Consider the following 54,392-nt stretch of genomic DNA (forward strand, 5'->3'; position numbering starts at 1 on the left):
GGTCACAAACTGTGGCTCAGATCTGATCCTTGGCCTGGGAACTCCATATGCCGTGAGGCAGCCGAAAAAGAAATGTATTTTTATTCATATCATTAATAAAACCTGATTTTCAGATGGCAAAATGGAGGCCCAGGAAGGAGGAGTGTGGCTTGTCCAAGGGCACACAGATCGATACAGGGAAAACTGGGATTTGAAGACAGGACAAGCTTAATTTCAGAGCCCAAAGTCACTGGAAGTAGGAGGCCCTCCCTTGGAATGGATCATTGCTCATACTCAATTTTCTATGCACGTGAATTTTCTTCTCCCTGGATTTCTGGGCTCCAAGCATTTTCTTTCCTTCCTAGATCTGCCAGAAGCAAGAGTAGGCTCAGAGGAAGCCTGGGTGGGGGTAACTGTGGCAGCTGAGGGGGCCCCCTCCCTCTGGTCCATCCCACTCCTGTCCCTCTCTTGCCATGCTCTCAGGTCCCCAGGATGGGGAGGGTAGCAGATGGCCTGGGGTGGATGGGGTGGCCGCCCATCTGTCCCCTCCCCCCCCCATTGTCCCTGGAGCCAAGGGGGATGGGAGGGGGTTGTGGTCCACTGCAGTCTGGATCCTCCCCCTCCATCTTCTTGGAGGGAGTTGAGGAGCTGGTTGCCATGGAGACAGGAAGAGGCAGAGGGATGCAGGGAGATACCAGGGTCAGGCAGACATCCACACCTTAGACCCTTTGCGTCACATACACTCACACCTCACAGGTATACATCCCAACATCCATGGCGTCAGGTGTAAAGTTCACCCCCCAACACACACAGAGTCATAGAGGCCACCCTACAGACACACAGGTGCACACGGAACAGTTTCACACAGGCACACTCTGATGTACGAGGAAGACTCACAGAGGATATCCGCACGCACATGCGCGCACACACACACACACACCCATAATGCATAATGCAATTCAGTTCTATGGATCCACAGACTCTCATGCACAAATAGACACATATCTAATATCCAAGGATGTTCCAGGTGCACTAATTTGGAGCCAAAACAACTCCACACTTGACTACACACATCCTGAGAAGTCACAAATATATGATCAAAGCCACAAGATATACACAGCCTATGTTACATAAGGCATACATGTCAGTGACATGTTATATATAGACTGAAAAATAGACCCAATTGTGGCTTCCACACTAATTGGGTAATCGCACACATTTAGATACTTGGCCCAAAGAGTCCAATGCAAAAAATGCACAGGACCTCACAGGCCATTCAGTGACACGCATGACACCCATGGAGTCTCGAGTGCTACTCAGCCCCCACCCCCAAGTCATGCCTGCGGCCCCAGCTCCACACCCCCCTCCACAAGCCCTCCCAGTTGGACACACACAACAGCACGGTCGGTCACGCACTCACACTCACACACAAACACAAACCTCCTCCTAGATATTTTTAAACCCAGGCTAGTTCTGCTGCTATGGCAACCGCCCCAAACCCATTGCCATAGCAACCCAACGTCAGCTTTCCAAGCACCAAATCCTGGGGGATTGCAGGGCCCCAATCAGAGGCTGGTGGAGGGGGATGCGGCACCCTCTGCCATCATCCTTGCCACCCCAGTACCTGCATTATAGAGCCTTCAGGAAAGCAGCCACCCTAGGTTGGGCAGGGGCTGGAGCCAGGAATATGAGACCCCCGGACAGAGCTGGAGGCCAGGGCAGTCCCCAACTTGCTTTTTCTCCTGCTCCATCAGAGATTTCTGGAGGGGCTCATGAGACAAAGGTCAGCCTGTACTGGACACTCACAAGCCTGGCTTTGAACCCTGGCTCTGCTGTCTACATGCTGTGTGACTTGGGCATGTCCTTTCCCTCTCTGAGTCTCATGTTCCTTAATTTGAAAAATGCTGTTGCTGCAGATACGAACATCCCAAAGGATTACTGCGAATTGGTGGTTAAAAACCCAGGCAGATCTGCATCCAAATTCTGACTCTCTCATTTCCTAGCTGTGCAAACTCAGGCAAGGGCCTCCCCTTCTCTGCACCAAAGCTGGGGAACAAATAATAGTCCAGTTACCTAAGGCTGTTGGGAAGATTCCCAGCCAAGGGGTGTGGCCACTGGTCTGAGAACTCTGCATGTCTCTCAACTTATTTAAGTCTTGAGCATGACTCTATGGCTAGGGAGACTCTTCTTCCTAATTTGCAGAAAAGGGAACTGAGGCTCAGTAAACTTGCCTGGGATCACACAGCTACAAAGTTTGGAAGCACAGGATTTGAACTCAGGCAGTCAAAGATGCGTCCTTAGCCATTTCTCTTTCCTGCTTCTCAAAGAGGGGAGTTTGGAGAAGAGCCACAGAATGATGGATTCTTGGAAATGCTTTCTAGCCTCAGTTTTTTATTTTTTTAATTAAATTTATTTATTTATTTATTTATTTATTTATTTATTTATTTATTTATTTATTTATCTTTTTGCCATTTCTTGGGCCGCTCCCGTGGCATATGGAGGTTCCCAGGCTAGGGGTCTAATCGGAGCTGTAGCTGCCAGCCTATACCAGAGCCACAGCAACGCGGGATCCGAGCCGAGTCTGCAACCTACACCACAGCTCACGGCAACACCAGATCATTAACCCACTGAGCAAGGCCAGGGATCGAACCCGCAACTTCATGGTTCCTAGTTGGATTCGTTAACCACTGCGCCATGATGGGAACTCCTAACCTCAGTTTTTCAGCCTGCAAAATGGGGGTTTAAACAGTACTGCTGGGAGTACTGTTGTGCCTCAGTGGGTTAAGACCCGACTAGTATCCATGAGGATGTGGGTTTGATCCCTGGACTCGCTCAGTGGGTTAAGGGTCTGTTGTTGCCCTGAGCTGTGGTGTAGGTTGCAGATGTGGCTCAGATCTGGCATTGTTGTGGCTGTGGCCCAAGCTGGTGGCTACAACTCTGATTAGACCCCTAGCCTGGGAACCTCCATAGGCCGTGGGTGTGGCCCTAAAAAGACAAAAAGGAAAAACAATAGAATAACAACAACGGTACTGCTGGCTGGGGTGTTGTAGGCTCCATGATGCAGCTTGCACCTGGGGGCTCTGAGGATGAGCTGGCCCAGCTCAGTTCTCCGTGTAGATGGGGAGCAGACTGGGAGGGGCAGGGCAAGGGGACATGTGGGCAGGCTCAGGCAGGAGGCTGGCGGGGACTCAAGCCCCGCTCTTCTCCTTCCCAGCCCAGGGATCTCAGGCATGGGCTTTCTCCAATCTGCACCTCAGTCTTACCATCTGTCAACTGGGAATCATAACAGTGCTTGGGGGTGTGGTGAGGGTGGGGTAGGGGACATTCCAAGACCAAAGCAGGTAAAACCACTTGGCCTGGGTCCCAGCAAAGAGAGAAATGTAAGCTGATATTAATATCATCCGTCCAGTTTGTCCATGGGATTAGAAGAGGCAAGTCTGTGTAGTGCAGGGTTTGGCAATTTTTTTTTTTTTTTGGTCTTTTTGTCTTTTTTAGGGCCGCACCTGTGTCACATGGAGGTTCCCAGGCGAGGGGTCTAATCAGAGCTGTAGCTGCTGGCTTACTCCAGAGCCACAGAAACACCAGATCCGAGCTGCGTCTGCAATCTACACCACAGCTCACGGCAAGGCCGAATCTTTAACGCACTGAGCAAGGCCAGGGATTGAGCCTGCAACCTCTTGGTTCCTAGTTAGATTCGTTAACCACTGAGCCACGACGGGAACTCCAGCAATTCTTTTTTTTTTTTTTTTTTTTTTGATCCACAGTAAGAAATACATTTAGGAGTTCCCGTCATGGCTCAGTGGTTAACAAACCCAACTAGTGTCCATGAGGACGCGGGTTCCATCCCTGGCCTTGCTCAGTGGGTTAAGAATCTGGTGTTGCTGTGAGCTGTGGTGTAGGTCGCAGACGCGGCTCAGATCCCAAGTGGCTGTGGCTCTGGCGTAGGCTGGCAGCTGTAGCTCTGATTGGACCCCTAGCCTGGGAACCTCCATATGTCGCAGGTAGGGCCCTAAAGAGACAAAATGAGATAAAATAAAAAGAACCCAAAATAGAAAGCAGTTAATGCAGTGTTATGGCACACAATGTATAGCAGATACCAGCATCAACCCTAAAGGCAGAGCATCACTCATCTATCTGACAAAAAAACTTTCTGAGCACTTATTATACGTCGGGCATGATTCTAGGCACCAGCGATACAGCAGTGAACAAAACAGATACAGATTCCTGACCTCAGGAGCTCACATTCTGGGGAGAGAGACAATAAACAAGCAAAAGAAGTAAAAGGTAGTCTCTCAGATGATGCTAAGTGCCAAGGGGAAAAACATATCAAAGAAGGGGGAGGAAGGATGGGTGCAGGGGAGTGGAGGGGGGCCGGGGTTTCACTTTATTTCCTTCCTTCCATCCTTCTCTTTTGGCTACACCCACAGCCAGGGATCAAACCTATGCCACAGCAGTGACCCGAGAGGCTGCGGTTTTATTATTTTTATTTTTTGGTCTTTTTGTCTTTTTAGGGCCTCACCCTTGGCATATGGACTAGGGGTCGAATCAGAGCTGTAGCTGCCGGCCTACACCACAGCCACAGCAACACCAGATCCGAGCCACGTCTGTGACCTACACTGCAGCTCCCGGCAATGCTGGATCCTTAACCCACTGAGCGAGGCCAGAGATCGAACGTGCCTCCTCGTGGATGCTCCTCGGGTTCGCTAACCGCTGAGCCATGAGGGGAACTCCTGCAGTTTTCAATAGAGTGGACAAGGGAGGCCTTGAGGAGGAGGTGACATTTGAGCAGGGTATGAAGGTGGCGAGGGGGAGTGAGCCATGGGTCTCCCGGGGGAACAGTAGATGCAAAAGCCCTGAAGCACCTGGCCTCCTAGAGGAAGAAGGAGGAGCCCAGGGAATCTAGAGGAGAACAGGGGAGAGAAGAAAGGGAGGGATCAGGCCAGAGAGTTAGGCAGAGGCCAGACTGTGTCCGACTTGAGGGACACTGTGAAGACTTTTCTTCGACTCTGAGTGACATGGGCACCCGGCAGGGTCTTGATGCAAGATGTGAGTTGACTTAGGTTTTATCACAAGCTCCTTCTGCTGCACGTGATGAACGCCATGGGGGGGGGGGCGCTGCGGCAGGAGTGAGAAGCCCAGGGAGGAAATGATCATCCATCATCCGAGGGAGAGATGCTGGGGGCTGGACCAGGGCGGTAGACAGCAGAGCAGGTGGGGAGAAATCACTGGAGTCCTGGTCTTCCCATGAGACTTTGGGGAAATCCTTTCAGCGCTCCAGAGCCTCAGTTTCCCCGTTTACAAACAGGAGCGGTAATAAGGCATCTGCCTCTCAGGGCTCCTGTCTGGTTTCGGTGTGACAGAGCACGGATCGCTCTTGGCAGGAAACGTGTGTTCAACTAATACTGCCTGCTATTATCACTGAGATTACGCCCCAGGCTCAAGTACAGGGAGGTTCTGTGTCCTGTCCAGTGGGGCCAGGATGGGCTTTGGAAGGAGGATGAAGAGAGGTCAGATCCAGCATGACAATCGAGTGTTTGGGTATTTGAGTCAGAGAATCTTAGAGCAAAAATTCTGTTGCTGAGAGGGACTTAATAGCCTTTTTTTTTTTTTTTTTTTTTTTTTTTAGGGTCAGACCTGTGGCATATGGAAGTTCCCAGGCTAGGGGTTGAATCTGAGCGGTAGCTGCCGGCCTCCATACACCACAGCCACAGCAACACAGGATCTGAGCCACATCTGCAACCTACACCACAGCTCATGGCAACGCCGGATCCTTAACCCACTGAGCGAGGCCAGGGATCAAACCCAGGTCCTCATGGATACTAGTCAGGTTCTCAACCTGCTAAGCCACAACAGGAATTCCAGGTGATCTTTTATTTCTAAAAGCCTTTTTGTAGGACAGGGAAATGAAAGTCCAGAGAACAGTTTTATCTTGCCCAGGGGGCTGAGTAAGTCCACAGTAAGTTGGGGGCTGAGCCAGGGCAAGAACGCATTCCCCTCTCCCGTCTCTCTCTCGGGCCTGGCTGCCTCCTTGGCGACTGTAGCATCTGACCATGTCCCCTCCCCCAACCCCCAGCCTCAACATCTTCCTATGACTTCCTACTGCCTCTGGGATCAATTCCAAACTCTCCCAGTCGCTCAGGCCAAAAACCTTGCATTCGCCCTTGACACCCCCACTATCCCTCACACCCACAGCCAATTCATCAGCAAACCTTTGCTGCTGCACCTTTAGATTCCAAATCTGACCCCATCTCACCTCCTCTATCCACACCACCAAGGTCCAGGCTCCCATCAGCTCCCACAAGGACTCCCATAGGAGCCCCTGTCTCGGGCCTGGAGCCATCCTTTAAAAAGTTGAGTCAGATCATACCCAGTATGGTATGTAAGAGAGACAAAAATGGGGTTTCTGGAGTTCTCCCTGTGGCTCAGCAGAAATGAATCTGACTAGTATCCATGAGGACGCAGGTTCGATCCATGGCCTTGCTCAGTGGGTCAAGGATCCGGCATTGTTGTGAGCTGTGGTGTAGGTCGAAGACGTAGGTAGGTCTGGCGTTGCTGTGGCTGTGGTATAGGCTGGTGGCTACAGCTTTGATTTGACCTGTAGCCTGGGAATTTCCATATGCTGTGGGTGTGACCCTAAAAAAAATGGGGTTTCTGTAAGAACACTGAGGAACAACACAGATTTCTTGCTTTAGGCTTCGTGGAAAGAAAAGGCACTTTTTTTGCATCTCTCCACCGGGTGTGGATCAGGAAACCTAGGCACTGGGAGCTTAAGTCACTTGCAGCAGAGCTGAAAATTGAATCTTGGCAGCCTGGCTGCTGAAGCCAACCCCTTACCTTTACTAAACTGCCTCTTTTTCTCATGAGTCCTCTTCTCAAATTTTTCCAAGGTATGCACCCACTCCCTCCATAATCTGCACCCCCCCACACCCTGCGCGATGGGGTCCTCGATGCTTCTATAGCTTAGAACCACAAGTGCATACACTGAGGCCGAGTCTTTGCAATCATCTTCGGTGGAATTTAATTTTAGTAATTTCCCCCTTTCACCTGCCTCTCCCCATAGGCACTCATTCTAGGCTCCTTAATTTTTGGCCTCCAATTCTTCTCCTCCACCTTTATGAGGATTCTTTGTATGCTTAAGGTCAGTTTTGCTGTTAGTGTTTGAAATCTGCAAAAATGTCATTGAGTGACAAACCTCATTATCTTTGTGCTTTGAGAGCTCTTGATGTGGCCATGCTTACTTCCAGCTCCTAAGGAGTGAGAGGCTCTCTGGAGTCAAGTCCCAGCCTGGCTGTTCACTCCAGTTTCTCTATCTGTAAAAGGGGGGTGTTAAGTCATGGTACTTTTTTTTTTTTGGTGGAGCCCACTGTATGTGGAGGTTCCTGGGCCAGGGACTGAAATGAGTTGCCGAAGGGACCCAAGGGGCTACAGTGACAATGTTGGATCCTTAACCTGCTGTGCCACACGGGAACTCTACCTATTCCTCATTTGGAGGGTAGGAAAATGGGGCTGTCTGGCTCCTTCAGATTTAATTTCTCGAAGTATTGCCAGATTGGTCTCTAGAAAGGATATACCTATACTTCCGCAGAACTTGGTGTTCTTTGACTGTCTAATTTTGGCCAATCCAATGGATTTGAAAGTACTGCTTTATGTACTTATGTTGATCAGTTTAGCTTCTTTGGGTTGCTTTAGTTTTCATCTCCACCCAGAATTACTACAAATGTGTGTGTGTGTGTGTGTGTGAGAGAGAGACAGAGAGAGAGAGAGAAACACTTTTTTTCACTTTGTCAGCCACACCCATGGCATATGGAAATTCCTGGGCTAGGGATTGAATCTGAGCCGCAGCTGCAGCAATTTGGGATCCTTAACCTGCTGCACTTCAGCAGGAACTCTGAGAGGCTTTGAATCTTACCACTTTATTTATTTATTTAATTTTATTTTTTGACTTTTGTCTTTTCAGGGCCGTACCCGAGGCATATGAAGGTTCCCAGGCTAGGGGTCCAATCGGAGGTACAGCTGCGGGCCTACACCACAGCCACAGCAATGCCAGATCCAAGCCGTGTCTGCGACCTACACCACAGCTCACGGCAACGCCCGATCCTTAACTCACGGAGCAAGGCCAGGGATCGAACCCACAACCTCATGGTTCCTAGTCGGATTTGTTTCCACTGCACCATGACGGGAACTCCGAATCTTACCGCTTTAATATTTAAGACACAGTCACAGCCTGGCATCACCCCCATTTTACAGGTGAGAAAACTGACACACAAAGAAACTGACTAGAAGGAGCAGAGCCGGGATTCGAACCCAGGCAGACACGCTCATTGACCACCTTACTGCTTCTGAATGAGACAATGCAGGAAAAACACCCAGGACTTAATGAAGGCTCTGTATTATCAGAGCTGTAATAATCAGGCAATCCAGAGGGGTCTGGGGGATGTTTGCTAATTGCCTTGGCAAATTTGACAACAGTTAGCTCTGGGGACACTGTACAAGCAGCTTACATTAAAACTCATGTTAAGGGTGTGAAACCTGGATGGGACTCACCTTGGTCTCTGTTCCCCCATCTGTACCAGGACAAGGCTGGACAAGCCCCCGGTCCCTATTCTTTTCACAGCCCCTGTTTCCCAAATCGAAGCACTTATAACTATCACAGCTGCATTGTAAATCAACTATACTTTAACAATAATAATAAAACTAATACAGTTGCCTTCTTTTTCAACATTCACCACGTACCATGTCCTGTTCCCAGTTTTTGTTTGTTTGTTTTGTTTTGTTCCTTTTTTAGGGCCGCACCCAAGGTGTATGGAGGTTCCCAGGCTAGGGGTCGAATCGGAGCTACAGCTGCCGGCCTACACCACAGCCACAGCAACATGGAACCTACACCACAGCTCACAGCAACGCCAGACCCTTAACCCACTGAGCGAGGCCAGGGATCGAACCCACAACCTCATGTATCCTAGTTGGGCCCATTAACCACTGAACCACGAAGGGAACTCCCCTGTTACCAGTTTTTGCATGAATGGGATGCGCAGGCCATTCTCACCTAACTCTCCTCTCATCTGCCCTGTGCCTGCAACCTGTTGGATGTGGCTGGACAAAAACACACTGCACAGAGCCTGGGCTCAGCGTCACTTCGTGCCTGGAAACCCCATTCTTGCCACCTTACTTCTGGAAGCAAATTTTGCACCTTTTCCTCCCTCCTGCAACCTCTACCATCTCCTCTTCATCCTCACCTTCACCCTTGACCCTGATCCTGTCTCTGAGAGAGAAGAGAAGCCATCTGAAGAGAACTTCTCGGGGTTCCCAACACACATATCCCCACTCTTTGCACCAGAGACCTTCTTCTCTGCCTTCCCTCATGCTCATGATGGCAACACTGCCAGCCAAGGCCACTTCCTCACGCAGGCACAACATCCCATCCACACTCGCCTACACAGGGATGGAAATCAATCACATCTATCCTCTCTTGCATTGGCAATTCTCCCCTCTTACGGATCATTCCCGTTGGTATAAAACCACAGAGTAATATAAACAAGCTTTATTATTATTTTTGGCTGTGTCTGTGGCATGCAGAAGTTCCCAGGCCAGGGGATCGGATCCATGCCACGGCAGTAAGAACGCCAAATCCTTAAACCACTGAACCACCAGGGAACTCCACAAGTAAGCTTTATGAAACCCATCAAGCAACTTCCCCAATGATCAGCTGCCTTTTACCACCAAACCCTCCAAGGAAGCTACTTGTACTAATGTCTCCAATTACTGACCTCCCTTTCTTCTTGAATCCCTCCCATGAGGGTTTGGCTCCACTCCTTGGCCAAATTAACTCTTGAGGTTACCATGAACTCTCTATGGCTCAGTCCAATTGCCCAGGGACCTGCCCACATGTGCAGTCTTGCTGAGAGTCACACCTTTTCCCAAGGTTCATTCCAGACATCCCACTCTAATGAATTCCCTCCCATTTCAGTGGCTGCTTCTTTGTCAGACTCCTCTGTTGTTTCCACTTCACCTTTGGGATCTTTAAACATTGGAGGATCTTGGGGCTCCACCCTTGGTCCTTTTCTCTTTTTTTCTCTCCATTCATTCCTTTGGAGATAGCCTCCCAAATTCATATATAGATGTACCTGAACCTCTCTGGGCTTCAGTTTCTCTATCTGTAAAATGGGAGTTGTTAAATCATGGTGGTTTTTTTTTTTTTTTTTTTTTCCCCTGGCCTCACCCATGGTATGTGTATGTTCCCAGGCTAGGGATTGAACCTAAGCCACAGCAGCACCTGAGGTGCTGCACAGACTCATTTATTCAGCTAGGCTCTCAACACTCCCACTTGGAAGTCTATTAGGCACCTCAGCATGTCCAAAATCAAACTCCCAGTCTCCACGCTCCCCCTGCCTCCCCCACCTGCTATTCGTTTAATCTCGATAAATGGAAACTTCATCTTGGCAGCTTCTCAGATCAAAAGCCTTGCAATTGTTTTTGACTTCTTTCTTTCTCTCCCTCCCAACACCCAATCCATCAGCAAATTCTGTCAGCTCTACCTTCAGCACAGATGCAGATTTTAACCACATCTTTCCACCTCCACAGCTCCCACCCTTGGAAAAGCCACCATCATCCCTCGTTTGAATTATTCTTTTGTAATCTTTTGCTTTAAAAATTGTTCTGTTGAGGGGAAAGCTGTCGATGATGAAATTAACCATTTGAAAGGGCTCAGACCAGAGGTGTTTCAGATATTCACAAGGTTATGAAAGCATCATCTGTATTTAGTTCCAAAACATTTTCATCATCCCCAAAGGAGGCCCCACACTCATTAAACTGTGACTTCTTCCCACTCCCCTCCTTTCCAAGCCCCAACTCCAGTCTCTGACACTGTTAACCTGCTTTCCGTCTCTATGGATGTGTCTATTCTGGACATTTCATGTCAATGGAATCATACACTGTGAGACCTTTTGCGTCTGGCTTCTTTCCGTAAGTACAATGTTTTCAGGGTTCATCCATACTGTGGCATGAATCAGTACTCCATTCCTTTTTATGGTTGACTAATATTCCATTGCATGGATAGACCACATTTTGTTTATTCTCTTATCTACTGATAGACATTTAGGTTATTGTCACCTTTGGTAATTATGAACGGTACTGCTATGAATATTCATGTACAAGTATTGGTTTAAACATCAGTGTTCTTTTTTCTTTTAGTTTTAATTTATCATTGAACATCGGTGTTCAATTCCTTTGGAGTGGAATCGCTGGATCATTTGATAAGTCTATGTTTAACTTTATGAGGAACCGCCAAAATATCTTCCATAGGTTGTACCATTTTATCTTATTTGGATTATTTTAACAGCCTCCTCTTAACCCTTAATGACCATTCAAGACATGAGTAAAATGAAGTCCCCGTAGCCCTCCACCTTCAGTGGGTCCCTCCTCCCTCTGACCAAGACCCAAAGGACTCACAATGGCTTCTAAGACCCTCCACAGCTTGGCTTCTGGTTCCCTCCCGGATACCATCAATCACATTCCCGCTCATTCAATATTGCCCCCCTTGCTATTCTATAAATGCATCAGGCATGCTCCCAACCTCAGGGCCTTTGCACTCCCTCTTTCCTTTTCCTGCAATGCTCTGCCCCTGGACCACAAGGTCAGCTCCTTCACTTACTTCAGGCTTCAGCTCTAAGCCAGCTTCTCTCAGACACCTTCTATGACCATCCTGTCCCCTTTACTCCCGCTTTATTTTCTCCATAGCACTTACCACCAGCTGACATTTAGTCAGTTGTATTTCATTGTTTGTCTCCCCTTTACCAGGGCATGGGTTTTTTGTTTGTTCACTGAAGTACCTATTCCCAGCAACCCAGAAAAGTGCCTGGAACATAGCAGGTGCTCAGTAGATGCTTGATGAATGAATGAGTGAATGAATTGAACCCCATTTACAGATAAAGAAAGCAAAATTCGGAGTTCCCGTCGTGGCTCCATGGTTAACAAATCCAACTAGGAACCATGAGGTTGCGAGTTTGATCCCTGGCCTCGATCAGTGGGTTAAGGATCTGGTGTTGCCATGAGCTGTAGTGTAGGTTGCAGACACGCCTTGGATCCCATGTTGCTGTGGCCGTGGTGTAGCCCTGCGGCTACAGCTCCGATTAGACCCCTAGCCTGGGAACCTGCATATGCCGAGGAAACAGCCCTAGAAAAGGCAAAAAGACAACAACAACAACAACAAAAAAAAAAAAAAGAAAAAGAAAAAGAAAAAGAAAGAAAGAAAGCAAAATTCACAGAAGAGCCATGACTTGTGGGCATCCCCAAGCTGGTAGAGGAAGCCTTGAGATTTTTTTCCCCCTATGCTTTGAGTTTCTAATTCAAGTCTCTCTGTCTGCCATGCCCTCACATCCAGCCTAAGCTGGACTGGTTAGTGAACTTTGTATCTGGGCCTCATAGTAACCCAGAATCTTAGTCTTTTAGGAATACGCAATCTATAAGTAGGAAAACTCACACCCAGAGGGGAAGGAGGCCCCACAACCAGTTGATGGTGGTGTCAGGACTAGTTGTTATGCTTCAGGGCAGGATTTCTTGCACTAGCCTCTGGCACACGATGGACTTTCAATTCAATAGATGCATGATAACAGGTATTCAGAGTGGGTTTAGAGTAAAGCTCACATAATCAGGGCCCCTGATCTGTACAGGCCCTTCCACGGCCCTAGCAAGTGTTCCAAAGGTCTGATGTTTTTGTAAAATTTGCAAAAGGACGATATTTAAAATGCAATTGGTTAAGAGAGTTCCCGTCATGGCGCAGCGGAAACGAATCCTACTAGGAACCATGAGGCTGCAAACTCGATCCCTGGCCCTTTTCAATGGGTTAAGTATCTGGCGTTGCCGTGAGCTGTGGTGTAGGTTGAAGACACTGCTCAGATCTGGCATTGCTGTGGCTCTGGTGCAGGCCGGCAGCAACAACTGCGATTAGACCCCTAGCCTGGGAACCTCCTTATGCCTGCCGCCGCTGCCGGTGTGGCCCCAAGAGGACAAAACAAAACAAAAAAAGCAATTGGTTAAGACCATGGGCCTTTCACAGTTCTACCTCCCGTGTTGCCTCGGGCATTGTTGGGATCTAGGTGAAGGGAAGGTGAGTTGAGGATACATCTGGGTTGGGTTCCATGGGATATTTTGATTTGATTCACAGACACTTTTAGTAAGACTTAAATTACCTAACTAGTTGTCCTGGTGTAGGAATGGCTTCCAGAATAGTCCTATTGTCCCAGGTGCTAACTCACTAGGTACAAAGCCAGTCTGTTGTGCTATGAATGATCCTCTAGTGGTCCACTCCAGAAGCACCTGTGTAATGAAAGTGAGTCAAGGATTAAAAGGACTGAACCAGAAGCTATTCTGTGCAAACCTTTCCCAAAACAGGTAGCTAACATGAGTTAAACTTCATGCAAGTTTTCACAAATTTCCAAGAAAGCTTAAATGACATCACCAAAACTGACTTGTGAAGCTGAGCTATTTCTAAACGAAAATGACTAAAAAGGGGACACACAGCTTGTGTAGGCATGAGCTCTATGTGGCCCCCTTTGCCTGGCCAAGCAATAAGACTAATCTTTTCTCCTTCTCCCACCCCTGCCAAAAAAAGAAAAAAGAAAACGACTAAAAAAAGTCCCATCAAGGGAGTTCCCATTGTGGCTCAGCAGTAATAAACCCAACTAGTATCCACGAGGATGCAGGTTGGATCCCTGGCCTCGCTCAGTGTATTGAGGACCCCGAGTTCCTGTGAGCTGTGGTGTAGGTCACAGACAAGGCTTGGATCTCGTGTTGCTGCTGGCTGTGGTGTAGGCCGGCAGCTGCAACTCCAACTCAGCCCCTAGCCTGGGAACCTCCATATGCCGTGGGTGCAGCCCTAAAAAGACAAACAAACAAACAAACAAATCCAAAAAAACCAACAACAACAAAAAAAATAAGAAGTTCCATCAAGTATGCTAGAGGAAGGATAATTTACTTTTCTCCCTGTAAATAAGGATATTATGAAATAAAGTATATGCAGCCAAAAACATAGGGAACATACCACAGAGGTGTGTCAGGCAGCAAATTAATAAAAACATTACATCATCTTTCGGGATTTCGTAATGTTTGTAGCATTTGTTGTCAGCTTTTTTATTATGTAATTTAGGATCCTTAACCCACTGAGCAAGGCCAGGGATTGAACCCGCATCCTCATGAACTCTAGTCAAATTCGTTTCTGTTGACCCATGACGGGAACTCCTGTATTCCTTTTCTTATAGAATGTTCCCCTCTTCTACTCCCCAACCAAATTCCATAAGTTGTAACCGCCCTATTGATGACTCATAAATTCAAAATAGAAAGTTCTTAAGCTGTGTGATCCTGGGCCAGGGCCTGTACCTCTCTGAGCCTGTTTCCTTAATGGCAAAATGGGGATCATAATAGCACCTATATTGCACGGTTGTTACTAACTTTAAATAAGCCAAGGCCTGCAAACGGCTAAGTGCTGTCTTGGAACTCACTGACGGATGATAAAACTCAACCAGTCTCTTACCCTGCGAATATTTCCTCAGCTTCTGAACAGGCGGCCAAGACCTTCCTCTGCGCATGTGCGTCCCACCCTCTTCCCGCTTGCCCCTCGCGCGGGCCTACTCTGCAGCAGAGGGTTGTGGGCGGAGTCAGGGAGCTACTTCTGGGATTTCCTCCCCTGTCCGAAGAACAACCTTCTTTGTATAATTGGCGGTAGCTATTGGCCAATAGTAGTTGGAGAGGAGACTGTTGACCCAGCCCATTTCGGAACGTCTCTTCTGAGTTGGCCAATTGCAAGCTTTGAAGGGCGGGTTCTTCTCTGGGGCGGGCTAGAGTGACGGGCATCTGTTTTGACTAATGGGAACTTGGCGGAGGGTAAGCCAGAACCAATCAAAAGCCGGAAGGCCGGATCTTGGGGGCGGGGCTGGAGCTTCGTCAGTTGAACCGCTCGCGAGGAGAAGAGTCCGTGGGGAAGGTGAGGGGCGGCGAGACGGGAGGGTGCGCGGGACCGGGTGGCGATCTTAGGGGGAGGGGGTGCTCTAGGTAGAGAGGTGGGCTGGGCAGGAAGCTAACCTGACAGTGTGGAAATCGGGAGGGGTTGCCCTTTAGCACAGGTAGGCGCTTTCGTGAGGGGTAAGGCAGAGGGCTGTACGTGAGGGGGGGTGGGGATTTTTTCTGTTTTGCAGGAGGCTCTTTAAAGGCTAAGGTAGGAGACAGCAGATGATAAAATATAGAGGCCCTTGTAAATAGCCTTGCGATTAATGGGAAATTTTAAGGCAAAGGGTTATTATAGTATTGTGTGAAGGGGCGGAGGTCCCTGCCATCAGTTGCAAGCTTTGATTTGAGTGGAGGGTAGGTGAAGAACAGTATTGAGGGAGGGAATGAGTGAGGACTCCGGGGATGAGGATGTGCTTTAACGAGGTGAGAAGGCTTAATGATACACGTAGCGTTTACTGAGGATTTACTGTGCGCCGGGCACCTACCAAGTGTTTTATGTGAATTAACTCCTGAGCTTCCTAGCAACCCTACCAGTGGTTAAGAGTGCGGGCTCTGGCGTCTGGTTGCCTGAGTTTGAATACTGGCTTTGCCACCGGCCCTGCCACTGAACGAGCTGTTTAACCCTTTGTGCCCCAGCTTTATCATGGATAGAATGACCTCATCTCTTCTCTGTACCATTTACCTTCTGGCGCCTCACCCAATCTCTTGATTTCATATGCTCTGTATAATATTTCCAGGTGTGTATCTTCACTTGGGATCTCAACCCTGAACTCTAGACTCGTATGTCCAATGGCTGGCTCTTTTCTACTTGGAAGTCCAGCTGACATACAGACTTTAAAAACTTGTCCCAGGAGGAAGTTCCCGTCATAGCTCAGTGGTTAATGAATCCGACTAGGACCCATGAGGTTGCGGTTTCGATCCCTGGCCTTGCTCAGTGGGTTAAGGATCTGGCGTTGCCGTGAGCTGTGGTGTAGGTCACAGACGCGGCTCGGATCCCACGTTGCTGTGACTGTGGTGTAAGCCGGCTGCTACAGCTCTGATTAGACCCCTAGCCTGGGAACCTCCATATGCTGCGGGTGCAGCCCTAGAAAAGACCAATAAATAAATAAAAATAAAAACTTGTTCCATACCAAACTTGGAGTTTTCCCCCTTCAACCTCCTAACCCAGTTGATGGCAGTTCCATCCATCCTTCCAAGTACTCAGGACGAAAACCTTGGCATTATCCTTCCCTCCTCCCTGTCAATTAGCAAATCTCACAGGCCTACATTTGAAACATCCAGAATCTACCCCCTAAGCTGTCACCTGTTCTTACGTGGTCTGTTGCAGTGGCCTCCTCACTGGTTTCCCTGCCTCTGCCCTTGATCCCACAGTCAAGTTAGTACAAAAGTCAGATCATGTTGCCTCTTTTCAAACCCTCCCATGGCTACCAGCTCATGCAGTGAAAGTCCTTGCCAAGCATACAGCACCCCCCCCCCCAGCTCCTCCTCCTCCCTGCCCTTAACTCCCACCAATTCCACTTGCTTACTCTGCTTCAGCCCCCCTGGCCCCCTTGCTGACCCTCAGACATAGCAAATACATCCCCACCTGGGGAGTGTACTTGTTGTCCCCTGTGTCTACCTCGAGTTCCCTCAGATGCCTCCATGGCTTCTCCCCCATCTCCTTCGGGTCTCTGTTCAGATGTCAATGCCACAGGCAGGCCCTTGCTGACCACCCGAACTGAAATAGTTCCTGTCACTCTCTGGCCCTTTGCCACCTGGCTTTATTTATTTATTTTTTTCATAACACCGCTACCTGACATATATTAGTGTTTGTTTATATCCTCTGGGCTTCTTAGACACTCCCCACTAGAGTGTTGGCTCCAAGTGGGTATAGAACTCAGCACCTAGAAACACACATAGTGCTTTAAAGGTGTTACTTGTGGAGTTCCTGTCGTGGCTCAGCAGTCAAGGAATCCAACTAGTATCCATGAGGATGCAGGTTCGATCCCTGGCCTCAGTCAGTGGGTGGGGGATCTGGTGTTTCTGTGAGCTATGGTGTAGGTCGCAAATGCAGCTTGTATCCTGTGTTGTTGGGCTGTGGCATAGGCATAGCCACAGCCACAGCGGGTGCAGCTCCAAAAAGACAACAACAAAAAAGGTATTACTTGTACCATCCCACCATGACCACCATTTCTTGGCGGGGATTGGGGGGTGTCCTCCCTGTGATAATAGGGCAGGGTTGTTGAGCCAAGAGGGTGTCGGGTCAGGTGTTAGGGTCTAGATGGGGTCATAAACTGGGCAGACTGCAGTGACTGAGGGCAGAAAATCTCAGATGTAGTTCATGCGGGGGGAAGCTTGTAGGAAATGCAGATTCTTCGGCCCACCCCTGGAGATTCTGCTTCTGCAGGTTTGGAACTGTGCCCAGGATGCTGCATTGTCATCAAGCTCCCCTGTTGATGCTGAAGCCCTCACTTTGAGAAACAGGCCAGTTCAGAGCTTGGGCTGGAACTCTCATCACACTCCTCCTCTGTGGCTGACCCGGCACTGGGCAGTGCTGGGGACCCTGCAGGGATTGAGACAGCCCTTCACCCAGCCTTCGAGTCAGGAGTCACCCAGCCTCCAGTCTCTTGGAGCTGAGGAGACCTGAAGGATGACAAGAAGTGAGCTGATAGGAGGACACCTTGGCTGTACCTCCAGTTTCATTTTTTTTTTTTTAGGGCCCCACCTGCGGCATATGGAAGTTCCCAGGCTAGGGGTTGAATCAGAGCTGCAGCTGCTGGTCTACGCCACAGCCACAGTAATGTGGGATCCGAACCTTGTCTTCAATCTGTACCACAGTGCATGGCCACGCTGAATCCTTAACCCATAGCAAGGCCAGGGATCAAACCCGCAACCCCATGGATACTGGTTAGGTTCGTTTCCACTGAGCCACAGTGGGAATTCCCCCCAGGTTCTTGAACCGTGTTTCCTGGCATCAAGCATTAATTCACAAGCAGCCGCTGATCTGTGCCAGGCCCACAGTACTGAAGATACCAGAATGATCAAAATGGCTGTGACCTCACGGGCTTCTGGTCTGTCAACTGTGCGTCCGCTGGTTGCACAGATGGGAACAGCTGACCGAGTGCCAGGCACACAGTTTGAAGCACCTTACATATACTGACTAATTCCATCCCCACAGTAATCCTGCGTGAGATAGGAGCTCTCATGATCCCTGCTTCGCTGATGGGGAAAGGCCCAGAGAGGGTCAACGCCTTGCCGAGGGTCACATGTCAGCTCAGGCTCTGAACTCAGGAGCCCCCGCCTGCAGCGTGTACGAGGCTGAAGGTGAGAGGCCGCACCTGGATTTGTGGAAGCGGAAAGGCACAGAGAATTATGGGAGGAAACTGGAAGGTAGCCAGGGAAGGGCAGCTGAGTAATGAGTAGGGGGATGGATGTGCCAGTCCCTCACTGCGGGATTCCAGGCAAGATCTTTCATCCTCTGTAAAACGGGGGATGGTTACAGTACCCACCCGAGAGCAGAACTGAGAGTGAGTCACTGGTTGGTAGGCAGAGGCTTTGAGGGGCAGGGTGGGAGGGGGTGGTGATGGACTGCAGTGTGTACTGTGCAAGTCTGGATTGTGGGCTTTGGGTTTGTACGTGCCGGGTGCCGATGCGGAAGGCTCTGGTCTGTATTTTGGAGGCGTGCAGGGCTAAGGGGGTGGGCGTTCTCTCCAGCCCCAATCCCCCCCCCCATGGTGATGGGCGGTGAGCTGGGAGTGGGGGCTAGGAGGAGTCACTCAGGCGGGGCTCTGTGTGTGTGTGAGGTGGGAGGATGCTGCCTTGGAGTGTCCAGCTGGGTCATGGCTGGCTGGACTATTTGGCGGTGGTGGGATGGATGATGGGGGGAAACAGTCATCAGGGATGGGGGCTGCCAGGAGTGGTGATTTGCTCATGTCTGGTGTGGGAGATGGTGACGCAGATTAATTTTGGGGGAGCCCAAGGTGAAGGATTGTCAGCTCTAGTCCTGGGATGAGGGCTGTGACTCTGAAATATCCCGGGAGCACAACTTGGGAGGAGGAGCCAGGGGCGGTGATGTAACTCTGGAAATGGGGGGGGGGGCTCACTTTAATGAAAGATGAGAGGGCTGAGGGTTTGGAAACCTGAGCATGTGCATGTGTGTAAGCACAGCAGCCTTGATGTGAGTCCAGAGAAATGGGGTCAGGTGTGTGGATCAGAGTCGGGCACTGGGGAATCCACATCTAGTACATGGTGGAAGTGCTGATGTCACGGCTGGCAAAGGTGGGGCCTCAAAGGCAAGGCTTGGGACTGAGACAGAACCAGCGACCAGGATGGGCCACTGGTCGGCTGTCACAGAGCACTGGTTGGAGTTACAGAGCAAGGGTGGGGAATGCAGGTGGAAGGACAGGGTTGGTGGTGGGGGTGGGGGGAGGAAGGGAGGGGCCCTGCGCCTGGAAAATCCCAGAATTGGAGGGGATGGTATTCAGGGAGGGCTCTCTGAAGGGAAGAGTTGGAAAATGTATGTGGGGGGCTGGAGAGAGAAGGAGTTTACATAGAATTTAAGAGGAAATAGAATCCAGCTGAAATATGAGCGTTATGGAATACAGGCTGGAAATGTAGAATATGGGGGGGGGCAGTAGAACATGGCGGGTCTGGGGAAAGGGGAGTGACCAGAGTCTTGAAGCCATCTAGAGAGTGGGTGATGGTGAGCTGAGGTCAGGAAGGGCGAGTTGAACCGGCTGGCAGGAATGTGGGGTTTATTCTGTCTAGAAGAGAGGGGATGGATGGAGGGGAGCGGGCAAAAGTGCAGGTGAGGGCAGGGTTGAATTCGGGCGGAATATTCGGGGGCTTAGGAGACCGTGGTGGCGGTTGTGTCATCAGAGAAGTTGGAAGCAGAAAGGGCCTGTTATCTAGTGAAGGACTATGAGTGGGGGCTTTTGGGGGGAGGGGGAAGGAGGAGGGCGGGGCTGGGGTTGGCAGCGGGGATGGGGTGGGGCGCACCCCTTTCCTCCTCCGTCCCCTCGGGAGAGTCGGGTATCACGAGTAGGCTTGTGAATGGGGTGGTCGGGCTGCGTGGCTCCTTGGGTGTGCCGCTTGCTGCCTTTGACACTGTGGTAACCCGAACGACGCGACCGCTGATTGGCCTGAGGTGCCCGAGGGGCGGAGTCGGTGGGCGGCCTTTAGGACACCCGTTGGGGCGGGGCCAGCGCTGCCTGGCACCCATGTTGGGGACCCGCAGACGAAGGCTATGTTGAAATGTGTAGCTATTTGTTTGCCCATAGGTCAGGAATTGTCAACCCTCATTTCTGAAACCACAGAGAATGAAAGTACAATTGTGAGAGTGTGAATTTTCCAAGGAAACGGGTTGCCCAGATTTCATCAGCCCCGTCAATACACCAGAGACACCCCCCCCCCACCCCCACCCCCCCACCCCGCCAAATAAAGTTAAGAGCTTGGATCTAGAGGCAGAGGGGTGCCTGTCAGGACCTCGGGCTCAGGCGATTGTCCTTGGGCCTTTGAGGAAAGGGATCTGTGAATGGGCCTGGGGAGTGGTATTCCGAGAGACCCTGAAATTACTTGCAAAGGATTATGGGGCTATTCATTTAACTGGGGAGGGTTCAGAGATCTAATTAGATTCTCAGACTCAAGAATTCTGAAAAGGTTAGGAGTTCCCGTCGTGGCTCAGTGGTTAATGAATCCGACTAGGAACAATGAGGTTGCGGGCTCCATCCCTGGCCTTGCTCAGTGGGTTAAGGATCCGGTGGTGTTGCCGTGAGCTGTGGTGTAGGTTGCAGATGTGGCTCTGGGAACCTCCATATGCCTCGGGAGCGGCCCTAGAAAAGACAAAAAGACAAAAAAAAAAAAATTCTGAAAAGGTTAAAAATCACTGACCTAGAGATTCTGGGCTTATCTTTTTCTCAAAACATAAATTTTCCAATATCAGACTTCAGGAAGGACTAATTGGGGAAAGTGTGAGGACTAAAGGAGGCGATGGGGAGAGGAGATCAGGCCCTGGAGGGGTCCCCGTGATCTGGGTTAGGAGCAGCTGTGGGTGGCTCTGTCTTTGGAGCATCTGTGGGGAGTTCCCGTCGTGGCGCAGTGGTTAACGAATCCAACTAGGAACTATGAGGTTTCGGGTTCGGTCCCTGCCCTTGCTCAGTGGGTTAACGGATCCGGCGTTGCCGTGAGCTGTGGTGTAGGTTGCAGACGCGGCTCGGATCCCGCGTTGCTGTGGCTCTGGCGTAGGCCGGTGGCTGCAGCTCCGATTAGACCCCTAGCCTGGGAACCTCCATATGCTGCGGGAGCGGCCCAAGAAATAGCTAAAAAGACCAAAAAAAAAAAAAAAAAGGAGCATCTGTGGAACTCCGGACAGGGCCCTTTTTCTCGTAGAGCCTCAGTTTCCCCATCTGTATACTGGGAAGGGAATGGGCTTGTCTTATCTTGCAAGTCTTTTGTGATCTCAGAAACAACAACAAAGTAATATTAACAAGGATAATGATGAGGAGTTCCTGTAGTGGCGCAGAGGAAATGAATCCGACTAGGAACCATGAGGTTGCGAGTTCGATCCCTGGCCTTGCTCAGTGGGTTGAGGATCCGGCATTGCCATGAGCTGTGGTGTAGGCCCCAGACACAGCTTGGAACTGGTGTTGCTTTGGCTACGGCATAGGCCAGCAGCTGTAGCTGCTATTAGACCCCTAGCCTGGGAACCTCCATATGCCGCTGGTGCGGCCATAAAAAGAGAAGACCAAAAAAAAAAAAGAAAAGAAAAGGTACAGAGCTCCAATTATAAAATAAATAAGCCATATAATATGGTTAGTAGCATTGCAATAACTTTGTGTGGGGAGTTCCTGTCATGGCTCAGCGGAAATGAATCTGACTAGTATCCATGAGGATGCAGGTTCGATCCCTGGCCTTGCTCAGTGGGTTAACGATCTGATGTTGCCGTGAGCTGTGGTGTAGGTTGCAGACTCAGCTGGGATCTGGAATTGCTGTGGCTCTGGTGTAGGCGGGTGGCTACAGCTCCTATTTGCCCCCTAGCCTGGGAACCTCCATATGCTGCAGGTGCAGCCCTAAAAAGACAAAAAAAAAAACAAACCCAAAACCACTTTGTACGGGCATAGATGGTCACCAGACAGCGTGGTGATCATTTCGTAATGTATGCAAATGGCGGGGCACTGTGTAGTGGGGCCAACACTAACATCATGTTGCACATTGACTATATTTCAATGAAAAAAATGATGATGCCAATATGTATTGAGTGCTTTCTGTGTCGGGCATAGCTCAGTTTCGCCAAGGATTTTAACATGATTAATTCATTTAATCCTTACACCAATCCAAGGAGATGAACGCTGTTATCCTCCTATGGGCTTACAAAGGCCTGCAGGAACATAATCTGGCCCGTTACAACTCTGATCTCATCACTTCTCCTGTCTCCCTCCCTCAGCTGACCTCTTTGTTGTTTTCAGAACAAACTAGGAACATCCCTATGCCTGGATGTTGGAGCCTATGCCTGGCTCTTCCCTCTGCCTGGATCCTCTTCCTCGGGTAGTTACCTGTTTCCCTCCTACCAGGCTTCTGCTCAGGGGACCACCTTAGCTAAAAAAGCAGCACCCACTCGTTAGCATCTTCTTTCCCCACTACTTGACATTTTTAGGCCTCTGACTGTTGCTTCTCTCTCTCTCTTTTTTTTTGTCTTTTTAGGGTCATACCCTCAGCATGCAGAGGTTCCCAGGCCAGGGGTCAAATCGGAGCTGCAGCTGCCAGCCTCTGTCACAGCCACAGCAACATGGGATCTGAGCCGTGTCTACGGCCTACACCACAGCTCACGGCAATGCCGGATCCTTAACCTACTGAGCGGGGTCGGGGATCATGGATACTAGTTGGGTTCGTTAATGCTGAGCCACCACTGGAATTCCTGTTGCCACTCTCTCGAGGATGGGGACAGGATCTGGTTTCTCCTCTTGCCCCCAGGACGCAGAATAGGCTATGCTTTAAAGATAAGGGATCTGGCTCCAGGAGCCATTGAGTGACTTGCCCGTGTATGTGCATGTAGCTGAACTTGGATATGAACCCAGGCAGCCTGGGGCTCCCATTCTGAGCCAGAATCCAGACTGTGTGGAGGCCTGACCCGCTTCTCCAGCTCCTCATAGAACTAACAGTAGTGAGCCTATTGGCTAAGAGAAAGTACTTAAGCTTGCAGTGAACTAATGAATAAGATCAATTATTAATTCAGTGTAAATGATTTAAGCATATCAAGGGTAATATATTATCCATGCACGGGCTGTCTTCTCAGCGTGGACCACTTTCCCTCGGGATAGCCACATGGCTTGTTCCCTGGCCTCCTTTGGCTCTCTGCCCAAATGTCACCTCTTCAGGGAGGCCACTCCTGACCCCCTGTTTAAAATCTCTGTCCCACCTGATCTCAGTACTCTTTCCCCGCCATCCAGCTTGACTTTTCTCCACAAATGTTTGAATAAATGAATGAATAATACATATAGAATGAGTATAAGGATTAATAAATTAGTAATCAATAGTATTAATCATGATTCTTTTATTGGAAATCACATATTCTATTAATCAGAGTATATTGAGTATAGTAATGTGCAGAACACAGTTCTAAATGCTTTGATGTGTATTGTCCAATTTCCTCTATGGGCTCTATGGGCTAGGTGCCATCACTGTACCCATTTTCCAGATGAGAAAACTGAGGCACAGAGAGGGAGTCTCTTTCCTGAGGTGCCACAGCTGGTACCTGGTGGAACCTTCCAGCTCCTGCACCTGGGTTCTCAGCCCCTCTGGGTCTCTGTCTCATTCCCCTCATCTGTCTCATGCTCCTCTTCAGTGACAGTGGCCATGGACCAGCCAGCCGGCCTGCAGGTGGACTACGTCTTCCGGGGTGTGGAGCACGCAGTGCGGGTGATGGTGTCTGGACAGGTGCTAGAGCTGGAGGTGGAGGACCGGATGACGGCTGACCAGTGGCGGGGCGAGTTCGATGCCAGCTGTGAGTGTGCCTACATGGGTGGGCTCGCCTGTCCTTCCCCGGGATCAGCTTCTACTAGAAGATGAGGCCAACCAGGATCGCGTCCACCTGCCTATTCTACCTGACCAGAGGCTTTCTAAGGTGGGGAGGGGGTGGGGAGCTCATCCCTTGGGCTGGAGGCACTGGTCTTGGGGACAGTTGGACAGCTAGGGTGCATTGCCCTTGGGCTGGGCAAGTGGTCAGACCTCAGGAAGGACATTTCTCCCTACCTAGTCATCGAAGATTTGACTCACAAGACAGGGAACTTCAAACAGTTCAACATCTTCTGTAACATGCTGGAGTCGGCCCTCACGCAGGTAGGGGCCAGGGTTGGGGGCTGGGGGAGGTGTGCCCTGGATTCCTGGGGGCGGGGTAGATGCCCACCTGATGTGTAAAGACCGTCTATCTTCTCTTGCATTGAAGAAGTAGGGCTTTTCTTCTTTCCCAAGTATAAATGGCATATTCTCTCTCTCTTTTTTTTTTTTGTCTTTTTGCCATTTCTTGGGCCGCTCCTGAGGCATATGGAGATTCCCAGGCTAGGGGTCTAATCAGAGCCGTAGCCACCGGCCTACGCCAGAGCCACAGCAATGCAGGATCTGAGCCTTGTCTGCGACCTACACCACAGCTCACGGCAACACCGGATCCTCAACCCACTGATCGAGGGCAGGGATCGAACCCGCAACCTCATGGTTCCTAGTCAGATTCGTTAACCACTGCGCCACGACAGGAATTCCTGAGTAATTCTAGTGATAGTGATTCCCATGGAGAAAATTCAAGTCACAGACAGATGTAAAGACGAAAATAAAAATCACTCTATTCCTAATACCCACTCCTGGTAATGTTTTGTTAATATTTTGATGAAAATCACTCCAGCCGTTTTCGCCATTTCTTTGTTCACTTGTGAAGGTGTATGTGTGTGTGTCTGCAGATCTGTAATTTTATGTAGTTTCTATATTTCCCAAAGTATTCTGTCAACTTCTTTGAATGATTCAGTAATATTTCATAAAAATTTAGTCACATCAGTGAATACAGATATCCTTCATTTTGTTTACTCAGCATCTGTTGTGTGCCAGGCACTGTGGTGGGCACTGGGAATCTAGCATTGAACTAAAGAGACAAAATCCCTGCCTTCATGAAGCTGCCATGCTAGTGGGAGAGACCAACACTTGAAAAAATATATAATGTCAAAAAATGTTAAAAAAAAAAAAAAAGCTGGAGTTCCCGTCGTGGCACAGTGGTTAACGAATGCAACTAGGAACTAGGAGGTTGAGGGTTCGATCCCTGGCCTCGCTCAGTGGGTTAAGGATTTGGCATTGCCGTGAGCTGTGGTGTGGGTCACAGATGCGACTTGGATCCCACATTGCTGTGGCTGTGGTGTAGGCTGGCGGTACAGCTCCAATTAGACCCCTAGCCTGGGAACCTCCATATGTCTCGAGGGCTGCCCTAGAAAATACAGAGACCAAAAAAAAAAAAAAAAAAATCCAGCATTAGCATTGCCGTGACTGGTATAGTTCTCAGATGCGGCTCAGGTTCAGTGTTGCTGTGGCTGTGGCGTAGGTCATCAACTGTAGCTCCAATTTGGTCCCTCGCCCAGGAACTTCCATGTGCTGCAGGTGCGGCCATAAAGAGGAAAAAAAAAGAAAGAAAATGAAAAGACAAGTTACATTTGCAAATCATGTATACAGAATATATAAAGAATCCTCAAAATTCACTGGGAAAACAAAGTAAATAAAAAAAAAAAAGCAGGTTGGAACTTAGAGGGTCATAGATGCTATTTCGATATCATTTAAAAAGCATGTAGTGCAGGAGTTCCTGTTGTGGCGCACGGACACGAATCCGACCAGTATCCCTGAGGATATGGGTTCCATCCCTGGCCTCGCTCAGTGGGTTAAGGGTCCGGCATTGACGTGACCTTTGGGGTAGGTCATAGAAATGATTTGGATCCTGCGCTGCTGTGGCTGTGGTGTAGGCCAGCAGCTGTAGCTCTGATTCCACCCCTAGCCTGGGAACTTCCAGATGTCGTGGGTGCAGCCCTTAAAAAAAAAAAAAGCAAAAAAACCCTGTGAACTACATTATTGCTCTGACTATAGATAAAATACGCACTCATAAAATTGGGATGCCATTCATGTTTGACTAAGAGTGTCTAATCCCCTTTCTCTGTCTCGCCTCCGCCTGTTAACACTTTGGTATCTACGGGCGGTGAGGCATGAGGGTTAAGATCATGGACTCTGAAGTTAGACTCATCACTGCCACTTACAGCTTGGGAGCCCCGGGCCCGGTCCTTGCCCTCTGTGTCTTAGTTTCCCCATCTGTGGTGGGGGGGTGGTAGTAATCTCCATTTCAAAGTGTTATGAAGAGTAAATGAGTTATATGTAAAAAGCTTAGAATAATACCTGACTCATAGTAAGTACTACACAAGTATTGTCTATTATTATTATTATTATTACAACTTTTTTTTTTCTTTTTTTGGCTTCCCCATGGCATATAGAGTTCTCAGGCCAGGGATCAGATCCAAGCCATGGTTGCAACCTATTCTGTAGTTATTAGCAGTGCCATATCCTATAACCCATTATAGGGGGCTGAGGGCAAACCTGCATCCTGATGCTGCAGAGACACCGCTGATCCTGTTGTGCCACAGGGGGACCTCCTGTTGTGAAAACTTTTGAGTTTGTCATCCTGTTTTGTTTTGTTTTGTTTTGTTTTGTTTGTCTTTTCTAGGGCCATACCCGTGGCATATGGAGGTTCCCAGGCTAGGGGTCTAATTGGAGCATAGCCTCCAGCCTACGCCAGAGCCACAACAACACCAGATCCGAGCTGCATCTGTGACCTACACCACAGCTCACAGCAACACCGGATCTTAACCCACTGAGTGAGGCCAGGGATTGAACCCACAACCTCATGGTTCCTAGTCAGATTCGTTAACCACTGAGCCATGATGGGAACTCTTGAATTTGTCATTCTTGTTAGTAGTTGCCTAGTATTCTAGTATACCCATTCATCATGATTTATTTAACCCCATGGTTCTCAAACTTTTTGGTCTCAGTACCCCTTTATACTCTTAATAATTACTAAGGACAGGAGTTCCCATTGTGGCACAGCAGAAACAAATCTGACTAGGAACCATGAGGTTGTGGGTTTGATCCCTGGCCTCACTCAGTGGGTTAAGGATCTGGCGTTGCTGAGGCTGTGGTGTAGGCCAGCAGCCATAGCTCTGATTAGACCCTTAGCCTGGGAACCTCCATGTGCCACAGGTGCATCCCACAAAAGACAAAAAAAAAAAAAATAGAACACCAAAGGACTTTCGTCTATGCAGGTTTTATCTATCAACATTTGTTTGCCATTTTATAAATTAAAACTGAGAAAAATATAAAGACGTTTATGAAGTCATTTAAAAATAACAATAATAAACTCGGAGTTCCCTTGTGGCGTGGTGGGATAAGGATCTGGCCTTGTCACTATAGCAGCCCAGGTAGCTGCTGTGGCACAGGTTCAGTCCCTGGCCTGGGAACTTTCATATGCTGCAGGCACAGCCAAAAAAACAAACATTAATAAACCTGTTAAATGTTAACCTAAATAACATTTTTGTGAAAAATATATTTTCTAAAACAAAATTATTTAGTAAGAAATGTAGTGGGGTTTTGTTTGGTTAACACTTTTGCAAATCTCTTTGGTGTCTGACTTAATAGAGAACTGCTTCATTCTCATGTGCCTCTGCATTCAGTCTGTTGTGCTATATCCAGGTTGAAGTCCATGCAGAAGAACCTGCCTCAGAAAGATATGTAGGAGTTCCCGTCGTGGCTCAGTGGTTAATGAATCTGATTAGCATCCATGAGGATGCAGTTTCGATCCCTGGCCTTGAGCAGTGGGTTAGGGATTCAGCGTTGCCGTGAGCTATGGTGTAGGTCACAGACTCAGCTTGGGTTCTGCACTGCTGTGGCCGGCAGCTACAGCTCTGATTTGTCACCTAGCCTGGGAACCTCCATATGCCACCACTGCAGCCCTGAAAAAAAAAAAAAAAGAAAGAAAGAAAGACATGTAGTTGGAAAAAGGAGTCCTTTAATAGCTTTTTTAGATGATTGTGCATATCCTCCTTTGCTGACACATTAAAATTGGACATGTAGTAGTTTCTTAAGGGTTTGTCGCAATGTGGAATCCGAGACCATAGCCATGAACTTTTCCTAATCTGTAACATGAAAGTTTTTTGGAGTTCCCACTGTGGCAACGGGATCAGCAGCATCTGTGAGCGCTGGGGCGCAGATTTGATCCCCAGCCTGACACAGTGGGTTAAGGATCCAGCATTGCCCCAGCTGTAGCTTGGGTCGCAACTGCAGCTCGGATCTGATCCCTGGCCCAGGAACTCCATATGCCGTGGGGCGGCCAAAAAAAGAAAAAACATCTCTATTGGTGGATGTTGTGCTTTGCAGGACCCTGTACGCATCTTGTAACATCACGCGTTTGTAACATCACTCGTAATATCAGGCATTGGTCATTTGGAAAATATTGGTTCACTGAGTTGTGCAGTCTTTCCATGTGTTGCCACCTCTCATTATTCAATATCAGGAAGTCGCATTTGTTAATATCCTCACTGATGTGGCAGGAGAGTCTTTCACCATCGAGATGCTCTCAGGCACACAGGGGCAGAGACAAGTTTTCCAAAATTCTCATTTTCTCTTTGAAGTTTGAATTGTATCATTGGCAACAAATACCGTTAGCTGTTTTTCTCGAAGTGACAGGCTCACTTTGTTCACTTTGGAGAAAATCCTTGCCAAACACCCAAGACCGAAGAACCATAGTTTGGTCTGTCAGTCCCTTTTTGAGTAAAAATAGCATTCCCTGAAAAAGTGGTTAATGGAGCTCAAAATTCAGTCGCACAAGTGCTTTTCCTGAGAAAATGTCGTGCTTTGATCTGTAGCTGAGTGTGTACTTTCTGTTGTGTCTCACGCACTAGTAAAAATCTGTCTACTCCAGGGTCAAGATTTAGTAAAATTAATAATGTTTATAGGTTCATGAAGAACATTCCTGGAGTTCCCATTGTGGCTCAGCAGTAATTAACCCGACTAGCATCCATGAGGACGTTGGTTCGATCCCTGGCCTCGATCAGTGGCTTAAGGATCTGGCATTGCCGTGAGCTGTAGTGTGGGTCACAGGTGCAGCTTGGACCCCGAGGTGCTGTGGCAGACAGCTATAGCTCTGATTCCATTCCTAGCTTGGGAACCTCCATATGCTGCAGGTGCATCCCTAAAAAGACAAAAAAACAAAAAACGAGTTCCCGTCGTGGCGCAGTGGTTAACGAATCCGACTAGGAACCATGAGGTTGCGGGTTCGGTCCCTGCCCTTGCTCAGTGGGTTGAGGATCCGGCATTGCTGTGAGCTGTGGTGTAGGTTGCAGACGCGGCTCAGATCCCGAATTGCTGTGGCTCTGGCATAGGCCAGTGGCTACGGCTCCGATTAGACCCCTAGCCTGGGAACCTCCATATGCCGCGGGAGCGGCCTAAGAAATAGCAAAAAGACAAAAAACAAAAACAAAAACAAAAAAACAAAAAAGCAGGAGTTCCCTGGGTGGCCTAGCAATTAAGGATTCGGTTTGGCATTGTCACTACTTTGGCTTGGGTGACTGCTGTGGCTTGTGTTTGATTCCTGGCCTGGGAACTTCTGCAAGTCTTGGCCATGGACCAAAAAAAAACAATAAACTTGGATTTATTTTCTATATTTTTATTTATGCTGCCCCATGGCATATGGAGTTCCCAGCCCAGGGATCAGATCCGAGCTGCATTTGCAGCCTATGCTGCAGCCGTGGCAATGCTGGATCCCACTGTGCCTGGCAGGGGGGGTCAAACCTGCGTCCTGGCGCTGTGGAGACGCCGCTGCTCTCCTTGCGTCACAGTAGGAACTCCTATTTATTTGTGTTTTTAATCCTTCCTTCCTGGCCCCATGCAGACTGCATGGCAGTGGATTCTAGTATGTTTGATGCCACTGGCTTGATTTCTGCTAATGGGCACCAGCAATTTTACCACCATGACTTTTGCACCATTGGTGCAAATGTCAACACAGCAAAAGAGGCAAATGACATCTTAGTAGTTTTTGTTTTTTTTTTTTTTGGCCTTTTTTGCCTTTTCTAGGGCTGCTCCCGTGGCATATGGAGATTCCCAGGCTAGGGGTCTAATTGGAGCCGTGGCCACTGGCCTACACCAGAGCCACAGCAACTTGGGATCCGAGCCACATCTGCAACCTACACCACAGCTCACGGTAACGCTGGATCCTTAACCCACTGAGCAAGGCCAGGGATCGAACCCACAACCTCATGGTTCCTAGTCAGATTCGTTAACCACTGTGCCACGACGGGAACTCCGACATCTTAGTAGTATTATGTAAGTTGTTTTGACCTCTTGGACTCCCCCAGAGTGGTCTCAGGGACTCCCGGGGTCTGCAGACAACACTCAGAGGCCACAGCTCTAAGCTGTCCCCTGCGATTCACCAGTTAGGTTCATTCCAGTGTCTCTATCTGATGATGTCCTGTGCCAGCCCCTCATGGGGCAAGGCCGTCTTGATCACCAGCCTGAGTGGAGGAATGCCCAGTCAGCCCAAGGAATGAATGGGGTGTGGCCTGTCCCTGTGTGGGTTGTGTGCTCTGGCCGTGGTTGTGCTGGCTCTTGGGTAGCTCTTCTCATCCTCTTCCCACAGAGCAGTGAGTCGGTCACTCTTGACCTGCTAACCTACACAGATCTGGAATCCCTGCGGAACCGAAAGATGGGGGGCCGCCCAGGCCCCTTGGCCTCAAGATCAGCCCAGCTCAACTCCAAGCGCTACCTGATCCTCATCTACTCTGTGGAGTTTGATAGGTGGGTACGAGCACGGGAGCTGGTGGGCAGGTGGGAGAAGATGCGGATAGAACTTCAGAACCCCTGGTACCCAGGGCTAGGTGGGATGTTGCCTTGCCTTTGCAGTCTTCAGTGTTGAAGTTTGTATCATGTAGTATTGTGTTTGGTTACAAGTAAGGGGGTAACCACTACTGGGGCGTTAAGTAGTTTATCAAATAACTATTTGGTTTAGGTAGGTGGCTGCTACTCAGCAGTTTCTTTAGGGGCTCAGGCTCTTTCTGTTTTGGTTTTGGTTTTTCTTTTGTCGTCCTTAATGTGTTGGCTTTTGACCTCATCCTTATCTCTTCATGGTCACAAAGTGGCTGCCGGACCTCCAGGGTCGCATCTGTATCATAGCAGGAGGAAGTGGAACGGGGCTGTGCTTGCTAATTGTATCTACTATTTTTCTTAGGAAAACAAAAGTGTTCCTAGAAGCTTCCCAAAAAATGTCCTATAGTATTTGGCCAGAAATGGCCACATGTGCTTTCCCAGGTGGATTCTTGTCCTCTCAGAGCCATGGTTCTAATCCTCCTTCTCAGGATTCACTACCCGCTGCCCCTCCCGTACCAGGGCAAGCCAGACCCTGTGGTCCTGCAGGGCATCATTCGCTCGCTGAAGGAGGAGCTGAGCCGCCTTCGAGGGCTGGACGGCCAGGACACTCGAGACAGCCGGGAAACTGAGATCTGGCACCTGCGGGAACAGTGAGTCTGGGGGACACATCCGATTGGGCTCTGGGGGCCCAGTGCTTGGCACCATTGGAAGGACAGCTATGCCTCATTCCCCAAGTGTTTACTCTGAGCCCCTCCTCTGTGCCCACCTTGTGTTAAGTGGAGCTGGGGCCACGGCGATGATGGAGACAGTCTGGACCCTACCCTTCTGGGGCTCTCAGTCCAGTGGGTGAGACAGGTCTGTCTGCAAACAGTAGAGATACACCATGAGTGGGGCTGAGGGAGCCCAGAGGGGAACCTGACTTGTCTGGTAAGGGAAAGGTGTTCCAGGCAAAGGGAATAGCATGTGCAAAGACAGGGTGTGAGGTAGGGCTGTATTCAGTTGAATCCCTTCACTGAGCACCTCTTTTGTGCTGGCCCCTTCCCCTGTCCATCGCGTAATACTAGCGCCAGATAATCAATCACAAAATCACCTGCTATATCCTTGCAAATGGCAATGGCAGTAGGCAGGAAGGGGAGCCTGTACTATGGGAGGCTGTAACAGGAACCTGATGGGGTCTCGGGGTAGGGAAGGGTGTTCTAGGCAGAGGGAACAGCATGTGCAAAGGCCCCGTGTTAGGTGGGAATGTGGTGAGTCCAAGAGGACTCAAAAGTAAGGAAAGCAAGCTTGGCATAATTGCTGCATACTGAGGGCTATGGAGGGGCTGACTGGGACCTGGTCTCCACCTGGAGGGGACCCCACTCATTACTATTTCTTTAGTAATAATAGTTATAATAATAATAATAGTAAAAGTAGCTAATGTTTGTCAGGCATTTAACTGTGCCAGGGACTCTGCTCATGCTATATGATTTAATTCATTTAATCTGCACAAAGTAGGCACTACTATCATCCCCATTTTTTAGAGGAGGAAACCGAGGCTCAGAGAAGGAATACAGCCAAGCTATACCTTGAATCCAGGCAATCAGAAAAATCCCCCTTTAGCTCCTCAGCTACTGTGCACTGTCAGCAGCTGCTAGCCCAGGACTGAGCACTTGTGCTGACAGGGAGAACTAGACGTGTCTCCTCGCAGGAGTGGGAGTTCCTAGGGCTGGAGAACTCTTGAGTCTTCCTGGTGCATGTGTTGCCCAGGATGACCACCAGGTGGCGCCCTCTGCCCTGAGATCCACAGCTGGACAGTTCCTTCTCATCTTCCTCTTCTCAACGTGGAGTGAGAGTTTGGGAAGACTCCAAGATTCATCAAACATGTATTGAGCTCCTCCTGTGTGCCAGGCACACTGCCCAGCCATAGTTGATGTTTTTTGAATCATTACTCAGTGTCAGACATGTTCTAAGTACTCTTCTTAGATTCCTACAACCTTAGAGGGAGGGGTTACGATATCATTCCATTTCATAGAGATGTGAAGTGAAACTGCCCAGGTCACCCAGCTTGTAATACCTGGAGTAGCATCGTCAGCCTGGCCACAGAGCCCAGGTTCCTACACAGAGACCGAACAGCTGGAGAGAGGATACAGACAGAAAGCAGATAATCCCACTGAGCAATGCCACCTCCACTGTGATTGGCACTGGGAGGGAAATGTACAGAGAGCCAGGAGGACAGAGGGACAGGACCTAGCCTGGCAGGGGAGCGGGCAGGCTTCCCAGGGGGACATGCTGTTTGAAGGATAAGTGGAGTCATTCCTGCCAGGAGAAGGAGGAGGGAGGGTTCAGGAGGAGAAAATTGCATTTGCAAAGGGAAGATTGGTTGGAGCCAGAGAGGGAGGGAGGATAAGAGGAGGGAGGGGGGGGCGTCAGCTGGAAGGGACCGAATCTGGAAGCTCCTTGGAGAGTGGCAGGGGAGCCGCAGATTAAAAAGAAAAAAAAGTTTTTTTTTTTATGAAGAAGAATTCCAAGGAGTTCCCATTGTGGCTTAGTGTTTAATAAATAAGACTAGGAGCCATGAGGTTGTGGGTTCAATCCCTGGCCTTGCTCAGTGGGTTAAGGAGCCAGCGTTGCCATGAACTGTGGTGTAGGTTGCAGCCGAGGCTCGGATCCTGCGTTGCTGTGGCTCTGGTGTAGGCCAGCAGCTACAGCTCCGATTTGACCCCTAGCTGGGAACCTCCATATGCCATGGGTGCGGCCCTAGAAGAGACAAAAAAAAAAAAAGATAAATTCCACATTGTAAATCAACTATACTTTACTAGTAATTTTTTATTTTTATTTATTTATTTTTTTTTTGCTATTTCTTGGGCCGCCCCTGCGGCATGTGGAGGTTTCCCAGGCTAGGGGTCGAATCGGAGCCATAGCCACCGGCCTACGCCAGAGCCACAGCAACGCGGGATCCGAGCCGCGTCTGCAACCTACACCACAGCTCACGGCAACGCCGGATCGGTAACCCACTGAGCAAGGGCAGGGACCGAACCCGCAACCTCATGGTTCCTAGTCGGATTCGTTAACCACTGCGCCACGACGGGAACTCCTTTACTAGTAATTTTTTAAAAAGAAAAAAGAAAAATTCCAAGCATGCACAAAATTAGACAGTAGTACAATGCACAGGTACTTGTACCCCACTTTCAGTGGTTACCTACATTTTGCCAATCTTGTTTGATCAGCACTTTTTCCTCTCCTCTGAGAAGCAAATCCCAGACATCCTATCTCCTCCATAAACATTTCAGTATTCATATTTAACATATAAGACATTTTTTAAAGCTATTTATTTATTTATTTATTTGTTTGTTTTTTTCTAGGGCCACACCTGCACCACATGGAGGTTTCCAAGCTAGGATCAAATCGGAGCTGTAGCCACCGGCCTATGCCAGAGCCACAGCAACGCGGGCTCCGAGCCGTGTCTGCAAACTACACCACAGCTCACGGCAACGCCGGATCCTTAAGCCACTGAGCAAGGCACCTCATGGTTCCTAGTTGGATTCGTTAACCACCGAGCCATAACGGGGACTCCTATAAAGACATTTTTTTAAAAGTGCTGTCATTACAGTCAAGAAAATTAATAAAAATTCCTTAATGTCATCCGATAACCCAGGTGTATGTACTGACACTTCTCTGATTATCTCACAAGTGCCTTTTTGTGATTGGCTTATGTGACTAAGTATCCTGGTATGGCCCACACTGCAGTTTGTTGATGTTTTTTTTAAATCTTTAAAAGAGATTGTTACAGTCTCTTTTACTCCCCCCCCCCCTTTTTTATGCTGTTCGTTTGAGGAAGAAGCGAGGTTATTTGTTCTGGACTTTGATTTTATCTCCATGCTCTGTGTCGTCCCCTGTCCCCTGTAGTTCCCGTGAAGTCGTTGTTAAACCTGCAGGCTAATCAGACTCGGGCTTCTGGGAGGACACCTTCCTCGGTCAAGTGGTGCTGGCCCTGATGAGTGTGGATGTTGAGAGCTGGATCCCTCTTTTCTGAAATTCCCATCAGCCCAGCATCTGATTTTCACTGGCTTCTCTCTAATTACCGACCAAGAATTGCCCAGCCCGGTGGAGGAGCGAGGATTATGGGACCGGGCTCCTCACCCCGCCCCAGCCCTCGCCGTCTACTTCTTCCTCCCAGGGTGTCGCGCTTGGCGTCTGAGAAGCGCGAGCTGGAGGCCCAGCTGGGCCGATCGCGTGAGGAGGCGCTGGCCGGCCGGGCGGCTCGCCAGGAGATCGAGGCGCTGCGCGGGCTGGTGCGCAGTCTGGAGCTGGAGCTGCGGCAAGAGCGCGGCCTCGGGCACCGAGGGTCCGGCCGCCGGAGCCAGGATTGCCGCCGCCTGGCCAAGGAGGTGAAGGGGCGGGGCGGCCGGCGGGGCCCAGACCTTGACTTGGTCTGCGCCTCTAAGCCCCTCTTCCCTCCTGGTAGCTCGAGGAGGTGAAGGCGTCGGAGCGGAGCCTGCGTGCCCGGCTGAAGACGCTGAACACTGAGCTGGCCGCCTACAAGAGGGGGTGAGGGGCGCGGGCGAGTGTGGGCGGGGCCTCGGAGCTGCGGACCCCGCCTGCAGGTGGGCTCCTGGCGGGATGGGCGGGGCCGAAGGTGGGGGGGCGGGGCTCCGGGAGGATGGAGAGGGCCTGTGAGGCCTGAGAGCGGGCGGGAGGGAGGGTAGGAGGGGCCTAGTGGACTGCCTGGGACGGAGACGCGGGTCTTACTAGAGCTGAAAACTTCGCGGGGTCTCTTGAGAGATGGGCAGGCCTGAGGCGGCCTTCGGGAGGCTGGACCTGGGATAGAGACCGGAAGGGGCGGGGGTTGAGGCCAAGTTGAGAAAAGGGGCGCGGCTCAGCTGGTGGGGATCTGGGGATGTTTATTGGCGTTTCTTGTGGTGGGTGTTGAAAAACTGGCAAGGGTTTCCAGGGAGCTGTGGGAGACCTCTCTCTGGGAGAGGGTTCTGGTGAAGGGGTGTTTTTTTTTTGTTTGTTTGGTTGGTTTTTTTTGTCTTTTTTTTGTTGTTGTTGTTGTTGTTGCTATTTCTTGGGCTGCTCCCGCGGCATATGGAGGTTCCCAGGCTAGGGGTCTAATCGGAGCTGCAGCCACCGGCCTACGCCAGAGCCACAGCAACGCGGGATCCGAGCCGCGTCTGCAACCTACACCACAGCTCACGGCAACGCCGGATCGGTAACCCACTGAGCAAGGGCAGGGACCGAACCCGCAACCTCATGGTTCCTAGTCGGATTCGTTCGTTAACCACTGCTCCACGATGGGAACTCCTGAAGGGGTGTTTTAAGATACAGAGAAGTGACAGATGGGTTTGGGGGGTTATTGTGGGGCTCGGAGGGGGGTGGAGCGTAGGGGAAGGTATCTGGGAGGGTTGTGTGTGAGGGCGTGAATGTCGAGTTGGTGGAGCGGATGGGTCTGAAGGTTCCTGGATGGTGCGGTCCGGGAAGAGACGGGCTAGGAGTTGTCGCCCGTGGGAAACCGACATTGGGTTCCGTGCTCCCAGGAGACGGACTCCGCCTGTGGTGCCACCCTCCGCCCGGGAGCATCGCACTTCGACGTCCCGGGAGCGCTCCACGTCCCGTGGCCGTGGCGCCGCCCGCTCCTCATCCCGGGAGAGTGGCCGCGGGGGCCGGGGTCGAGGCGGTCCAGCCGGCCCCTCGCCGTCGCCCACAGGTCTGTTGATGGCCCTGCCCTGCCGGTGGGAGAATGTGGGCGGGACTAGAACTGTGGAGGCGTGATCCTGTGATCCCAGCCTCCTCTTCTCTCCATACTCGACCCCTATTCGGTCCTAGGTGGTCGCGTGACCCGTTTCGACCCAACAGCCTTTGTGAAAGCCAAGGAGAAGAAACAGAGAGAGATCAAGAGAAAGTTAGGGCCTGCTTTCTCCTGCCCGTATCCCTGCCCCTTTACCTGACCCTCTGACCTGTGCCCTCATCCATCCCCGTCTCCGTCACCTGTCGCGTCCTCCATCTCTTCTCTTCCCCCCTCCCTGCTCCTGCTTCTCACCTGACCTCAGACTCTTCTGATCGCCAACCCCGCCCCCCTTAATTGTCTCTCCCACCCCTACCCGTTGTGTGTGTCTTCGCTTGGTTTTTCCTTGTTTAGGTGTGACCCGCAGGGGCGAAGCAATGCCCTTCCCGGAATTAGTCGGGCGCACAGGTGGGCGTCTCCTTTCTTGTTCCCCAGGGCAGCAGCAGCAGCAGCAGCAGCAGCAGCGGAACCGATTGGGCAGCGGAGGAAGCGGGGATGGCCCATCCATCTCCTGGTCTCGCCAGACCCGGCCCCCCGCTGCCGTGACCGGCCGAGGAGACGCGGCTAACCGCTCCCGAAACCGCAGCTCCTCGGGTAATTGGGTTGGAGCCGCGGGGCTGGCAGGAGGGTGGGTGGGACTGGCCATTGCGGGAGGTTCACACTCTCCTTTTGCCTCTAGTGGACAGTTTCCGCAGCCGCTGCTCGTCCGCCAGCTCCTGTAGCGAGTTCGAGGATTTCTCTGAATCCCTCCCTAGAGGGTAAAACTTAGGCTGGGGGAAAGCACCGACTCCAAAAGGCTGTCTGGGGAGATTGGAAACAGCCTTTTGCGGGGAGATTGTGTGATAGACGCTGGAGCCTTGAAACCCCGCAAGAGGGTGAGATGCGAGGTGCCTCAGACTCCTCCCACTGGTCCTTAATTCTCTCTCCTCTCTGTTAGCCGATGCGGGAAGCCTCCCAGCCCCACTACCTGGAGTTCGTCGAATACGGTGAGTGTCTTTCCTCAGGCTTTGGAGGAGGTAGGGGCAGCCTTAAACCACCAGAAGCTCACTGTCCCTTTGCCGCACGATTCCTTTCTAGGGGGTCAGGTTGCAGAGGCGGCTCTGGGATTCCTTTGGAGGATGGGTGGGTGGGGGCGGGTTAAGAGCACTGGCTCAGGCCTCATGTTGCCAGATCTTAACACCTGGCTCCCCTTCCTATAACCTGTGTGACCCAAGGTAGTTGCTTAGCTTCTGCACCTCAGTTTCCTTATCAGTTAGGTGGGGATGATAATAGCATTCACCTCACAGGGTTCTGGTGAAGATGGGAGATGGTTATTTGCGTATAAGTGCTCAAGGAGTGTCAACCCTTATTTATTTATTTATTTATTTATTTATTTATTTATTTATTTTGAGGGCTTTTGGTTCAGAATTTCTGGCGGGATTTGGGGGGCAGGAATAGAGGTTGCCTGACCCCCTTTCTTGCCCCCCGCAGCAGCAGAAGTCCATCCCCGTGGAACACAGACGCCATCAGAGACGCCTGGCCAGTTCAGGGGGCTGGGTCCCCATGAAAGGTGAGCTTAGACTCCACATCCCCCCCTCCTCAGCTGCCCCAGAGCTGGTGGGGATGGTACTAAGGGCAGCATATTGGGCCCCGTAGCTCCCTGCGGCTTCAGGCCCCTCACAGAGCCCCGCACCCACGCCTGCCCTCGCAGAATACAGCTCGGACCACCAGGCGGCTGACATGGCCGAAATAGACGCCCGCCTGAAGGCTTTGCAGGAATACATGAACCGACTGGACACGCGGTCCTGACGGGGGCCGCAAGGAGGGCCCACTGTCCCTCAAGCCCATCCACCAGTGGATTTGGGGGCGCGGGGCCAGGGGGCTCGGGCGTGCGAGGCCCCGCCCCCTCCCTCTCCCGCGGGCACGCAGGCTGGGAGGGAGGCTAAGTGCATTTTGTAAATAAACATATTCAGCTTGTGACTGAGGGTAGGAGTGAAGTGGGCAGAAATGAAGAGCGAGTGGGGGCTGAAGCCGGGACCTGCGTATTTCTGGGCATGGCTGTGACTGGGAGGCAGATGGTGGTCCAGGCTCCGGAAAAACTCCCTCCCTCTCTAAAGCAATAAAAGCAGGGATACCTGAGGGGTGGGAGTGAGCAGCTCGTCCCCAAAGGGGTCCAGCAGCGATGCTGCGCAGGATGTCTTTGGCAGTAAAGAGGGGGCATCTTGCAGCGTGGTTCACTGCAAGGAGGCGAGCACTCCTGAGCCGCTGGTGGTGACATCTCGGCCGACTTGGCGCCAATTCCTGCGCTCTGACCTGAGACCTCTGGGTTCTGAGCTGTGATGTTGCTTCCAAGCTGGGATCTCTGGGGTCTTGGTTCAGGGTCGGGGCCTCTGGGTTCTGAGCACCAGTGAGGACAGAGTGCTGGGAGGTGGGGTGTGGGACGGCTGGGGGTCTTGTGGGAGAGAGGGCGGTGAGGCGGATGGTGAGACCCGGAATACACTTTGAGCTTTGCATTTATTGAGGCGGGGGGGAGGCCGCCAGGACTTCTGATGCGTTGGGTGGGGGTGGGAAGCAGTGTGAGGAGCGGGGCTCAGGCGCGGTACTGTGGCCATTTCTGGATGATTTCGTACAGCTGGTCACCTGGAGAAAGTGTTGACTGCACATCCCGGTGTCCTTTGACCTCGTAGTTGGGCCTCAGGACTCCCAGAGCCACGCCACAAGCCAGCAGACTCTGGGCTGCCCTGATGGCGCGGGCCGGGGGCACCCGATCTGGGGGAGGTAAGAGAGGCAGGAATTAGTCGGGGGCTCCCTCCAAGGGCAGAGGGGGCGTGGGGTGCACTGAGCTGGCCCCCTGCCAAACAGTGACTTCATCTCTCTTTGCCTCAGTTTCCTCATCTCTGAAAGGGGAGAGTGATGGCACCTGCCCAGAGGGCTGTGGGATGATCAGATGAGTTACTTTATGTACAGACCAAGCCCTCAGCAAGTGCCGGCTGCCAGGATCATTGCCTATTCGCTCTCCTCTGTCCCCCCAGACCTCCCCGTCCGACCCACAGCCGTAGTTGCCATTTATCAAGCACTTCTTAGGTGTCATGGACTGGCCCAAGAACGCTTCTAGAGGTGAACTCATCTTCCCTGAAACTGGTTGAAAATGGTCTTTATCCAAAGGCAGAAACAAGCCTCTGAGAAGCAGTCACTCGCCTTAGGCCTCCGAGTTTGCAAGGGGCCGAGTCTTTCAGTGACTGCACACCGTGCCGCGCCTTCCCCCAGGCACCGAGTCAGCCCCTCAGCTGACGACTGGACAGTCACTTACTCATGTAGTTGCCCATGAAGGAGATGCCCAGAGACAGGGGGTTCCATGTGGGACCTGAGTGGGCGCCCACGGTGTTCCAGCCCCGGCCTTCATACACAAGCCCGTCTTCTCCGATCAGGAAGCTGTATGGGTGGGAGGGTGGGCTGGATGAGTGACCAAGGCCTTCCTGGAGGAGGACTCCCTCCCCCCCAAGTCTTCCACAGTCATAACAATGACCGTGGCCCTTGCCGTTGGTCAAGCACAGCTCTGCATTCACCTCTTTTCATCCTCACAGCAAGCCCGGGAGCCACCGCTGCCCCCATTCTATAGATAATCAGAAAGGTGGCAACACCTGCCTGAGGTCACACAGTGGTCAGGGGCAGAGCCAGGATTTTCACATAGATTTCCTCTGTGACCCCCACCCATATGGTCTGATTCCTTGCCCTCTCCTGCCGCCCTAGAGCTCTCGATTTGCTGAATCCTGTGCAGTCCCCGAGACAGGCACTGTTGTCATCCCCACTTGAAGCTGAGGAAGCAGAGGCCTAGAGGTTATTTATCCAAGGTCATGTTCTGGAGGTTAATGTTTCCCAGAACTCTCCACTGAGAAGCTCTTCTGCCCTCTCCCCGGCCTGCTTCCTGCTTCCTCTTCCCTGCTGGGGTCCACTTGAGTGACAGGATCAAGGTTGGCGCTGCAACCAGACTCAGACCATGGAGCCCCAGCATCTGCCTCTTGAGGTTTCCAGTTCTGTCAGCAGATCCTTCAGACTCACTCATTCGACATGTCTTGATGGAGCGAGTTTGATTTCCAACATTGGAATTAACTTGATCGGCATTTTGGAGATGTGTTATCTGCCACCACAGACCCCTGGCTCACAGGGTCACCGATGATGCATAGAATGTGCGAACTTCTAATATTGGGTCCTGAATCAACCACTTGGGAGGCAGATCCTGGACTAAAGAGACCAGAAATACCATAGTGATACTGGCCCCAGGTGGTAACGGCCCTGTCACAGCTGCAGCACCTGACACAAACAGTCGGTACTCTCTACGTTTGCTCAATGGGAGTTCCTGTCGTGGCTGGGGGAAATGGATCTGACTAGTATCCATGAGGACACAAGTTCAGTTCCTGGCCTCAGTCAGTGGGTTAGGGATCCGGTGTTGCCATGAGCTGTGGTGTAGGTCGCAGATGCGACTTGGATCTGGTGTTGCTGTGGCTGTGCTGTAGGCCAGCGGCTACAGCTTTGGTTTGACCCCTCACCTGGGAAACTCCATATACTGCATGTGCAGCCCTAAAAAGGCAAAAAAATATATATATATATTTGCTCAGTGACTGCGTCTCAAGCCTCAAATCCCACCACCAGGTGGGTGTGGTCAGGAGCCCCATTTTACAGGGGAAAAAACTGAAGCTCTGAACAAGATGCAACATGGAAGGGCCATTCAAAACACTCGAATCCTAAAATCTAAGAAACAGACTCCAATCTGCTTTCCTAGAAAGTGATTTAGACCAGAGGCTGCTTCATTCCTTCAGGGAAACACTTAGAATTGGAGCGCCTGACCTTAGAAACAAAACTTTGAAGTTGGAGCCTTTGAATTATAAAAATCTTGAGCCAGAAGAGCTAGGGATACCTTTGAAGGTTTCTAGATTTCTCTGAGTGAGGTCCTCAGATTTCCCGGCCTCCCCCTAGCCTTACTGAAGCAGTCTCGAAGGATGTGGCCTGGGAACATACATTTCCAGTGAGGTCATTCTGGTGTTTATCGGGGCCTGAGAACCCTAGAGTCCAAATCTCTTTCGCTGCAGAAACCCTTGTGCAGGACCCTAGCCTATTACCTTGGACGAGAGTTGGTGGGCGTGGCCCAGAAGCAGATCTAACCAATCGCCGCCCCTGTTTCTGCTCTCCGGTCCACCCCGCGCCGCCACCCGCTACAGTCTGCTCTCCACATGGCCGCCAGAGGGAGCTCCTCACCCAAGCAGGCTCACATCGTCCCATCGCTCCGGTGTTAAAATCGAAGTCCTCCCGCTGGGCCTCAATCCCCTGTGCGATTTGGCCCCTGCCAACTCCTTCCTCCTCATTTGATGTCATTCTTCCCAGCTACCTCCAGCCCCGTGACCTCTGTCCCACAGGCAGGACCCACTCACTCAGCCTCCTAGCCTTTACCTCTGCTTTACCACAGCTTACTACACTCCGTCTTCAGCTCCCATAGACCAGAGCCGTGGCCATCACCCTGTTCCTTTTCTCCATCGCTTCTATCACCATCGGAATGCATCTTGCTGACCTTGCTCCCTGCTGGTCTTTAACTCCCTTTGGGCTGGATTCGCCCTGTTCATGTGTCCACATCCCAGCATGTGCGCCCAGCCTGGCATATAGTAGTAGGTGCCAGTAGTCCATAAGTTTGGGGACTCCCATTCCAAGCCAGGCGGTGTCCTGAGCGTTTTGCACGTTATCTGCTGGCTTAGTGATGGAGTAGGCCACGATCCCATTGACTTTTAGAGGAGGAAGATGAAACTGAAGCTGAGAGAGGGTGACCGCCTGCCCCAGCGCTCAGCCAGCAGCCAGAGGAGCTGGGACTGGAGCCCCGCCCCGTGCTTCACCAGGCCCTGGGACTCTAGTGCACAGGACACCTTCCTGGTGTTGGCAAAGTCTGACCCTATCTCCGGGGGCAGAGCTCGGACTTTAGCACTTCCCCTCCTCCTAAGCATCTTCGCGCTTCCTGCACGCACCCAGCTCTAAGCCGCGACTCTGGGGGAAAACGAGGATGCTGCGCGTTGAGTAAGGCGCCAGGGGGTATCAGCCTGGCGGTTCTAGAGCCCGATCACCCGGTCTCCCGGCCCCGCGCGCACCCGCCCCCCGCAGTCGCGGCTCCAGCGTTTGCCCCAGCTCTGCACTCACTTGTAGCCCACGTCGCACCAGTGCAGCGTCCGCACGTGGTAGTGCTGCACGTTCTGGACCTGACGCCGGCATGAGGCCGGGTTATCGCAGGTGCTGCCCGCCGTGTGCGATACCACCACGTAGCGCACTGGCCGTCTCAGGTTCGCAGAGCACTCGGACGCCAGGGCCCCCCACTCTCTGCGGGACACGATGGGGATGCAGTTTGCCAGACCTCCCCCAGCAACCCCGAGGAGGGCGAAGAGGGCGAGGAGGGCCCAGGAGCGCAGCGCGCAGCTGCGGGCCATGGCAGGCAGGGCGCACAGGCGGCTGGCAGCTCGAGGCTGGCCCTGTGCCTTTATCTGCGGGGTTGGTGGGGGGAGGGCTTGCATCACACCCCCAGGGACTTCCCGGTGGGACCCCAGATCGCTTCCTTTTCTGGTCCCGGCCGCAACAGAGTGAGGTGTGGTCAAGTCCGGGAGAGGAGAGGCGGGGTCCTGACCCCGCGGAGGTGGGGGTGGGCACTCTGCCCAGTGGTTTTTGGAAGAGCCAGGGTCTGGATCTCTGCCCTGCCCTCTCAGTGGAGCATTGGACGGCTCACCAGGAACTTAAAAAGGGAAGGAGAGGGACCCCTGGCCTTCTCCCTTCTTCTTGCCAGGACTGAAGAAACAAAGACTCCCATTTTAAAAAACACTTAGCCCAGGCCTAAGCCCAATGTTACTTAACCCTCACAACAAACTGAACTGAGTATTGGGAAGCCCATTTCACAGTTGAGTAAACTGAGGCGGGAAGAGGACTAGTCATGTTGCTGACCCATGGGAGGTAGTGGAGCCTGATTCAGAGCCCAAATTCAGAGCCAGGTTGCCTGCATTTAAATTTTGGGGAGTTCCCGTCGTGGCGCAGTGGTTAACGAATCCGACTAGGAACCATGAGGTTGCGGGTTCGGTCCCTGCCCTTGCTCAGTGGGTTAACGATCCGGCGTTGCCGTGAGCTGTGGTGTAGGTTGCAGACGCGGCTCGGATCCCGCGTTGCTGTGGCTCTGGCGTAGGCCGGTGGCTACAGCTCCGATTAGACCCCTAGCCTGGGAACCTCCATGTGCCGCAGGAGCAGCCCAAAGAAATAGCAAAAAAAAAAAAAAGACAAAAAAACAAAACAAAAAAATTTTGGTGACGTTCCAGTGTGTGATCTTAGGCAATTGACTTAACCTTTCTGTGCCTCAGTTTTCCCCATCTGCAAAGTGGGCTGATAATATAAAGCACCTAACTCATAAGTTGATTCCTTAGAAGATGTCTAATTCATTCATAGCGCCACATAAGCACCACTGGGACACATGGAAGTTCCTGGGGGCAGAGATTGAATCCAAACTAGCAGAGGCAATGCTGGATCCTTTAACCCATTGCACTGGCCAGGGATTGAACCCACATCTTCCCAGCAACCTGAGCCACTGCAGACAGTCGGGTTCTGAACCCACTGCACCACAACAGGAACTCCTGGGACTTTAATTGGCAATTTTATGACCACTCAGGAGATTGAGTATTTTTCTATTTGCTGCGCGTTCGGATTTGCCTCTTGTCAATCGCCCATTAATCTCCATTGCCCACTAAAAAAGTGGGTTGTTTGCCTTTTTGTTATCAATTTGCAAAGGGAAGAAAATAATCCCATTCCTGGGATTGTTGAGTTGTTGGATATGCATTTTTTGTGTCTCAATTCATTTCAAAAGCATTAAAAAATAAGATACCTATAGAAAAGAAAACTTTCATAGTTAATACGGTTAATAGTATTTTAGAGTAATAGAAGTAATAGTGGAGATCTCTATTAATTTGCACACTATGAATACACCATGTAGCAAGCATGCAGGTGAGGTAAATGCTACGTTTTAGATATTAATAGATATTGCCAAATACCATTCCAAGAAAGTTTTAGTATTTATTTTCCCCAGCCATGTGGTCAGTCCAAGGAGGTATCTTGTTTTATTTGCATTTCTTCAACGTCAGTGAGGTGATTACCTTTTTTATGTATTAATGGATGTTGTGTCCATCTTCTGGGAATTGCCTGGTTTTCTCTTTAATCATTTCCCTGTTGGGAGATTAACCCTTTGTCAGACAAACGTGGGGCAAACCTTTTCCTCTAGCCTATTAAAACTTTTTTTTTTTTTTTTTTGGTCACACCTGCAGCAGTAGAAGTTCCTGGGCCAGGGATCAATCCCAAGCCACAGCAGTGACCTGTCACAGCAGTGACAACACTGGATCCTTAACCACTAGGCCACCAGGGAACTCTCTATGAAAACATTTTTAAAAAATAGTTTCTTTGGGAGTTCCCATTGTGGCGCAGTGGAAATGAATCCAACTAGGAACCATGAGGCTGTGGGTTCAATCCCTGGCCTCACTCAGTGGCTTAAAGATTTGGCGTTGCTGTGGCTGCGGTGTTGGCCAGCAGCTGTAGCTCCAATTCGACCCCTAGCCTGGGAATCTCCATATGCTGCGGGCATGGCCCTAAAAAGCAAAAAAAAAAAAAAAAAAAAAACCCAAAAAACCAAAGTTCCTTTGTTTTCTGTTTTGCCCTAAAAAGATCTTTTCACAACCAAGATTATAAAACTTTTTATATTAAAAAAATGTTATTACCTGTTTTACTTTTAGACCTGTACCCCTGCACCTCAGCTAGAATTTAGAATTTAGAATTGCATATGGTGTGAGGTAGGGGGTCTAGCTTTGTTTCCAAATGGTGAATCATTTGTCCCAACATCCCTTATTAAATAGACATTTTACCTTTCAGTCCTGCCCCATGTTAGCTGGATAATCTTGGGCAACTAGGCAACATTTGACATAGCTGACCACTTCCTTCTTCTCAAAATGCTCCCTTACCTAACTTTCGTGTTGTAAGACTTTCTTGATTTTCCTTCTATTCCTCTGGCTGGTCTTTTGTTCTCCCTTTCAGACTCATTCTTCCCATCTTGACCATTATACTTTTTCTGCCAGGTGATCTTATCTAGTTCATGGCTTCAGCCACCACCAAAATGCAGATGACGTCCAGATTTTTATGTCTAGCCTGGAGCTCTCAGCTGAACTCAGTTTTTGTTTTTGCTTTTTGTCTTTCTAGGGCTGCACTGGCAGCATATGGAAGTTCCCAGGCTAGGGGTTGAATCAGAGCTGCAGCTGCTGGCCAGAGCAATGCTGGATCCTTAACCTGCTGATGGAGGCCAGGGATAGAACTTGCATCCTCATGGACACTTGTCATGTTCTTAACCCCCTGAGCCACGATGGGAACTCCTCAGCTGAATTCTGAATCTGTGTATCCACCTGCCTACTTGACATCTCCACTTGGATGTTTCCCAGGCGCCTCAAATGCAAGATTTCCAAAACGGGCCATTATTTGCTCCTCCAAACTGGCCTCTTCCATTAGTCCCTGTCTAAGGGAATGATATGATGAATCTTCCAGTTACAAATGCCATAAATCTGAGCACCAATTTTTTTTTTTTTTTTGGCCATACCTGTGGCATGTAAATTCCCAGGGCAGAGATGGAACCCAAGCCACAGCAGCGCCCCACGTCACTACAGTGACAATGCCAGATCCTTCACCAGGGGTACCACAGGAGAACTCCTGAGCACCATCCTTGACCATCCATGCCCAGCACATAGCATGTGCTCAATAGACAGTAACTGAGCCATTGAATGAATATCCAATCCACTCCCAAGTCATGATGCTGTTATTCCCTAAATAGCTTACAAAGCAGAGTACTCCTGGCTCTTTCTGCTCTCTCCACCTTGTTTCAATCAGTAGCTCCTGGCACCTGGATTTTGCTCCCACCTCCTCCATAATGTCCCATCATGCACCCTGGGTCCTGTGAGGCCCAGGCTCCTATCAAAAGCCAGTCACATTTTCTTTCTGTGGCTTCTCATGACTCTTAGAATGAGACCCAAGCTTCTCACTGTGGCCAATAGTCGGGGCTTCTTCCACCCCAGCCTCACCTCACTCATGGCCAAGACCCCTTTCCCAAGTCCCCCAGCCATCCTGTCCTTCTTGCTGCCCTTGAAGAAACTTTGGCTACCCTGGCCCCAGGGGACTCTGTACAAAGAGGAACCTTAAGATATTCAGCACATTTGTACCTTAGTTTCAAGATGATAAAACATGCAGCTAACCTTTTGTAAAAAGACAGAAATATTTACACATCAGATTCCTTAACAATACTAAGAATGCAATCATTGGCAGGTGGAGAAAGTCTTCCCTTGTTTGAATTTTATTTACTCTGTATCCTGTTAGCCTAATATTGAGACAGGCTCATGTGAATTACCTACTGCAACTTATAACAATGGGTAATTGTTATATTGCCTTGAACTCCAAGACTATATCACTTGAGTACTCTTTCTTTCTTTCTTAGGGCTGCACCTGTGGCATCTGGAAGTTCTCAGGCTAGGGTTCAGATCAGAGTGCAGCTGCCAGCCTACACCACAGCCACGACCACACAGGATCAGAGCCATGTCTTCGACCTACACCCACAGTTCACTGCAATGCGGGATCCTTAACCCACTGAGTGAGGCCAGGGATCGAACCCGCGTCCTCATGGAGACTATTCAGGTTCGTTAACTGCTGAACCTTGACAGGAACTTCTGCATACCATTTTCTCCTTGTATTTGTCATGACTGTAGTTACTAACTTACCTGTGTAATTCTTTCATTAATCTCTGTTCCCACCATACAGTGAGATCTCTAAGTTTAGAGTCATCATATTATTTATTGTACAAGTAGGACACCTAAGAGTGACAGAGGGAGTTTTAAATAGTTATGCTGGGTCAGTGGGCAAACCCGGGACTGTCCCAATGAGTCCAGGTTGAGTCATTGACCCATTTAAAGATAAAGAGGAGTTCCTGTCATGGCTCAGCGGAAACGAATCTGACTAATATCCATGAGGACGCAGGTTTGATCCCTAGCCTCACTTAGTGGGTGGAGGATCTGGCATTGCAGTGAGCTGTGGTGTTGGTCCCAGATGTGGCTCGGATCTAGCGTTTCTGTGGCTGTGGTATAAGCCAGCGGCTACAGCTCCGATTCAACCCCTAGCCTGGGAACTTCTATATGCCACAGGTGTGGCCCTAAAAAGACAAAAATGAGTAAATAGAGATAAATAAAGGGGAGTTCCCATTGTGGCTCAGCTGACTGGTATCCATGAGGATGCAGGTTTGATTCCTGGATTTGCTCGGCGGGTTAAGGATCCGGTGCTGCCACAAGTTGCATTATAGATCGCAGATGTGGCTTGGATCCTGCCTTGCTGTGGCTGTGGTGTAGGCTGGCAGCTCCAACTCCAATTTGGCCCCTAGCCTGGGAACTTCCATATGCCACAGTAGCAGCCCTAAAAAAAAGAAAAAAGAAAGAAACGATGAAAAAAGGACTATTTTTTTTCTCCCTCTCACCCATCATTATATCAGCCTGTGCCCAGAGCATGTGGAAGTTCCTGAGCCAGGGACAGAACTTGCACCACAGCAGTGACACCACTGGACCCTTAACTTCTAGGCCAGCAGGGAACTCTTATATATCATATCCTTTGTTTTTAAGATTCCACATATAAATCATATTATATTTGTCTTTCTTTGGCTTTCTCCACTTAGTATAAATATTCTCTAGGTCCATGTTGCTGCAAATGGCATTATTTCATTCTTTTTAATGGTTGAGCAGTATTCCATGGTGTGTGTGTGTGTGTGTTTAGTATTCCATTGTGTGTGTGTGTGTCTACACACCACAGCTTCTTTATCCCTCTGTTGATGGACATTTATTTTATTTTATTTATTTATTTTGCTTTTTAGGGCTGCACCCGAGGCATATGGAAGTTTACAGGCTAGGGGCGGACAGCCACAGCAATGCCAGGTCGGAGCTGCATCTGTGACCTATGCTGTAGCTTGTGGCAACACTGGATCCTTAACCAACTAAGCGATGCCAGGGATAGAACCCACATCCTTATGGAAACTAGTCTGGTTCTTAACCAGCTGGGTCACAGTGGGAACTCAGACTCTGCCATAATCTTAGTCAAGGCCCTGCAGACCCAGAAGTGCACTAACCAAGGCCACTTCAAATCCCATGCCAGACCCGGAAGTCACACAGACCGGGAACATTTCTCATTTGGGGACACGTGTCACTATGCTGAGTTGGTGGTGGCTGTGGGGTGGAGAGTGTCCACTACACCTCAGAAATGACAGGGACAGCTCTCCAACCCCAACCTGCCTTGACTTTCCAATTCTCTCCTCTACCAACTCCCCCTCCAGGAAAAGAGCCAGAGAACTGAGTGCCAGTCCTGCATTCCAGTTGCTCTGCCAGAATCTGACCCAGAGGACAGACAGCAGGAAAAGAGAGGCAACTGGGAAGGATGAGGGCAGGACACAGAAAGGGCAGAGAAAGAGGGAAAGTCAAGAGACACTACAAGGTGAGACGTTCCCATCGTGGCTCAGTGGTAACAAACCCGACTAGTATCCATGAGGATGCGGGTCTGATCCCTGGCCTCGCTCAGTGGGTTAAGGATCTGGCGTTGCCATGAGCTGTGGTGTAGGTCACAGAGGAGGCTCAGATCTGGAGTTGCTGCTGTGACTGTGGTATAGGCTGGCAGCTGTAGCTCCAATTTGACCCCTAGACTGGGAATTTCCATATGCCACAGGGTGCGGCCCTGGGGGGGAAAAAAGAATGGAGATTCCAGAGTTCCCTTGTGGCTCAGTAGGTTAAGGATCCAGTATTGCCACTGTGGTGGCTCTGGTGACTGCTGCGGTGAGGGTTCAATCCCTGCCCCAGTAACTTCCATGTGCCGTGCGTATGAGCCAAAACAAAAGAATGAATAGACTCCAACTCTGCAGTTCCCAGAGCCTCCTCAGAGCCCACCTCACCCACTCACTTGTGCTGCCTGGCCCTCGGATCTCCTAGACTGAGATCAGGCTTCTATATTTGAATGGAGTCTGGAGCCCTCCCCAGGGCTATATTCTGAGCGCCCTGTCCCCCACGGCCCGGGGCCACATTCCTACCCCCTCATCTGCAACCTTCCTCATCTTCTCTTTAACTCAGTTCTCAACAAAGCTGCACCTGCATCCAACCCCTTCCTGGAATGTTCTAGTGAAGAATGACTTGAGAGGGTGTCCCAAGGCCACCTTCTCCCCCTGGAACCAAACTCCTTTCCCTCTCCTTGCTCTTACTTCCCGGGCCAGTCCCTTCCCTTCCTGGGCCCAGGGTTAGTGGTAAACTTATGTAATGTGTTTTTTGAATTGTGAAAGCAGTGAAGTTGATTTCCTACCCATTAATTTTATTTTATTTTGTGTGTGTGTGTGTTATAGAGCCACACCCATGGCACATGGAAGTTCCCAGGCTAGGGGTGGAATCGGAGCTACGCCACAGCCACGGCAATGCCAGATCCTTAACCCACTGATCGAGGCCAGGTATCGAACCCACATCCTCATGGATACTAAACGGATTTGTTTCCTCTGAGCCACAGCGGGAACTCCCTAATTTTATTTTAAAACAATTTTAGGGGGTTTCTTCATGGTGCAGCAGGTTAAGGATCCTGCGTTGTCACTGCCGTGGTGTGGGTTTGATCCCTGGCCTGGAGAACATCTGCGTGCCGTGGGCACAGCCCCCAAAATAAAAATAAAAAAAATTTTATTTCAAAATTGCTCAGAATAGAGTGATACTCTGGGCTCTTGATTTGGGGTGTCCCAAACGGGGCCTCAGACACTCATGACCACCCTCCCCCGCTTTCTGTTCCAGACCCTTAGGAAATGCTGGTGTCACAGGAGGGGTCCTTAGAGGGACCTGGACTGAAACCACTTTCAGTTGAAGGTTCAAACACTCTAGATATTTCCAGGCCCCTCATTAACCAGAGCTCACTCCAGAAGGGGATTACAGGTCATCCACTCTGACCTTTTCCTCTGCTTTGAGTTAATAAATCCAGATCTGTTTCCAGAACCTTATAATGCTGACAATTTTGTTTGTTTGTTTGTTTGTTTGGTCTTTTTAGGGCCGCACCCATGGCACACGGAGGTTCCCAGGCTACGGGTCAAATTGGAGCTGTAGCCGCTGGCCTAAGCCACACAGCAATGCCGGATCCCTAACCCACTGAGTAAGGCCAAGGATCAAACCTGCATCCTCATGGATGTTAGTCAGATTCATTTCTGCAGAGCCACCACGGGAACCCCCAATGCTGACAATTTTTGATTTATTCCAAGGAAATCCTTTTTTTTCTTTTTTATTCTTTTCTTTTTTTTCTTTTTTTTTTTTTTTTGCTTTTGCTTTTTAGGGCCGCACCTGCGCATATGGAAGCTCCCAGGCTAGGTGTCCAATCGGAACTGCAGCTGCCAGCCTACACCACAGCCACGGCGCTGCCAGATCCCAGCCACATCTACGACCTACACAGGCAAAGTGGGATCCTTAAGCCCTGAACAGGGCCAGGGATTGAACCCGCGTCTTCATGGATCCTAGGGAACTCCCAAGGAATCCCTTTGGGAGACAAGAAATTCGTACTGTGTGAGAGTCCCAACTCTCCACACCACAGTTTACTGGCTGGTAGACGTCTAGCCCTGGGTTGGATTTTCCACCAGACTTTTCTCCCTGCAGCTCGAGGGCACCCCCTCTCTCCCTGGTCCACGAGCAGAGCCGCCCCGCCCTGTCTTGAGCCAGTGCCCGCCAGGGGGCGCGCCGGCCCCGGCTCCGTCCTTTGGGGAGACAGGTCTGGGCTGAAGCTCAGCGCTGAAGGCCCCTCCCTCCCTGAGGGAGGGCTCCCCCACCCTGTGCCACACCCTGTTGAGGTCCACGCAAGTGAGCTGAGCTTGCGATTGAGATGGCACTTTTATTCAGTGAGACCAGGAGGTCATGAATTTTTTCATAGGCAGAGCTCCTGTTGTGGCTCAGGGGGTTAAGAATCCGACCTGGTGTCCGTGAGGATGCGGTTCCACCCCTGGCCTCACTTAGGGGGTTAAGGATCCCGCACTGTCGGGAGCTGTGGTGTAGGTTGCAGATGTGGCTGGGATCCCGAGTTGCTGTGGCTGTGGTGTGGCCTGGCAGCTGCAGCTCCCATTCTACCTCTAGCCTAGGAGCTTCCATATGCCACAGGTGCAGCCCTAAAAAGAAAAAAGAAATTGTTCGTATACAGAAAAGCAGGCAGACCTTGCCGCCTCTGGAAGCTGACAGAGGTTTATGACCATTCCCAATACTTCAAGCTCCCACCGTGACTGTACATGCAAAATTGCAAAATGTGGAAAGTACCTCATGTTTTGCACCTGGTGGAGAAAAATGCCGAAAGCTACGAAATCCCTCATGAAGGGTCCGCAGTGCCGGCCTGGGGACTGTGTCTCATGATATTGGCCATGGGGTGACTGGAAGAGGTCAGGGCTCATGGCACCTGCAATGGCAAAATAATCTCTCGTGATCGTCCACGGTCCCAGAAAGGGGACCGGTCATCCTACTCAGGACAGGTTTGGGGTGCATGTCAAGGAGGGGGAAGACCGAGTCTGAGTGTCCTTGTCCCCAGATGCCCATTCCACCTCCCACTTCTATGGCACCACTACATCCCTCTCACCAGGCTTATTCAGGAAGCAGCATCCAGCCACTTTCTGGTCCCCTGATCCCCTGTCAGCTGACACTGAAGAGGGAGACAGAGAGAGAGCAAGAAGGGGATGGACAGGGGTGGAGGGATAAGCAGATCATGGGCAGAGGAGTGGAAGAGAAAGACGCAAGATGGACAACAAAGGATGCGAGAGAAATAAAAACGAAAGGAGAAAGAAGCAGCAGAGAAAAAGAGCGGTGGGGTGACTAGAGGAGGTGGACAGGGACAGAAGAAGGACACTGAGAAAAGCCCTGGGGGGGGGGGGGCGTTTAATCCTAGAATGAAGAGGCATCCAGACCTTGCCCACTGCCCCTCACCCCCTCATCCTTTGGATGGAAGGGACAGAACCCCACCTGTGACAAACCCTGTCATCCAAGGATGGGGTCAGGTAACAATTTTGACCTTTTTGGTTTTTTTTTTTGTCTTTTTGCTATTTCTTGGGCCGTTCCCTGCGGCATATGGAAGTTCCCAGGCTAGGGGTCGAATTGGAGCTGTAGCCACCAGCCTACACCAGAGCCACAGCAACGTGGGATCCGAGCCGCGTCTGCAACCTACACCACAGCTCACGGCAATGCCGGATCGTTAACCCACTGAGCAAGGGCAGGGACCGAACCCGCAACCTCATGGTTCCTAGTCGGATTCGTTAACCACTGCGCCACGACGGGAACTCCAATTTTGACCTTTCACCTTCGTCACGAAGGATTCCTGGGGCCTCTTCACTGACCATGGGCAGCACTGCTAAAAGCTGACTCTGCAGGTGCGGTTGCCACACATCCGGGTCCTGCGTTGTCATAGCAACAGTGCTGCAGCGGGTTGTAGAACTTGTCCCGGGAGCTCCCGCGTGGCTGGCACAGCATCAGGTGAGGGCGCACGCGGGCGACACTGGAGGAAACAGAGCTGGTGTGGCCCAGGTGGCAGGGCAGGCAAAGCCCTAGGCTGGGTCTTCTAGGAGCTGCCCCCGACCCCTAAGCACCTATGTCCCTCCTGGTCTCACCTGGGGCTCCATGTGAGCAGAGGAGCAAGAGGATGCAGAGTGGCTGAGACAGCGGCGGGAGAGGAATGGAATGAGGTGACACTGATGGGACGGCCTCTGGTCCACCCCAGGGAGCCCTGCCTGGAAGAGGGGAGGGTCTGAGGGGTGTCTGTTCTGACCGAGGCTCAGGGACATGTTAGCGGCAAACCTGTTCAGGTGTCAGGTAATTAGGGATCCCTGGAAGTGGAGGGGGATGCCAGCGGTGCTCTTAGAAGAAATGGGTTTCGGGTTCTGAGGAATGTGGGTGTTTCCTGGGAGGGAAGAGTTTAGAGTAGGAGGCTCAGCTGGGGTCCAGCTCTAAAGGGGCTGAGCTGACACTGGTGTCGTGTTGTGAACGTGACCTATGTTAAAATCTAGAAGATTGGGGAGTTCCTGTCAGTGGTAACGAACCCAACTAGTATCCATGAAGATGTGGGTTTGATCCATGGCCTCACTCAGTGAGTTAAAGGATCCAGTGTTGCCTTGAGCTGTGTTATAGGTTGCAGACGTGGCTCAGATCTAGTGTGGCTGTGGCCGGCAGCTGCAGCTCTGATTTGACCCCTATCCTGGGAATTTCCATATGCAGCACCCACTGCCCTAAAAAGACCAAAAAAAAAAAAAAAAATCTAGAAGATCGGGTTTGGAGTGGGAACCTGGGATATGCATGGCATCGGGCATGTGTGGGGGAACTGGGTGAGGGATGTGGATGGGGCTGAGCGTGGGCATGTGGAAAAGGTATGGCTATGATGGAGTCACTTGTCTGGCTCGGGGCTGGGAGGAGGATTAGGCTGAGGTAAGGATGAGGCTGTGGCTGAGACTGAAGATGGGCTGCCAGGGAGTTGGGGTTGGGTCCTTCTTACCCAGGATGCAGCGTCTTGGAGTCATGGCTCTGGGGTGGCTGCAGCGGAGTCAGTGGAAGTTTGGCACATCCCAGCTGGTGCTTTTTTGCCCCCTACCAGAAATAAGCTCATGATGTCATCAGCTCTCCAGCTTTCCCGCCTGGCCTGCAGAGACACGCTGGGCCCTTGGGGCAGGAACAGCTTT

The 54,392-nt window shown here is 50.7% G+C and overlaps 2 protein-coding genes and 1 pseudogene across 12 annotated transcripts; 1 reads left to right on the forward strand and 2 right to left on the reverse strand.

Annotated features, from left to right (window-relative positions):
• Nucleotides 1-14,900: 14,900 nt before the first annotated feature.
• CCDC61 (coiled-coil domain containing 61) lies at nucleotides 14,901-50,705 on the forward strand. 11 transcript variants are annotated; one of them, XR_007136319.1, is made up of 16 exons: nucleotides 14,901-14,953; nucleotides 18,134-18,279; nucleotides 23,795-23,953; nucleotides 24,206-24,288; nucleotides 30,653-30,810; nucleotides 31,368-31,529; nucleotides 35,036-35,246; nucleotides 35,324-35,406; nucleotides 36,396-36,565; nucleotides 36,685-36,760; nucleotides 37,080-37,237; nucleotides 37,323-37,401; nucleotides 37,581-37,629; nucleotides 38,114-38,192; nucleotides 49,023-49,180; nucleotides 50,503-50,705. XR_007136319.1 is itself a non-coding variant. In XM_047790428.1 (15 exons), exons 2-15 carry the CDS (start codon nucleotides 18,222-18,224, stop codon nucleotides 49,040-49,042), a joined length of 1,545 nt encoding a protein of 514 aa, XP_047646384.1. In that variant the 5' UTR covers nucleotides 14,901-14,953; nucleotides 18,134-18,221; the 3' UTR covers nucleotides 49,043-49,224. The 11 variants fall into 11 exon arrangements, 10 of the variants coding, with proteins under 10 accessions (XP_047646384.1, XP_047646385.1, XP_047646382.1 ...); XM_047790428.1 differs by lacking the exon at nucleotides 50,503-50,705 and having other exon boundaries at nucleotides 49,023-49,224; XM_047790429.1 differs by lacking the exons at nucleotides 49,023-49,180; nucleotides 50,503-50,705 and adding an exon at nucleotides 40,373-41,017.
• On the reverse strand, nucleotides 39,118-43,245 carry PGLYRP1 (peptidoglycan recognition protein 1). The gene is made up of 3 exons (XM_047790436.1): nucleotides 42,800-43,245; nucleotides 39,933-40,054; nucleotides 39,118-39,391 (listed from the first exon to the last, which is right to left on the reverse strand). The coding sequence occupies exons 1-3, from the start codon at nucleotides 43,165-43,167 to the stop codon at nucleotides 39,213-39,215; spliced, it is 669 nt and encodes a 222-aa protein (XP_047646392.1). The 5' UTR covers nucleotides 43,168-43,245; the 3' UTR covers nucleotides 39,118-39,212.
• A 1,613-nt stretch (nucleotides 50,706-52,318) lies between the features above and the next one.
• On the reverse strand, nucleotides 52,319-53,504 carry LOC125133223 (insulin growth factor-like family member 1; annotated as a pseudogene).
• Between the last annotated feature and the right edge of the window lie 888 nt (nucleotides 53,505-54,392).

This window comes from Phacochoerus africanus, chromosome 8 (genome assembly GCF_016906955.1).
Source record: "Phacochoerus africanus isolate WHEZ1 chromosome 8, ROS_Pafr_v1, whole genome shotgun sequence".
Lineage (NCBI taxonomy): Eukaryota > Metazoa > Chordata > Mammalia > Artiodactyla > Suidae > Phacochoerus > Phacochoerus africanus.

Bases quoted from the DNA above. Each gene is read 5' to 3' on its own strand.
- PGLYRP1 (XM_047790436.1), bottom strand. From the start codon at position 43,167: ATGCAAGCCCTCCCCCCACCAACCCCGCAGATAAAGGCACAGGGCCAG. The intron at 40,055-42,799 runs GTGAGTGCAGAG...CCACCCATACAG, and splicing joins TGGTGCGACGTGGGCTACAA to CTTCCTGATCGGAGAAGACG. The intron at 39,392-39,932 runs GTAAGTGACTGT...TACCTCCCCCAG, and splicing joins CTTCATGGGCAACTACATGA to ATCGGGTGCCCCCGGCCCGC.
- CCDC61 (XM_047790425.1), top strand. From the start codon at position 18,222: ATGTCAGCTCAGGCTCTGAACTCAGGAGCCCCCGCCTGCAGCGTGTAC. The intron at 31,530-35,035 runs GTGAGTCTGGGG...TCTTCCTCCCAG, and splicing joins ATCTGGCACCTGCGGGAACA to GGTGTCGCGCTTGGCGTCTG. The intron at 36,566-36,684 runs GTCTGTTGATGG...ATTCGGTCCTAG, and splicing joins CCCCTCGCCGTCGCCCACAG to GTGGTCGCGTGACCCGTTTC.